Raw genomic sequence first — 70,576 nt, 5'->3', positions numbered from 1 at the left:
CTTCCTCAGCTGCCAAGAGAACCCTCCTCCCCCAGCGCCTCTGCAGATGGGTGCTATGATGAAGGTGGCAGCACCTCTACGTTTTCTTACATCTCAGTCAAAGCAGCGGAGCACGCTCAGGCCGCTGTCGAGCTGTGATCGAAGGCAAGCCTCTGCCTCTGTACTAGTGCTGCAAAAATTCAGCCAAAACAAGCCATCCCCCAGTAGTCCCTTCTACCAGGTATCTAAAGCTCAGTCTCAAAAAGCAGGTGTACAAATTTAGGCCTGTCGTAGCCAAGAAGCCCTTTGGGATAGCTGCCACTGGCTCCAACACCGAGTGCCAAAGGCTGCCTCAGGGGAGCTGAGCTAATAAATCCCTCTGGCATCAGGCAGGCGGGAGCCTCACACCCAAGTAGCTTTGCTGTCAGCATCAGTACCCCTGGTTCCCAGCAACCCCTGTGGAAATGCCAAGAAATAACGATATACTCACTGATAAACTGCTCCGGGCTTGCAACTCCAGTTTCAGTCAGCTGACCCAGAACCTTAAAAAAGCCTGTTATAAAAGAAGCAGGGGGGGTGGGGAACAAACAACCCTCAGTGAGGGACAGAGACACACAATTAGCTCCAAATAGCACAGAACAACCCGACCTGGCTGTTTGGAGAGTTAACATCCCCGTGGCACCATCCAGTGCAGTGGTATATAAAAGCCTGCACTCTGCATGTCGTAGAACCAGACTGTAATCTTAAAATCAAACTCCCGCCTTGAGCAACGCTGAAGGATCAGCTAATGGATCAGCAGCAAACTGCAGCTTGAGTGCAGAAGATGCATACGTTTAAGAAAGAAAAGTTTAAGCCTGGAATTATTAAGCTCTATGTTCAGAACAACCTTTTTTATCCAAGTTCCAGATCTGATGAAGTCTCCGTGCACTGATATGCTGGTTCACGTTACTTTTATATTTAAGGAAACATTATGCACAACTGTACTCCCTCTCAAAAGCAGTGGAAGCATTATTTGGAAGATTTGAGTTGAATTTTAAGACTGTTTTTGAGGTTATTAAAACAGTAAAACCGATTTTGAGGGTCACCCACCACAGCGCCAATCCATGGTGCCAAGTGCTCAAATTCCTTACTGATAAAAATAACACAAATCAGGTGAAATGAGCAATCCTCATCTTTTGAGAGATGATGCAGAAATACATTTTATCTAGTTCAGCACCCAGTTTTTGTTTGTGGCGCTCGTTAAACAGGATTCTACCTCGATTTAAATCTGCTGTGCAAAGTGGTCTCAAAACTAGGCCATCTCCAGGATCTAAAGGAGAAATAGCAGGAGAAAACGTCGTCATGTTCTCGCTCCAGTCAAGTTCATGCAGAATATTTGGGTCAAACATCGGTGTGTCGTCCGGCATCACGGTTGCAACAGGCATCATGGCTGCAACAGGTGTTCTGGAACAGAAGGTACAGGGGTAAGGAACATTCTGGTTTGCTCTTGTTTTAATCTCTAAATATGCTATTTCCCCTGGTTCTATCACGCCACGTGATGTTGCTCAGGGACGTAAAGAAAGGTGAATGAAACCAGAACTGCTGTTCACTTTATCTGCAACTGAAGCGCCTCAACCTTCGCCGGGTTAGACGAGAGAGAGCGCACGCGCCGACACCGCGCACGGTATCTAAAGTCAACATGCGTGGCATTTTTGTGTTCATCTGGGAAGTTTTTTTTCTTCTCTTGGAAAAAAATAACAGATAAGATATTGACTAGGGTATTTAACCTCTACAGCTTTCTGAAAAGGAAAGCATCTCGCACTCTCAAGAAACCTCCCTAACATACTCTTTACCAGTAGAGAGGAGATCATTTGCATTAATGACAGTAGGAATAATACACTTTTTTCAACCAGTCCCATCACATAAATATTTAGTATCTCAGCCAAGAGACACTACATCGCACATATGAAAACACAGATGATACAACAGCCTGCACGCACACTTGCAGCCCGTACTGCGTTTGTCATGCAGTCCTGTTTGCTCTGGGTGTTTACAACATCTAATGCCATCTCAGCTGGAAAGCGCAGCGCCTCGTTGTCCATTAACAGATAAAACACAGAACTGCCAACATGACAGCGAGACACCTGTTAATGACTAAAGAGAGATTTGGGAATCCTGTATTATTCAGAATTAGGGATAAGAAGAAGCAAAGGGACATATTTTCCTCATTGCTAGAGGAACAGAATTCTTTGTTGCCTGTGGAATACCTGGCCAGGTTTCTGCTACGAACAGAGCGTACCATGGGACCTTCTCCTGAGACTAAGTTCTTTATGCGTCTTCAAATTAACTTAGCTGCACCATAAAAGAGAAGGTAGTCGCATGCTGTTGGACAGGCCAAATAAACATCAGAAAGAAAAATGTATTTGGGATGATACTTTTCAAAAATAAGACATCTTACAGCCCTGTTAGGCTGCCCAGAGGAAGAACAGAGGATGTTAGATATGAAGCATCTCAGCCTAACTGCAGCAAGAGAGCCTCAAAACAAGGTAGCTCGGGAAGCCCAACTGAAAAAGACTTTTTTTTAAAGAAAAAAACAACCACGAAATTTTTCTTATGCCACCTGCTGGTATACACTGGTCTTTAAACCCCCATTCTCATCCCAATCTTGCATGTAAAAGTAAAAAAAAATGCTGTTACAGCAATTAAACAGCAATATAAATTCTCATCCCACATGAATTTTCAAAATGAAACAGCGGGAAAAATGAACAGATCACACTGGTACGTGCAAAGGACTGCAAGCCCATCGCCGGCGTATTAATTACATCACTGCTAAACAAAACGGAGGTGTCCCTGGTTCCAGCAATACATCTGGCATCTCTGTTCCTAGATCTCAATTATTCTAATGTTGCCGCTACCCTTTTCCATTACAAAGCCTTTCTAGAATTCATGAGGGTTCATAACAACATTCAAAGTGTCCTGTACACAATAAAATAAATCTAATTAATTTCAGCTCAGGGTTACAGAATACAAGCACACACAGCAGTGGAAAAGCACATGAAGGAAATAAAATTTTTCATGTTCTTCAAGCAGTTAAGTGGCAAACTAAGAGTTATATTTCAAGTTATGTCTAGCACAGCTGAAGCAGGAAGAAGTTTGAAGCTTCACGCATTTTTGGGAGTCAGGAATATGACTTACTCAATAGAAATGCATTGGCCAATTAAAAAAAAAAAAAAAAGTATGGTGAGGAAGAAGAGCTCCAGCCTGTTTCGATGGGTTGCCCGTTGCACCTCCAGACCTGCTGAGCTTACTCCAAGGCCTGGTGCTGCCCCTGGTGCACCCTCAAAGTCTCCCTCAGAGCATCCCGGGCTCCCCATCTGCAGTGGTAGCAGGACAGGGCCATGCCAGCACCCACGGGACACGTTTGGCCCCTCTCACTCGTTCCACCACCCTCCGCTCCGAGAAGCCAGTGGGGAGGGAGCCAGGGGTCCCCCCGAGATGAGCTGCCTGCCCGAGGGGGAACCCCCCTGAGATGGTCTGGTGGTGCTCGGCCAGACCCCTGACAGCTTCCCGGGGATGGGGCAAGCGAGCCCAGGCCCGCCCCGAGGGGCAAGAGACAGTCCCACACGGCCCCTGAGGGGGTCCCCACATATCCCCTCAGCTGAAGCAGCCCCTCAGTGGTGGGACCCCACACCCAGCCCCTCAGCGGGGTCCCCTCACCCTCTCACCCCACACCCTCTCGCCCCACACCCAGCCCCTCGGCGTGCTCCCCGCAGGCCCACCCCTCACACAGCCCCTCAGAGAGGCACCACACGCTCCCCCCCAGCCCCTCGGCGGGCTCCCCGCAGTCCCGCCCCTCATACAACCCCTCAGAGGGGCCGCTGAGGAGCCGGGACGCCTTTCCCCCCCCCCCCCCCCCCCCGCCACACTCACCCGCGCACGAGGCCGCGGCGCCAACTGCCGCCCGCACCGGCTCCGCCGCAGGCGCCGCACGGACGTGGCAGGGGGGAGGGGCCCGGCGCGCACGCACGCCAGCGCGCAGCCAATCACTGCCCGCCGGCCCCGCCCCGGCTCCGCGCGCCGGGAGCTCCAGGCCCCGCCTCCGCGCCGGCCTTGTGACCTTCGGGGACAGCCCCGCCCCCTCCCACGGATTGGGCGGTGGCGGTGTGACCACGCCCCCTCGTGGAGGCCACGTCCCCCGGCACGTAGCGCCCTGGACGTCGGAGCCGCGACAAGATGGCGGGCGCTGCTCGGTGCTCCTTGTCGCTGCTCGGCCCGACCGCCGCTGCCCGGCCTCGGCGCTCCCGCAGAGCCCCTCCCGCCGCCGCTCCCCCTGCCCTTCCCCGGCCTGAAGGGCCGATTCACTCTGGCAGCGGCCCCGATGGGCTCGGTGAGGGCAGCCAGGCTGAGCGGGCCTCAGGCCCTGCCACCTCGCATCGCCTCGGAGGCGCGAAGGCTGAGGCGTTTGCCCTGACAGGGTTTTGACGCCTGAAGGAAAAGCCCTCCGCATTGCTAAACTAGCATCCCCCCAGGAGCGAGGAGGGGGGCAGGGGAGTGGGCAGTGTCCCTCAGCGCAGGGAGTAATTTCTCCTTCAGTGGGGGGTGGGCAGGCCTGTTCCTCACAGCATGGGGTGGGGGGTCTGCTGTATCACACCGTCCTCTCATCCGTGCCAGCTGCCTTTCCCATAAAGATTTTGGTATTTGTTTGGACTGACTGCAGGACTTTTTTCTAGGGGAAAGGTAAAACTGAGGCCTGGACCACGTGAGGTCAGTGAAGATCTGTATGATGCTTTTCAGAAGCCACAGATCACTAGGCAGCTTGCAGAGTGTAATTGCTGGCTACTCTGCATTCAATTCCTTGCGTTTTCAGTGGGGTTTGCCCTCTAGAGTTCCTCCAGGAAGCTGCTTGGTGGCTTTGGAGGGCTGCTGTCTTTAATCCAGAGCTGGCTGCACCTCAGGAGGGGCTCACAGGTCCCTGTGGAGGGATGACTCTGATGAAAGGACTGTACAAAGGTTCCTCTTTCATCTGGGAAACCGCAGGTAGCAGCTGCTTTCGTCATGAAAGCATCCCTCGCTTTGATAATTTTAATCTCTGGGGGATTGTTTTTGGAGGCTCCATCACTCCCCTTGGACAAGACCTCCTGTCCTGTGGTGGGATGGGCCTCGTTCAGCCTTCAGGGCTGGCAGGGAGCACGAGTGAGGGTTTTTCTTCCTTTTCAATAAAAAAAAAACAACTTCAAAATCATCTTGAGAGACTTTTATAAATAGCTGAGGTCGAGGCACGCATGTAGCGTGGAGCAGGAGGCCTGCTGAACAAGATAATACAACGTGCTTCTGAGACATGATTTTCATTTTCCATGTTGCTTCCCCCTGTTACTTTACCCTCCGAATGAATCACTCTGTTACCACGGAAACGATCAACATTACTTAGTTTTTTACTTCTTTGGGTCCAGAGTGACCAGATGACACACGCCAACCTCCCTGGGCTCGGGCACACCCAAAGTCTGGGGGCGATGCTTGCCCCAAGCTTGTCCAGCGAGCCAGGGCTGGGGGCTGTGTGGGTGAATCACCATGACTATTAACCTTTTATTGCGAGGGAAAGGCACGAACTGGGTGTGAGCTTTCCCCTCTCGTCCCTTCTCTATTTCCTTTGTTTTGAGGGATGAAGAGGATGGGGAAGGTCCCCTCCATGCTAAAAAATGGACACCGTACCTTGTTTCTGTGCCTGAAATGGGGAAGCACTTCTTTGGCTGGTTAAACGGGAAAACTGGGAGTGCAGACGCATTTCCAATGGGTGAAAAATGACAGACGGGGGGGGTTAACTTATCTCCCTCCATGGTGCCTTTTCCTTGATGGAAAGATTTTATGGATGTGAGATAGATTTTGCATTTTACCTAAGTAACTCAGGACTTTTTAAGAATAATATCATGCCATAACAAGGCCGTGACCACATGGGGTCAGCCCAGCTCTCCCCAGCGAGGCTCGGAGCAGAGGTCCTGGCCCTGCACGGGGGATACAGCAGGTTTTGGACAAGCCTTATCCACATACATCCTCCCTGTTTCTGGCAACTGGCCGTGTAGGGGCATCTTGACCCACAAGATACATCTACTCCGTGGTGTTTAACAGCTGAACGGTGCTATCGTCTGTGCACGTACCTCAGCTTCTGACCTCCAGAGCTCCTCCTGCGCCGCAGCGTCATATTGCAGAATGAGGAAAAAATCCTTTGGTTTGGTTAAGCCTCTTGCCCTGCCCCAGCAGGGCCATTTTTGTTAGTCCTGGAGACCAGTCCTGTCCTGTTTAACACCACAGGTACTGGCTTCAGCTTGGCTTGAAGACAGAAACCTTTCTGCACGTGGATTTTGTAGCAGCGTGAGTCTAAACCAGAGTAGGGAAATGATCCGGATGGAAAAACCTTCCCAAGGAGAGGTGAATTTGCCGGGCTGCGGGCAGAGGTAGGAGCAGACCCTCTTCAACTGGGTTTGCAAGCAGAGAGCAAAGAAACCTACCCCGACAGAGGGACCTAAACTGAACAATTCCTCTGTCAGCGCCTCCAAAACCCTCTTCCATTTCAGGAACCCAAAGATATTTTGAAGAAGGGCCGCTGTCATGAGGGGATTAATCTCTCACAAAGATTTGCTCCTTACACCCCCCCAGGGCCCATCCAAAACCGTCTGGCAAAACCTGGGCCAAGCGTGCAGGCAGGGCAGAACGGGGCCAACTGGTTTTCAGCCACCCCCTTCCCTGTGGGGTAAGTTTTAAGCTTTTTCTCTAATTTTAACCACATTAGAAGGAGGCGGCGGTGCTCCTACAGGCTTTTAAAGAAGAGGTGGCCAGCAGAGAACGACTGGATTAGTGTATACAGCAAGGGGAAACTGGAGCAGGGCTCAGCCACTTTGCGAAGGCTCCTGAGAGTCCACACATGAAACAGTCTTTGCTTCATACTGAAAGCTTGGTGAAAGGCACGTGGCTGCTGCTGAGCTCTCACATCTCCTCGAGACATCTCTGCGTCCCACCCGGTGGCTTTTTAAAGGTCAAGTGATTAGAGCCAGTGAGGATTCACAACAGTCAACTGAGAAAATCTCCCCGGTACCTCCGAGGGCGAGATTTGGTTACTGGAGAGCAAGGGGAAAGTTGAAATGACACATTTCCACTTGTGTCATGGATGTGTTAATCTCCCTTCCACTGGTTCCACTGCGACATATTTTGTTGCAGAGGGGAAAAAAAAAAACAACAAAACAACCAGCAAAGTGATATTCTCTGGCTGCCTCATAATTGCCAGCACTGGAACAAGGTGATCATATGGCAGGGAAATTGCAAATTCGTGACCGTGGGACAGTCAGAAAGATGGGAAAGGAGCCATGCACTTGCTTGATGTAAATGTCTGCGTCTGAAACACACCCTGCTTTATGAGGAGAGAAAAAGCTCTCTCCTGTCCTTTGGCCGTATGACACAAGGCAGTAAGAACGAATAAATCCCTGCCACAATCAAATTGTTTACATTCTGTTTTGGAAACAGATGCTTAGGGCTTGGTATACCTAGGGACCAACCTCTTTGGTTTTTTTTAACCTCTCATAGATCAGGCTGTATCCAGCCACCAATAAATCCTGAGCAGTGGAAACGTCTCCGGAAGAGCTGCATAAACCAGCTCCAGGCACCTGGATTTTGCAGAGGACCCTGCGCTCGCTTAACCCTCATCTGTCTGCCAGAGGAAAGAAGGATGCTGCCATGTGTCTCCAAATGTTGCCCACGAATGGATAACGAGAAACTAAATACCTGCTCAAACTTAATAAAGTCCTAGGGGAAACCGGGCAGTCTTCAGCAAAGCTCTGCTGCCATCCAGATGAACTCCTGGAACCTGGGAAATGGTGTTTCTTTGGGATTTATGATAACTCTAGTGTAGTTATGAAAGGAGAAGTGCATCTGGACCGTGTCTACCTCGCTGGAAATAATTATCCCCTCTTTAGCCAAGAAGCCAAATATAATTAAACTGCAGGGGAAGGGGGAGTGTCAGGAACCACAGGTGTGTGGCAGCCCCCTGCCCCAGGCGTTGCTTTCAGGGGGCCTTGCAGAGGCAGCCCCAGCTCACTGTCCACGGAGGCTGGAAGAAGTGTGTGTGTGTGTGTTCAGTGTCTTCAGGTTTTCTCCTCTCTTCTGCCCATGGCCCAGAAACACTTATTTTTAATGGAGAAAATCCCCACCTGAGTCTAACAGCATCGCACCTCATTAATAGTCAAATATCCCTGCTCAGAGTCCAAGTCGGGGCTTAAAAAATATGCGAGAGCAGCTCCAGCAAGAAGCTTATTTATTGCTGTTGCTCTCCTTTGGATGTGGCTATTTTATGAGAAGTAAAATAGCATCAGCTCACCTCAAAATATTGGAGCTGGGATCAGATCAAGCACAGATCTGGCCTCAAGCTGAGAAATGGGGAACATAGCCCAAATGGTACTTCTGATCTCAAAGTGTCCTGAGCCTGCGTGCGGCTAGTATGAGGGTGTGGCCATTGCTGGTAACTCCACAGATTTATGGTCCCTGCAGGTAAAAGGACATTTTTCTCATCAGCCACAGGCAGAGCACTCCAGATGACAGATCTGCCCAGCCTTCCCATACCAAATAAGCGCACTGTGGATTTGATAAGCCATTTTCTCTGGATGGATTAGTGAGTAAATAACAGCTTTTACTTTTTTCTCTTCCACCAAATACAAGCTGGTGGCACCAAGATGGCATTTGTCTAGCAACTGCTTCTGCAAACACGCTGTTTCACCTGCTGTCCCATCAGTGGGCCAGAGAAGGACCTTCTTGTAATTCCCAAAGGTTGTATTTCTATGAGCTCGATTAAATTCAGGATCGAAGCTTCCTCAAAGGAAATACAGCCCTGATCTCTTGTCCTCCCCTTCCATGGATGCTGGGGAATACATTCCAGGGCCAAAACTGGCCTCTGTGCAGCCGTGGGCCAGCTGGGGTTTGGACACGGGTGAGTGTCCATCCTGCACCATCAGCTCATCTGAAACCTGAAGACAAAATTGCCGCCCTGGCAGGATGAGCGGTGGGAAGGGCTTTGGAGAGGAACTGTAGTCAGGAGGGAGCTCTCGCACCCTGGTTGTACGTGAGTTCCAGCACGGCAGCCTCTGTGGCCACCCTGGCCGAGGGCTCGGTGCAGAAAGGCCTTGGCACGTCCCTCAGCAGCCGGCTGCTGGGACAAAGCGTGCAGCAGTTTGGAAGTAAGTGGTTAACAACCGGCTGAGCTGGGAGCAAGGGGAGGCTCTGCCCAGCCAGCTGGACCCTGCACCCGCTGGGGAACTGAACATGGGGCTTGGGAAGAAGCACACCCCAAATCCGGGCAGCTGAGCAGGCAGAGGACAATATTACCATGCAAGCCGCTTGGCAGGCTTGATCTCTGTTTATCCATCGCAGTGAAAATGCTTTATCTTCTGCCTGGGCTGCACTGTGTGGGCAGCGATAAGGGGCGGTTGTTAAACAGAAGCTGAAGCTTATGTTCCCTTGGTCTCCCAATTTCCAAGGTTACAGAGAAAAAAAAAAAAAAGGTGGCTGATTCCCATGCCCAGAGCTGGCACGGGCAGGCAAGAGTCCTGTGGGAAGGGCAGAAGGGCTGAACCGAGACTGAGCAGCTGGTCAGTGAAGGTGGGGGACTGGGAAGGGCAGGAGGAGAAAACATGGGGGTTTCTTAGAATTGCAAGGTACTGTAGCTTGTGCCAGTGGCTTCATCCTGATCATCCATCCATACGCCTTCCTTCCTTCCTTCCCTCCTTCCTTCCTTCCTTCCTTCCTTCCTTCCTTCCTTCCTTCCTTCCTTCCTTCCTTCCTTCCTTCCTTCCTTCCTTCCTTCCTTCCTTCCTTCCTTCCTTCCTTCCTTCCTTCCTTCCTTCCTCCCTTCCTCCCTTCCTCCCTTCCTCCCTTCCTCCCTTCCTCCCTTCCTCCCTTCCTTCCTCCCATCCACACCTGGGTGTATTCTCATCCTCCATCCCTGGTCCCTTAATGCTGAGGTTCAGCCAGGAGCAGGGCGAGCAGTCCCAAATTTCCCTCCAAAGGAATCCCCCTCCCATTGCACATGGTAGGGAGACTGTGGCCAACCTCCCCCCAGCTCTCGGTCCTGACTGGAGATGAGCAGAGGGTCTGGAGGAGATAGGAGGCACTTCCCAGCTCTTATTAGCTCTGACCAAACAGCAGGTGGATCTGCTATTGAAAAAAAGAGAAATGAAAGAAAGCCAGAGCACAGAACAAACTCAGATTTGGGGGGTATTTTAGCACTGAGTGTCCCGAAGCACTGGGAGAGAGGGGGGAGTGTGACAAGATACATATTTGCTCTGATTTCCCCACCAGTTTTGAACTGTGTGGCCTATCCACAGAGATGTCTGTGCCTGAGGAAGTGCCAGGAAGGAGTGAAACTCTGGGTGTCAGCAAGGAAATAACAACAGAGGGAAATGCCCTCAGTGAAAGACTTGGAAGGTTGCCCGTGGGATGGCCATGAACCTGAGGTGTGAGCCCAGTGAGTGGCAACTGGTCCTGGGGGTGGAAAGGGGCAGCTGGGTTTTTGGATCCGAGCCGGCTGTGGGCTCACTGAGAACTGCTGGTGGCTGATACACCCATGGGACCCAGCATCGTGCCACCGCCACGGCGAGCGATACCCGCTCGGGGTCACCGGCAGCAGGGCCATCTCCGTGTCCAGGCAGTGAGCCCTCCTTTGTCCCAGCTGGCAGGCAACGGGGATGGTGCTCAGCCGTGCCACGGTTGCCTGTGGCCCATCGTGCCTGACCGTCCCTTTTCCCTCTAGGTGGAGTTATTACACATCAGATTTCAGCTTGCTCCATGTCGGGACCCGCTCCTGCAGCAGGGCAGGTGATGAGGCCTCCGCCGCGCTGCCTGCATCCCCATTGCCTGGGTGCTTCCCGGGAATTTAATGACCTGAATTTAATGGAGCCCAACATATCTCAGAGGGCTTACACCTGTGTGTTGCGTACGTGGGACAGGAAGGATGTGCTTTGGGTGTGCGTGGGTAGGGGAAGGACGGGGGTGACTCCAAATGAAATGAGAGTGATAATGCAGGGATGTACCATGGGCTCCGTTGAGCATTATCCTTTAATTCTGCTTTATGAGCTTCTCCTCCTTCCTCTTACCTTGTGGTGCTGTTGGAGGGGAGAGAGGGGAGGCAGGAAATCCTGCAGGGCTATTTTTGAACTCTGGATTAATTAACAGCATCGTTAAGGGGCCGGGATTGCCATGGCCACAGAGGGCTTGAAGGACAATTTGGGAGGTGTCGGATCCAGCTGTGCTCATTCCCAAGCCCTGTGGACATCTGAGGCAGCTTGGGGTTTGGCTGTGGGTGCCGGGGAGCAGTTGGGGCTGGACTCTGTGCTGTGCCCCACGGTGTGCCCAGGGCCACGTCCACCTTTGGGGCAGAGTGGCTCTTCATCTCTGCCACATACTCCTGCTTCAGGGCTGGCAAGGTCTGTCCGCTCATCTTTTAGGTCATTAAAGTGATTTTCTTTTGCTTTTTTTGTGCAGTTCTGCTTAAAAGAAAAATAGAAGTGCTCGCCCACTGCTCTCCCTGGTGCTCAGCTTGCTCCCCCACCAGCGATGTTCCCTGCTCTCAGGGTCTCTTCCAGGATCTGGCACTTCGGTGCTTTTGAAGATTTAACACCCCTTTCCCTCCACCCCCCTCCATCATTTCCCAGTCGGTCTCAGACAAGTTCCCATCCGCTCTTGTTTATGGGAAGGGGAAAAATCATTCAGGAGATAAAACATCCGCCCCCGGCCGTCACCCGGACCCTGCGGCGGGGCGGCTTGCCATCGAGTTCAAGGGGAGCCCCTCGGCTATAAGGCTGTGTCCTTTGAAGCGTCTGACACATGATTTTCAGCTGTGAGACGATGTGAATCAGATGTGGTCCCTCCAGATGGCCGCCCAGGACAGGGCACAGCACAGAGGGACACGGAGGTGGCCTTGCGGCAGCTCTGTCCCTCCAGATGGGCGGGAAAGAATGAGGACACCTTGGGGTCTGGGTTGGCCGAGGGTGTTTTTACCATGTGTTTGCTCTGGGGGGGCATCTCAGGGTGTTTCTTGTTGTGGGGGGAGCCAGGTGGAGGGGATGGGCTGGTCTGATTGCTGGGCCAGGACCCAAGCTCTAGGTAGGGATCACCTGTTTGGGTTGTGTTTGGTCTCAGACCTGTTGCAGTGCACTCTCTCCTCCTGCTTTGCTTGAGCCTGGGCATGTCCCAAGCTCACAGTGTTACACCTTGCCAAGACTTTCTGAGCTGCTTCTTTCCAGGTTTACCATTCCTGAGAGCCCTCCTTGCCCTTGCTGCCTCATCAGGGCAAAAGCAAAACACCCAAAACTGTTTCCTCAAGGTCACCGGTAGCAAACAGCAGCTCTTTGGTTGCATTCCTGCCTAATTCTGCTGAGAGACATTAAGGAAACCAGGAACCTGATTTTTCCCAAGTGTCCCCGGTGAGGGTCGGCTGTCCCTGCCACCTGGGAGAGACAATACATGCAATTACTGTGGGAAGATGCAAGGGAAGCCTTCACCATCTCTAAACACAGCCAGAAAGTCCCTTGAATGCTTTGCCTGACACAGGTAGGACAGCTGGGGTGATCACAGAATTACAGAATCACAGAATCATCAAGGTTGGAAGAGACCTTGAAGATCCTCCAGTCCAACCATGAACCTCACACTGACCGTTCCCAACTCCACCAGATCCCTCAGCGCTGGGTCAACCCGACTCTTCAACCCCTCCAGGGATGGGGACTCCCCCCCTGCCCTGGGCAGCCCATTCCAACGCCCAACAACCCCTTCTGCAAAGAAATACTTCCTAAGAGCCAGTCTGACCCTGCCCTGGCGCAGCTTGAGGCCATTCCCTCTTGTCCTGGTGCTTGTTCCTTGGCTCAAGAGACTCATCCCCCCTCTCTGCACCCTCCTTTCATGGAGTTGTAGAGGGCGATGAGGTCTCCCCTCAGCCTCCTCTTCTCCAGACTAAACCCCCCCAGTTCCCTCAGCCGCTCCCCATCAGACCTGTGCTCCAGACCCTGCACCAGCTCCGTTGCCCTTCTCTGGACACACTCGAGTCATTCAATGGCCTTTTTGGAGTGAGGGGCCCAAAACTGAACCCAGGAATCGAGGTGCGGCCTCACCAGTGCCGAGTCCAGGGGTAAGATCCCTTCCCTGTCCCTGCTGGCCTCGCTATTGCTGATACAAGCCAGGATGCCATTGGCCTTGTTGGCCACCTGGGCACACTGCTGGCTCTTGTTCAGCTGGCTGGCAATCACCACCCCCAGGTCCCTCTCTGACTGGCAAATGACCCCCCAGTCCTGCTCCTGGGCTGGATGTGGGGAGCACAGCCGGGGCGTGCCAGTAGCTCCGGTGGGATAAAGCACTGCGGGTTGTGTGTGAGGAGACTCGACACCACTGCAATTCCCCCCTGGCCCCTCCAGCTTGCTCCTGAGCTGAGCCAGTGCCTCCCTCTGGGATGTGTCCCCAGGCAAGGGACAAAGGGGAGCAATTCCCAGCCAGGATCGCTGGCGTGAGTCAAATTTCTAACCCAGATCCTCTTCCATTTCTTTTACGCCTCCTTTCCCAGGCAGGAAATCAAAGCCCAGCTTGCTCATTAGGGGCTGACCAGCTGCTGACCAAAAGCCCCCCCCCCCCAAAAAAAAAACCCCAGAGCAAATGCTTTATTTGCTCAAACTGCTGCTTTCTCAGAGGAGGGGGAGTGGGAGTCCTCCAGCCAGAGGCTTCCCACCAGCCGGGGATCTGCGGCTTTGCTGGGAGCCAACAGTGCAGGGGAGTTCCATTTCCAGATCTTTGTCTTAACTATGGATGAAAGAGAAAACTTTCCCAATGATTTCAGTATCTGTCAGGTTCTTGCATACTTGAGTCGCTGTGAAATATGGGGTTGGCCTTTCCGAGTCACTTGGGTTCTAGCAAAATATTTTGATGCTCCTGTGTCGAGCTGAAAAAAGAAACATACACCCCCCCCACCCCCCAAAGTGCAAACGCTGCAGCCTTTTATGCCGATCAGATAAAACGCTGATCAAACCGATGTAAGCTCCCTGCCAGCTTTTTCAGGGTGAATTGGGCATGTTGGGTTTTTTAATTCTTCTTAAACTGGTGTTTCCCACCCTCTCCTTCCCCAGCCCATCAGCGTGGCTGCACCCGGGTGAGTTTTCAGCTCCCACGGGGAAGGTCCGGGTTTGCATCTCCGGGCCATTGCAGAGCCGTGGCCTCGATAACACCCTGGGAAATGTCCCCGTTTGTGTCCTGCAGTTATGAAAACCAGACGGGGGAGCTTAAGAGAAACTAAAGGAGCAGTTTCAGGGAAGGGGGCGGGGGGAGACTCAAGCCTGAAATATGTCGAACAGCTGGAGGGATGCAGGGATTTCAAAGGGAAGGCTGGGATGCCAATCAAAACGGGAGCAGGCGTGAGGCCGGGCTGCCCAGACCACATTGCACTGGTGCTTACGGGAAAAGATGCAAGTCAAAAGGCACTTTTTTTTTTTTTTTTTTTTTAAATCTATAACATCCAGCAGATATTTATAGATCTTTTATCTCTTTAGTGCCTTGGTGCCACAAATAAAAGCATACAGTGCTTTTATGATACTTAAAGCAAACAAATAAAAACCCCACCAGTTTCCAGAAAGGTTTTGAGCCGTGCGAGCGTGGTCACCTATCAGTCTGAATTTAATTACACTGATGAAGTTGGTGCCGCTGCTGAGGGCTTTGGCTCTTCACCATCCTTTCCTGCATCAGAGATGAGGGTTAATACACCCGGGAAGCGGGGGTTTCTCGGCAGCAGGCAACTCACATCTGCATGTGGTCTCCTCTCTGGGCTAGATCCTGGCTGGCGGTGGCGACGCCTGGTCTGGGTTTCCTGCATCCCTGGTCAACACCAGGTAAATCTCTGGAGCCCCTGAGTCACCCTGGGGGTGCCCAGGGCCCCTCTCTGCCGACTCATGCAGCACACGGGGCAGGTCAGGATAAAACAAGTAGGACTGGATGATCTTCAAGGTCTTTTCCAACCTAGATGATTCTGTGATTCTGTGAAAAGATGCTCACTGGGCTCCCAGCCCTCGATGCTTGATAAAACAAGAGGCTTGGAGGGGCCAAACAAGGCAGAGGAAGGCTCTCACATTCCCCCAGTGGTGTAAGCACTGGGAATTTGGGAGATGCCTTTGCACCCAGCTGACCCCAGGGAGCTGGCATCGGCCACCCGGGAGCCCTTTCCTGCCCCGAAGGCTGGAAAGTCCCCAACGTGCTTCCCGCAGCGCTGAGGCGCTGAAATGACTCATCCAGTTTGGTTTTACTATGGATTAATTTGAGGAGCTTTCTTCAGCCCCTGACCGCTGCAGGAAAGCCCCACTGCCTGGGGTGGCCATCCCATGGCAGGAGGAACAGAGGAGATTTTTGGAAACCAGCCCCGTGCTCCCACGTGTCCTGGTTGTAAGCAATAACCTAGCTCCTTTTATAGTGGTTAGGGGTCATTTTGTGTTATTACCCCCCCAAAAAACAACAGCTTCCCCAAATATCCTCTTTCCTCGATTCACAGTGGCGGAATGTGCCCCCATACCCAGGCCATGCAGCTCTCACCCCCCCTTGCTGCAGGCAACAGCCCAGTTTGGAGATATTTCTTTTTTTGCTTTGTTTTTAAAATCTCCACGGGTCTGCGAATCTCTCCCCTGTACAAACTTCTGCTGTTCCGGCTTTAAAACCTCTATGTGACTTGTCCATCTGCACGGTATTAAATTACTTGGGGCTTAAAAAGCTGTATGAATCCTAGCCGACACCCCAGCCGATGCCTTGCTCAGACAGGCATGCAAATCCCCTGCGTGCATTAAGTGAAGTGGTTTTTCACCCTGGCAGCCGGTTTGCATCAGTACCTTTCGGTGAAGTGATTTATTTTTTCCTTTCCGCCCCCCTTAAGGTCCTAGAGCAGGGTCAGCAAGGGAGGAGCATCCATCCCCCTGGCCTTGCCCGCTGTAGGGCTGGAGTAATCCCGTCTTCAGGCACCTCTGCTGCTTGTTTTGGTTAAACGGGGGTTTAACCAGCCTTGTTGGCTCTGAGCCTCCCTCCCCATCATGTGCTTATCAAAATAGTTCGAGATAATTTTTTTTTTCCCCAGGGTAGCCACCAGTTTATGGATGCCAGACAGTTACTGCTCTTCTTCCCCAAGGCTGAGTCACCCCAGGGCGCTGCAAACACCCACGGGCTGGTTTTGCTTTGGTTTTGGTTTTAATTTGGTTTACTTTGTTGTTTACCCTATAGGGTCAACCACAGCCAGATTTCACTGCATCAGCAGAATAAACCTCTGCGTCTCCCTTCAGCGCTGGGAACCAGGATTTGCATTGCCTCGGCTTGCCAAGACCCTCCTCATCCTCCGCTGTTGGCTTTAATGCCCAAACACCCCCAAAGTCACCCAGCCTCTGACACTTCTCCCCAGCACATCCCTGGAAACCTTCTGCACCCACCACATCCTGGTTTCCCTTTGACTCAGCACTACCCCACCGGCGATGTCTGATGACTACGGTCCTCGTTGCCCTCGTGCCGGCTTGCTGTCGCTGCCGCATGTCCCTGGGGTGGGTCATCCATCCCCTCCCGCGGCTCCAGCTCTCACCACCTCCTTCCCCAAACCATCTTGTGACGTGCTCCTCGTGCTCCCTCCTCACCCCATGTCCATTCTCAGCCTTTCCCACCCGTGCTCTATTTTATCCGGTGTTTCTCCAGACTTTAGGTAAACCACAGATTTTCTTTTTTTTTTATCCCCCTGCCTTCTCCACTCCAACAGCTCATTTTCATTTCCATCATTTCATCCGAGGAGAAAGGAAAGACATCTTAGAAAACCCAGCAGCCTCCTTCAGATCACCTTGAAGCCCCCTGCAACCCCCTTGCTGCTTCCCAGAGTCCTGCAAGCACCCGCACCACTCCCTGCTTCCCACCCAGCTTCTCCTGGCTCCCATCCTCGGGGGGCCGCGCTGGGAAGGTCTGCGGTCGAAAGCAGCCTTCCCATGCCCCTTCCCCGACCTCCTCTGCTTTTCTGCTCAGCATTTCCTGTCTTATTGCCTCCCCCAGCTGCAAAATCAGGCCCTGATTTGGCGTAGCAGAGCCCTGTGGAGGTGGCTGGGGATGGACAGATCCGGGGGGGGCGCATCGTCTCCCCCCACACCTCTCCACATTACACCTCCCCATCCTGCATAACCTCAGGCTATGAAATAGCAGGTAAATATTTTTCAGTGAGCCATCCCCACCACACGCCCAGCTTTGGTGCTATTTCAGGCCAGGCATGTTTTTTTTTATTGCCACGCCTCACCTGCTCCTGCATCCAGCCAAAATCCCGGCGCCGTTTGCCAGAAGCGTGCACGCCGCTCCTCTGTTCGTGTGCCTGGAATTGCCGGGCAGCAGGGAGCTGCCAGCACCCAAAAGAACAAACTCGTGGGCATGGGACAGGGTTGGGAGCATCCCTGGCATGTCCCCAGCACACCTCTGCCCCAGCCACAGTCCCTTTTGTGCTGGGACACAGTGGGAGGAATTACCCAGCACCATCGGGCCACCCCTTCTCCGTGCTTTTATGGAGCAAGAGTGCAACCCATCCAAGAGCACATGGTGCAAAAAATAGAGGATTGCTGCAGAAATGCAGCAGTGATGGGGAAATGCATCAGTTCCTCAGAGCATCTGCTTGTGAGGGAGCAAATTCAGCTTGTGCCCCGGGATGATGCTGCAGGCGCTGCTGTCGCCTGCCCCTCTCTTGTCCCCCCAGACCTGGAGGTGACGGCGAGCAGCCATCCTCACCCACGGCTGGACCCCCTTCCCATCCCTCCTCACCTCCCTCCGGCCCTGCTGTGGCTCTGTCCTGTAGTGTGGGGATAACCCAAAGCTGGGAGCTGGACCAGCAGCATCCCTGGCCCCAACCTCGGGGTGTTTTTGGGCACGGACAAACCCAATTTCATTTCACTGCCAATTGAAAGGCTGAAATACAGCATTTTAAGCCTGATTTGCAAACAGATCGATTTTCCTTTTTACCAATCGAGCCCAGCGTGCTGAGGCTGTTTAACCCCCCATCAGCAGACTTCAAATTAGGTGCTGGCATGTGTCCCAGGCAGCATCCTTCCCCGCATCCCCAGGCTGCTTCCCCACTGTCCACCCAGCCAGGGGATGGGGTCAATGCTGCTGCCTTAGATTCTCCTGGCTCATCCTTGTATTTTGTTTTGGTTTTTGGTGGCATTTTGTTTTGGCAAGCTGGGGCTGAGGCAGCGGGCAGGAGCGTGGGGTGGCTGTATCATATGGGAGGTATGGCTCTGCTGTAGCACAGTTGAACCTCAGAAACTAGGAGTGGCAGCTGAATATTAAATAAAAGATTTGACTTTTATTTAAAATAAAATGCATTTATACATAATCTTGAAACCACAAGACTATAGGAACGCAACACTGGTTATTCCTCAGCATTAGGTGGGGCAGGAGATCCCTCCCCGTTAGCGTTAATGCGATGCCGGCTTAACGAACGGGGAGGTCCTGGCCCCCTATATCAGTTATTGAGGGTGTTGTGGTGCAGCTCTGCACTCCCATTTAACTTAGATAAAAATTTACTGGACTGAAATTGGGGTTTTTTTGGTTTTTTGTTGTTTCTTGGTTACTCCCCGTACCCCTTACAGGCATACTATAGTTAATGCTGATACACCAAATCTATGCAATATTCTAGCTGGCTTGTGAGACTAGTTAAAAAAACTGTACAATTTTATAAAATTTGTGTTTTTTACATTAGTTACACAAAACCTATACTTCATAGACCTTTACTTCATATTGTAATGAAAAAGTTTGCATATCATAGGCAGAACAGTGACTATGCTGGTGAATACTAAAAGTGTCATAATACAATATGGTGTAAAAATAAAATAAAATTAAAAAAAGACAATATAAATGATTATCAAAAGGCAAGTTAACAAATAAAACCAAGCTATAACAGACTAACAGAAGATCATCTTCGAGGCCACACGCAACTTATCTTCAAAGTCATGTCAGGCACCTGTAGCAGTCCTGGCGCATGTAGTGTGAAAGGAGAGATGGCAATTCTACTTATGGGTAGGACGACTTCAAAACAGGTCAAATGTACAGAATAAAAAACACAAAAAAAAGAAAGAAAACACTCATGCATTAAACATGATAAATAGACTTCATATAGGTTAAGCCCTGGATGGCTTTACAAGAAGATGGCTTAGAGTTCTCTTAGAAAATCGGGTATTTTAAGTCAGTCAAATCTTATCCTGATCTGCCCAGATTCTGTATCTAAAGGCCAGTGGCACAATCACCTGGCCCAGACACAGTCTTGTTATAGCAAATTAACAGAAGTGCTCATTAGTGCACACAGATTAACTGGTCTGGTAATGCAAAAATTTTCATGATAAAAAAAAAAAAAAAGATACATTTCAAGCTTACTTTATTAAGCAGCATATTTCAAAGAACAGCTTTTTAAAGTTAAATATTAATATGGCCATAGGGTTTCCTCTCGGTGTACAGTACGTGGGACTCACACCCAACCACTGGTCAGTTTGTAGAACATCTCTTCATCTAAACTCTCGTTCTGATCTTTCGCTCGCGTCGACAAGAAGATGTAGCCGCCGATGAACTCGTGAACCACTTTGCAATCCACCTCCGTGCAAATGAAGGACACCCGAACGTCATCTGCAAACTCCACCGTCACCTAGAGGGCAAAACCACAGGGGTTAGCCTCACCGCTCTTCCTTTCTTACCTTTTTTTTTTTTTTCTGTTAACCCAGATGTGTTTTCCGTTGCCTAAGCAAAATCCAGCAATGTAAATGATGATATGGATTCGTTGATCCTTATGGCTCCCTTCCAACTTGAGATATTCTAGGATTCCATGACGCAATTTTTGTTCAAATGTTTAGATACAGAAATACCTTTTATTGCCTTTTTTATTAACATATTTTTATTTAATTTTCTATTTTATTTATTTATTTATTTAATTCTCCCATGACTCAGAGATAAATACCAAGCGTGTTTGCACTTCTCATCAGTGAGCACATGGTGACATCTTTGCTTCAAGAGAGAAAAATCGGCCACAGACCTGCTGAGGAGGGCTGGGATTTCTTTCCAGTTTTCCCTGCAAGTGTATTCTGATTTTGTAAATTGAAGTTTGGCCATAGAAATGCTTTATGAGAGCTCGTTTTGGAGTGACTGAATAGACTGTCCATTTATTGACACCCATTATTTTTTTTGTCCCCCCATCACTGACAGCTCTGCGGGAGGGACGGGGATTCCCAGCAGAGTATCTGCGCTGAATAATTGGAATATCGGGGCTTGCAACTGGGTTGAAACAAAGACTCTGAGGCAAAGAAGGGACTGAATAATTTCTCCATCAATTCTTAATGAGCCGCAAACAGCAGGAGAACAGCCCTCACATATCCCTGGCAATTTTAATTAGGTGTTCCGCCAAAAAGGAGCACAAAAAGTTTGTGCATCTGAATGTAACGGTTTGGTAAAAGCCCATCTCAGAACCTAGGGAAGTGTCTACTCTTGCTTTTCATTACTTACACGAAAGCCTAAGCTGTACTGCAAATAAAAGGAGTTTTAGTATGGATAAGGCCCAGTACATTTATGTTATTGGTTAGGATCAAGCCCGAGCACCAGTTCTGAAGTTCGATTTTATTTACCTGCCTTTGAGTGGGTGTTCAGAGACTGGAGAAAATCGTTACGCATTAAGTGTGTAACTGCCTGTGTTAAAGAAAGATTCAGGGTTCTTTTCTTCTTTTTAAGGCTCATACTCAACTCCACCAGCAGTTAGGACAAGCTCTGCTAGATCTCCGTGGAGGGTGGAAGAGCAGGGAGGAGAAACGATATTACCTTAACACAGCTGGATGGGCCACGCTTTAGAAAACAGCGACGGGAAAAAAACCTGACTTTTTAAACGCTGACTCACAAAAGCCGACTTAAAATAAACCCGAGAGCAGTGCCGCCGTGCAAGCTGGGGGGAAGCGGCCGAGGTGTAAAACACCGGCTCACCATTTTAATCTCCCAGTTCACGTTCCACTGCTTCATGTTGCTGAACCGCCAGGTTTTGACGGCGTCACCCGTGCTCGCGTCCATCCGTATCAGCCGGTTGTAGGCGATGCCGATCAGCTCCTCCTTCTTGCCCCCCTGGAACCTGCGACACGGCGAGGGATGAATAAATGCGCGCCTGCCGTCCACGGCCACGCGTGTTAAATGCGGCGGCTGAGCTAACTTATAACATCACTTCTATAAGTTGAGGCAGTTAATGCTTTTAATTTCAGTTCCAGTGCAACTTCCACCTAAGGATGTGCCGCCTATTTCATGTATAGCGCATATTTATTCATGAAATTCCTCCCGTTCTGCCCAGCAGACCCACCAACCTTGCAATGAAATGAGTGATGCCGAACTCCGGCAGCGACTGCCAGGCTTGAATAAACCGCATCTTTGCCTCGATGAGACTCATCTGGGCGACGTTCTGGTGGGCTTCCAGGATGCGTGCTGTGATCTGCGGGCGGCGAGACACACCGGCTTTAGGCGAGGGGGCTCGTTAGTGGCATCACGACCGCCACGCCAACGGGTAACGACTCGGGAGGCGTTTGGGAGCCAGCGCGGTTATGAGCGACGCAGGTGATCGATAATTTCTACCCTGAGGTCTTATTTCAGCTATGACTGCTCAAACCCTGCGACCGCGGCTGATAAACGTGGAGCTGCTTTTGCTTCGTATCTCCAGACATATAAAAGCAAATATAGATCTGAGCTGTCTGGAGGTAAAGAGTGCTCAGGCTCAGTTAGTTTAATACGCAGGATGTGAGCAAACGGCGGGGCAAATTTCGGGTGTAGGGTTTCTACATAAATCACTGGGGACCGTTATAAAAATCAAACAGGGCCCAAGTTTCTCCAGGGGGGTGTGGGTTTTGTTAGTTTTTTCATTGCTGCTCTCCAAACCAAAGGGGTTCTAGACTATTTTAAGTTTTATCTTAAATTTATCTTAATTTTATTGTTGCTGTCACTTACCAAGTCTCTTACATAGCCTGGCTGTAGATGGCAAGGCGAAAAAAAAAAAAAAAAAAAAAAAGAAAAGGAGGCAGAAAGAAAAAAAAGCAATCAGAAATATGGCAACAAAGCAAAGAAAAAGTGTAAATTAACTGCAAACCAAAGTTCAAGCAAAAAAAACCACATGCACAATTTCTTAGGCAGAAAAGCAGCCAAAGTGAACGTAAGGACGGAGAAGGGACAAGCGAGCAGAGATTTGCTGCTCGTGCCAGCCCCGCCTGAGCACCGGTGCGATCCTGGCTGGCAGGCACCGTGTAGAGATGGTTTTGGTCCTGAGCTGGTTTTGGTCCTGTTGGTGGATGAAGGGGAGGGTGAAGCTGCCAGCTCAGAGGAGAATCCTTCTCCTCACGCTCCTTCCCACACCTCTGCACAAACTCAAGCCCACTTACTCGCAGAGAAGCTCAACAGGAAGCTCACCATGGGCCGTGAGCTCAAGAGCTCCTTTTATTTGAGATATGCAGCGAAATCATGGGGATGCTGCTTGGGGTAACAACTGGCTGGAGGGCAACATCAGCCAGGTTTCCTGGGGATGCATCTGCTCTTGCAAGCTGGCTGGACGTTGCTCTGACACCGAACCCCAGCAAGGCACCTGAGAGCTGTGAATACGCTTATTTTGGGTTGGTTTTGGGGTTTTTTTGCATTTAGGGTTTGATGCTCCCCAAACCCAACCTGCCAAACCTATGCTGCTGCAACTGTATGTGGAGACAAACACCCCCCGAGCAGCTCTGGGGCTGCTGTGGGACCAAGCGCCTCTATAAATCTTCCAGCAAGGCCCACTATCAGTTCCCATTTCAGCACCGTTTGTGGGCTGCACGACCTCTTCCTCCTCCTCCTCCTCCTCCTTCTTCACCCATGCCGGGGTGCGGAGGGACCCTTGCAGCTGAATTCCTTGCATTCCCACAGCCTCCATCGCTCCGTGTCCCTCCCAGCCGTGCCAGCACGCGTGCCGCCGCCGGCAAACACCCTCCACTGCTGCAAGCTCTGCCTCCGGCCATACAAAAAAAGCCTAAATCTGCTGTTTAGCCGATGTCTATGGGGGACCCAGCGTTTGCATCGCGGCCGTGGGCCTGGCTTGGAGCAGGGCGAGGGCTTGTGCCTGCCCCCACAGTTTGACAGAGGTTATTTTTATAATGAGGATACCTGCACGGTAAGCAAGTTCTGCGAGCTAGTATTTTTCCAGGTGCCTCCACTTTACTGAGTTCAAGCCTAGAAGGTATTATATATGTAAAAATCGTCTATTTATGCAGCCTCTCCTCCATCCAAGTGGATATAAAGGCTTATTCAGAGGAATAATAAGGGCTATATAAAATATAACTCCACTGCCAGGAAATCATCGTGCAGTGCCAATAAAAAGTTATATTTTTCCTGCTTCTCTGACTTGCAGCCTTCTTCTGGGTTTGGAGAAATCGTATCTAGCCACAGCCAGGCCGAAGCACACAGGCTGCGAAGCTACAGCTGAATCATTAAGTCACTGAAAGGCCACGGAGCAATGCCTTACTTATTTTTGCCGCTGTCCTGGCATATAATGTCTTTCAGAAAGTCACGCATTTATTTCCAGCGCAGAACAGTTCAGCCCTGTCATGCACGGATCGAATGTAGCATTGGGAGTTCAAGCACAAGTCACAGCAACTCAAAATGAAGCAATGTTTCAAGGACTGGCATTTGGAAGTAGTGGAAAAGCAAAGAGAGAAATATGCAAACCACGTTACAGCCAAGTCTGGATAAAGCACTGCAAGCAACTGCAACTCCACTGATCCTGAGGATTTCTGCCCGGATTCTGTGCAAGGGAAGGGGTTTTAATCCCAGCACCGGGGACTGATTTCATCTCATCGCTGCTACATCTGCGCGGGGAGAGACAGGGGCAGCCGACCCATGCTTTGCTGCACCGTCCCTTGGTACCAGCAGGAGCAAAAAAACCATTCCTCCCATTTTAAACCATTCCCCGTGTTTTTAAAATAAATGAAAATAAATTAAGAATGTATTTAAAACAAACGGTTCCCTGCCGCTGAGGCTGTGTACATGCATAACAATACAGCAGAGTTAAGGTCGTGGGTGCCATCCCCAGGTGCTGGATCGAAACCACCCATTTCAGTCGGCATCTCGTTTTAGTAACCGCGTGCATCCGATTAGGTGCCAACATCCGAAACACGCAGTGTTAAACGCCGGCTCGGGTGCACGCTCAGCCCGCTCCACACCACCACCGCCGCCGCGCCGGGAGAGTGGGCGAGCACCTACCTGCTTGTTCTTGTACTTTTTCAGGTAGCGAGGAGAAACCAGACACTCGGGATTAATGTCGGTGGTGATTTGTTCCGGGATCAGCTGCGGGTCTGGGTTCAAATGCTGCATTTTCAGGAAGGAGAGGATGTTCTGTACTTCCATGCCGTAGGAGCTGTCAGCCATCGTCTTGCCCTTGGAGGCCAGGCGGCAGGCGGCCATCCAGCTGGCGTACTGCGTCTCCTGCCCCCCCCAAACAGAGACCCATGCCTGTCAGAGCCGTGGGGGTGCCACCTGCCCCCCCTTTTCCCCCAGTAAAACTCCAGGGAACCTTTATTTCCCTTCCAGCCCCAGGAGACTCAAGCGTGCACAAAGACAGGCTCGTCTTTGTGCCAGCCAATGTGTAGACAGAGGGACAAAGCCAAGGAAGAGCAGGGGCTGATTTTCTACCCCAAATTCATTTGCGTGCTCTGAACATCGAGATCAGATGCATTTGAGCGCATTTTGTACTTTTTTTTAATTAACACCAGCTACATGGCACATCCGAGCACGAGCTGATGCCAGGCAAAGGGCGAAGAGACGGCTGGTCCAAGCGATAAAACTTACGTTATCGCAACGAAGCCAGATTTCATTCATTCCCTCCGCCACCGGAATCAGAAGTTTGATGTTAAACTTCTGACCAGAGATGTTCACATCAGGGGTAACTTCACATCCTGCAACGAGAGAGCCAGTGTTTAACAGAGGTGTGAAGAAGTACGCTTTTAAAAAGGGGAGGGGGAAAAAAAAAAGAAAAAGGAAAAGAAAAAGCAAAGCAATGCAACTAAAGGGTGTCCGACAGCATCTCAGTGCTGCAAAGGTCTTGCATCACATCTCCGATGGGACAAACACTCTACATAGCAGGGACAAAAACTGTCAGATGTCTCTTTTTTCAAAGCGACAGGGAAAAAGGGGTAAAAAAGCAAAACCTATTCTGAAAGCAATGAAGTCAAAGCTATGCGCACCCACAGAATTCATCTCATAGATCCTGCCCGGCCTCACGAATGGACCCAATGGCTGGCAAACACCCTCTGTCCCCAAAATTTTCATGAAAGGGTAGGAAAAGGTGGCTGGATGGGTGCTGACTCTCACCCTGAAACCCCTATACATTATTTCAGCTGGGCATATCGCTGGTACAGGCAGTGGCGAGGTGTGAGCATCCCGCTTTCGGTGTCTGGAGAGAACTACAAGCGGTTGTATAAACACCAGGGGGTGATGAACTGAAGCAGCCACGTTAGCCCGGGCGCTGCTTCAACGCCGCCTCCGAGATTTTTTAAAAGTGCCGTCACAGCAGATATGTCAAAAGCTCCCAAAAAGGTCCTGCGGGCTGGGCTTTGCTCTGACTGCAGCCCGAGGTCACTTGGCACCACATCTGCTCCTGCCTCCACGGGAAAAAAAAATGAGCTCTCTGCAGTTTGGTGGCTGCTGGAACAGGAATGTTTAACTTGACATAAGAAAAGACAGCAGCTGTAGGGATTTAAAAATTCATGTGCAAGGCTCACAGGGAGCGCTTGAGGCTGCTCACAAGCGGCACCGGCGAGAGGAGGAAAAAAATGTAAAGGCAGCAGAGGAAGAGAATGGTCTGTTCTCTCCAGCTCAAACTTATTCTCTGCCGTGGGAGTTATTCTTTTGGATAGCCACGACAAAATGAGCAGCAAGTTGTTCCCCCATGCTACTGGGGGGCTGGCAGTGCTTCCCCTTGGGGTCACACGTACCACGTACTCACTTCCTAGAAGTCTAATTATATGCCATGCTATCAAACCCAGTCACCCTCATTCCTTTCAACATATTCACCCACCCCGAGGATAGCAAGCCAAGAAGATAAATCAGTGGGAAAACAAGGCGCAAGAGGAGCAGCCTATTACTGGAATAAAATGCAACGGTGCTTATGCTTCTCTTACCTCTCAGGTTCATCTGGTGTGCAGGAGTCCCGTTGGCTTCCTCTTTGCTTTTATAGCAGGAGATAGAGGTATCTTTGAAGGTGCACCAATACGGCTTGTAGCCTTTCAACGTCAGCTTCTTGGGCCTGCCAGACAGGTAGAGGGACGTTACATTTGGTTTAAGCTCCTAAACCAAACTGCCGCACCAGGAAACTCATTTCATCCTTGGAAAACCTGGGGTCAGCAGCCTGGGGTATGCGCGCCCCTGGGAAAGTCGCTGCCTGGGAGCTCAGCTATCACTCACCATCCTTTCACTGCAATGTTGGGTCAAGAAATTGAGCTGCAATTGCAAATTTGGTCTCTTTGATCCCACGGAGGTCCCACTAACTTGGGGCAAGGCGGGGGGAGCTAGAGAACTGTATTACAAAAATAGACATGCCCACGAATCGCTGCAGAATACGCCTCTTCGCCTGCCACATTAAATTGGAACCATTTTGCTCAAGCTCTGAAAGGAAGCTGTACTTCTAAAAGACTTCTCAGTCAAGCACATGCACGACTACACTTGTTTTCTTTTTAAATACTCCACTTCGCGTCAGAAAAGGTTCAGTTCTTTTTGGTGGAAAACACGGATTTTGCTCGACTCTGCAGAAGAACTGATACCCTGGCAAGCCTGCAGCAAAGCAAAGTGGCCACCTGACATGGTGGTACCCTGAGTCTGCTCATCCCACCACGAGCCCAGGACCTTTGTAGAGCTGCAAGCTTCTGATTTTTCTTAACTCCTCCTAATTTCTGAACTTTAATCTGCAGTTTCTCACTGCATCGCATTTCTCTTATCTCCAGTCCCAGAAAGAGCTGCTGAACCCTCATCTGGAGGGATCAAATATGCGACGGCCCCAGTTGCTTGTCCTCAGGGCTCTGCACTTTCATTTCCAAGCAAAAAGCGTTTTGGGGGCTGCTTGGGGTGTGTGGGTCAGGAGGAACTTGGGGTGGTGGGAGAGAAACACGGCGTCTGCCTGAACCTCGCTGCTCCCACACCTCTGATGGGACGTCTGAGCTCGGGGCTCTGCTGCCTCCTCCTGCCTTTGCTGGTTCTCCTCCTCCTAAAGCCCTGGCACACACAGCTCTGCCCTGTGCAAACTTTATAACCGCAGTTTCCTTTGGAAGCTGCCTCCCACTACAGAAGGAGTCCCCAACCTCCAGCCAAGCCATCCTACATGTGCATGTTTTTCCATCCTTCGCTTTGCATCCTTCGCTAAAGATGCTTTAATGCATCTTTACTGTCTTGAGCTTTTTTGGGGGCTTCTTTAAATTGCAGGCAGGGCATTTTGGTTGGCACGGGCAGTAACGTGGCTGGCAGGGGAGACAGAAACATCCCGAGTCTCTGCAGCAACGCCAGGCATGTATAGGGACATATATACAGGACTTACATATAAGGCAGACTAGGGAATATTGCAGCTCCTCCCCAACTGAAGTCTGACAAGAGGCACGTCCGAAGCTGGGCCAGCTCCTAACACTGCATCATTTATTTGGGTTTCTGGCAGTAAAATTCTGCCCAGCCCTCATTTTTAGAAGAAAATGGCAATTCTGTGCTTCCCCGCCGCGGCAGGATAGCCTCAAATCTCAACCCTGGGGTTCGGGCTTGCACCGGGTGAAGAACCGGCAGCTTCTTGCTGCTCCATCTCTTGCCCCACCAACTGGTGCATCCAATTTACAAGCAATTAGCTCCTCGAGTCATGCCTAATTTTACTGGCAAATGAGCACATCAAAACAAAGAGAAAGTTGTTTGTTTGTTTGTTTGTTCAAGGGGGGAAAAAGCACCCACTCGCATGCAGGGCACAGGCTGCAGCCCTGAAACTTTGCCCCGGTTACGACAGACCACAAGCCCAGATGGACAAGGAGACCTTATTAATTCATCTTTGGAGGGGGGGAGAGGGAGAAAGAGTTTTTCAGAACAGAAGTGCTAGGTTCTGGCTCCAGAACCAAACAATTAATAAAATAAAGGCTTGTTCCAAAGCTATTTTGCTGCCTACAGCTTTTCTTCTATATCCTATAGCTATGCTGTGAAATCTCATCATTATTTCCAGTTTCCAGAACTTTCACCGTAACCCTCGCCGCAGCAGGCAATAAATTGCAAAAGATGGTCGTGGCTGCCAAAATGTTACTCAAAGTCCAGACGCTGCCGTTCCCGGCTTCCACGTACCACCATCCAAGTCAAAGCAAAATTAAAATAACTCCTAAATCCTGAGTGAGCTGACAGAGGAGCACAGTCAGCTTAACCTGCTCCTCTTGGCAAGGAGAGGGCAGATAGACCAGGATCCTGGCTGTTTATAATTCATCAAGCCTCTTGCAAACCAGGAGAAGTATTTGAGCAAGGTTTCTAGGTTTCACTCCTAATTTTAGGATGGCTTGATTATCTTCTGGACGTTAATTATGTTAGAGAAATATCCCAGCACATGCTGCTCTCCCAGAGGGATGCGTAACTGCTGGGGTGGCAAAGTGGGAAAACACCCTGGGTTTTATATTTAAGAACTGATCAACTTCAGTATTGAAGATGTCGAATAGTGTGAAATGCTTAGTGACTGTGCTACAGGATAAAGAATATTTTTTTTTTAATAGTAAGAGACCATAGATGCTGAGCTGTGCTATTACACAGTGATTGCTGGGTGGCTTTTCGCACAAGATAACATAGTGGTGTGCAGCAAGATCTTAAGCCAGAAGATTAAAAAAAAAGTGGATATTAGACGGTAGGACAGTTAATTATTCATAGACATTACCAGTTTCACAAGCACCTCTTCCCATCAGCACTTACTTGAAGACTTTAATGTAGTCGGCGAGCTCTGGGATGGAAGTGATGTCACCCTGAAAATAAAAGATTATCCCATTTAGCTGCCTGTGCGAGAGGAGCTGGGGCGGCGGGTCCGGGAGGGAAGGGATGCTGCGCAGGGGAGGAAGCTGGCGGCAGCTTCAGCGGCCAACAGCGGGGCTCAGGGGTCATGAAAACGCTCCTGAGAAAGCCCCATCCACTTCACGGGAGAAGCAAGCAGAGAAAAATCTATTGCACAGAAGTGCTGTTTGGAAACCAGAGGACAAGGTTTTATTTTTCTTTGAGGAATTCCTGCTGCCGCTGGAGCCAATTCCCACCCGCGAGGTCACCAGCGGTCACACCGGCTTGTGCTTGCACAGGGATTTTTCTCCTCCCTTAGTTATTTCCTTATGCTCCAAACAAAAGGAAAAGATGCTGCTCTGGACCTCCACGGAGGACTGGGGAAGGGCTTTCTGACAGTCGAGAAAGGTTTCTTCCCCCAGCTTTTTCAATATTGAGTTTATCTTCACATTTTGCATGAGCAAAATATACAGGGTGGCACTTGCAATTCCTACGAGCTCAAACTAAAGGGTTTTCAAAGGGCAGAAAAAGCAAAGACTGCTCCAACAGCTTCCAGTAGCAAAACAGTTTACTTTCTGTCTGCAATGAGAAATGCTGTTTATAGATACCAAGGGGAAAAAAATGCAGAATCTAAACAAACAATCCAGTAATTGCCCATTATCCATATTCAATTACTCGAATGCATCTGGAAATTGCTACTGCTAGCAACCCCTACGGAAAGGGATGGAGTTTTTTTGATGAATCACTGTCGTCTTTACTCCTATCTGGCAGGGACTGTTCCTTAGCACTCTGCTTCAGATCTAGTTTTGCAAAGAAATTATCAAAGATCTCTTGGCGATAAAAACTTGTCGTTATTTCTGTCGCACCGAAGCAGCGCTGCTGTCCCTGAGGCAACCGGTTAATATTACACATCTCTGCTGTTATTAGGGCTAGTAAAGCAGGCTAAGTATGGATGTTAACTTCAAAAAGACCCTTCGTAAACACTTAAAAAAAATATATGAAGTGTAAGACTGGAAAATTTCAGGGATTTTAGGGTTTGAAAGAACTTAAAATGAAACTCAGAGATGGTATAAATGTGCAAAGTGCCTGGAAAAGCTGTGCTGTGCCAAGTCTGACAGGACCTACTCCTTTTTTAGCAGTTTAGTTTTGGGGCTTTACATTTTTAAAGGTGGAAAACCAGTGTTAAAACAGCCTATCAGAACAAAAAAACCATGAAACCCTCTGAAATCCAGTCATAGCCCACTCCAGGCTGAAATCCAGTCTAACAAAAATAAAGTTTCATAAGCAGAAGGTATTTCTGAAAATCATGGCAGCTCTTTTAGGTGCTGTAAAACTTTGCCATGAATTAGAAACAGTGAAAGAGAAACCTCAGTGTGAAGAATTCAGTATTTTGGAAAGTCGGTAGCGCGAACAGAAACCAAATTATTTTTAATTTAGTTTTCCATTATTTCACCAGGAAGGTGGCTTGGTGCAGGGGGGTTTTAGTAAGATCCTGGCTCCTCTGAGACTTCTCCAACATCATTTGGTCTTATGGTCCCAGCAGGAAAAAAGCAATATTGCACTTGACTCCTGCAGCAATGCAGAGCGGGGCACGCGGGATGGGCTGAGCTCTCCCTGCTAAATTAACTGCAAACACCCGAAAAATAGAGGGGTGGTCTTACAGCTCAAATGAAGCGTTTGGATCAATGCGTGCACGTGCTCAAAGAGAACTTTATGTCGCTTTGGGCTCAGAGCAGAGCTCCTGCTCAGTGCTGGCTCCACGTCGGACAGTGCCTGGGGTCCCCTCCCACCACCCCTTAGTATTTAAAAAAAATACTGTTTTTAAGAAAATATTATCGGGGTCTATGTTTTGCGTTGCTTCACTGGGCTGTAGGCAACTTTCTCACGCTGTAAGAGCAGAAATAGAAAAAAAGGGGAGAGGAAGGAAATAAAAAAGGTTGCTGGATGCCTGGAAGATTTCCCAGCTCGGGATGACTATTCCTCCCTCATGCATGGTGAGGAGGGGACGCGCAAGCCACCCTGCCACCGCGTGGCCGCAACCCTTACCAGGATCGTCGACGTTTTGCCACCTTCCAAAGTAATTTCCAGGTCCGAGAGCGCAGCATCCACCTCATCCACCTCCTTGTCGCTGTTGTTCAGGTGGTTTTCCGAGGACATGATGGACAGCTTATTGATGTGGTACTGAAAGGCAAGGCACAACGTTTCACCGGGATGCTCCTGCGATCTGCCGGATGCCGTGGGCTTGTCACAACACAGCCGCCACGCTTGGGAAGCAGAGTGGAAAACTGGAGCCGTACCCTCTGCGGGAGCAGAGGCTGGCAAACGCTGAGACCCGAGCACAGCTGAGTCAGGAATGACCATCTTGGCTATCTTCAGTCCAAGGAGTCAGTGGTACAAACCTTGAGGACCGCTCTGGACCCTGTAGGTCAGAGCTACTCTTTTCACAGCATCACAGACTGGTTGAGGTTGGAAAAGGTTGGAAAAGACTCTGGAGATCATCTGGTCCTAACCCCTGTTCAAGCAGGGCCACCTAACAGCCCATGTCCAGTTGGCTTTTGAGTATCTCCAAGGATGGAGACTCCACAACCTCTCTGGGCAACCTGTGCCAGTGCTCGGTCACCCTCACAGTAAAAACGTGTTTCCTGATGTTCAGAGGGAACCTCCTGTGTTTCACTTTGTGCCCATTGCCTCTGGTCCTGTCACTGGGCACCACTGCGAAGAGCCTGGCTCCATCTCCTTTACAGCCTCCCACCAGGTATTTATATACATTAATAAACCCCCCTGAGCCCTCTCTCCTCCAGGCTGAACAGTCCCAGTTCCCTCAGCCTTTCCTCATAGGAGAGAAGCTCCAGGACCTTCATCATCCTTGTGGCCCTTCACTGGACTCTCTTCAGTATGTCCATGTCCCTCTTGCACTGAGGAGCCCAGAACTGGACCCAGTACTCCAGGAGTGGCCTCACCAGTGCTGAGCAGAAAGGAAAGATCACCTCCCTCGACCTGCTGGCAATGCTCTGCCCAACACAGCCCAGCGTACCACTCGCCACATCTGACTGATGTTCCACTTGGTGTCCGCCAAGGTCCTGTTCTGCCCCCAGAATATACTGGCCTTTGCACTTCCCCTTGTTGAACTTCATGAGGTCCGTGTTGGCCCATTTCTCCAGCCTGCTGAGGTCCCTCTGGATGGCAGCACGACCCTCTGGCATATCAGCCGTACCTCCCAGTTTGGGAGGATGGATTGCATCTGGTTTTATCCCAGAAAACCAAAACATCCACGAAATGTCACACAAAGACCCATGGCCAGCCCACTCTGCACAGCTTGGAGAGGTAAGCTGAGTCTTTATATTTCTGTTTTCACTCTTTTTTTACTAGGAGGGGCCCTAGGAGCACACAGCCTGGCTCTTGATGGGGATATTTCTGCATCCTACAGTGACGAGGCACGCCAGACCGCACGTACTAAATGGCCTGCCATCCATCTTACAGAAGTCAATAGCAGGTATAGTATTTATGCCAAATCACACCGAGTATTTCACAAAACAGATAAATAAATAATTCTGGGAAACCCACAGATTATCACCAGCTGTTTGGGGGGCAGCGTGCCAGAAACGCACAGTTCAGTAACCTAGTGTACTTACTGGGGGTTTTTTAAGAAGGGCAAAACTAAAAGATAAGATAGACATAAACAAATTTGGTAAAAGAAGGCCAAATTCCTTTTCATGAGAAGTAATCAGCAGCAAATATTTAAATTACCTAATAAACTCAAGTGAGGATTAGGAGACAGGAAATGATCTGGCTTCTAGCAGCATGAGGAGTCCAAGCTCCCACCGAAGACAAGGTGAGGCTTAAAACACCAGTTACAGCAGATTTCACTCATCGTGTTCATCAATATTCATCAACAGAGAAGTCTGCAAAGCTACAAAATCAAGTTTAACCAAAACTGTAACCGTCTCGGGCTGTCTCCTACCTGTAGTGCCGCAAACATCATCATTTCTTCCTCCGTGCACTCGATCTCCTCCAGCAGAATAGCCCATTTGGACTGCTCGTACAGCTGGTTGATCCTGATCGCGTCGTACTACGGCAAAAACACGGACCGGGTATAAAACGACCGAGCCCAGTTCAAGACAAACCACGGCATCTTTCGTTTCAACCCAACGCTTCAACCGAGACTGAAAAGCCTCTGCTACCAAAGCAACCCTTGGAGCATCCCTAGCAATACCCAGGATGATGCCTGCATGGCCAATCTTCAAAGTGGTGGAGGATTTACCAACACAAAAGCACATTAGAGATACAGACATCCTCTGCTCAAAGCCTTTGCCTGCCAGATGCAAGTAAAATAAATAGCTCCGTACCTTTGGATTCAGGTCAAAAAAGCTGTAGTACTTGAACCGGAGCAGCAAAGCTTCATTTTCTTTCACCTCCTGCTCCATGAGAGATCGAGACGAATCCAGCCATCTGTAAATTGTCAACACGGGATAACACACACAAAAAAACCTCCGGCGAAGTCGCGATGACGCTTTCAAGAATGCAATTTAAAGCCATCTATTGGACAAAAAAAAAAAAAAAAAGGAAGAAGAAAAAAGCAGAAAATCGAATCCTTAACTCACCCTTGGTTGATTTTGGCTTTATCGAGCAGCGCCTGTGGCTTGTACATTTTGGCTAGGGACTCCGGGGAGGTGACGGGCTGGCTCACGGCCAGGATGCCCGGGTTCCCCTCCGACAAGGCGCTGTCACCGAACCACGCTGAAGTGGGTGACAGGGGACTGCCGTCGTGAGCGTCGTAGGTCGGTGTCATCGTTTTGCTATACAGTCCTGGGCTCGAATATATGTTTCCTACCAGTAAGAGGGATAAAAGCCAGGAGTTAGCTTACGGCCAAGCCCTGCCTGCTCCCAACCAAGCTAACTCAGACACAAACCCGAAGCCAGCGGATGAAAAACCTTCCCTTTTTTTATCATTTTTTTTCCGCAATGGGAAAACGCTGCCCCTCTCTCTCAGCTCTTCTCCAAGAGCAAACCTGATGGAAAACTCATTCCAGCCCAAATCCATGGGAAAAGGCGCAGGTCTCCCACGCCGGGAAACTCCTGCCCCCTGTGTTTTTGTGGCGCCTGGGACACGAACGGCCCCCAACTTACCGGTATTACCTGTTGCTTAAAGATTTTGGAAGTCAAAAGTTTTAGAGGAGCAGGAAAATAAACTAAGGGCGCAGCCAAAGAGACCAGAGGCAGAGCGCAAAAGTCCTACTGAGGTGGAGCTCACCTTTGACGGGGCCGATGTAAAGAATATCGGTGCCTATAGAGAGGGAAAGAAAGGAGGGAAGTGAGAAGGCGAGAGAAAGTCACTGGGAGAGTAGGAAAGGAGAGAAACCGAAAATGGGCATTTTCGGAAGAGGGTGGAAAAGCACAGGTGAGGTTCAACCACTCAAACGGAGTGTTTGCAGTAGCGCCGGTGGACTCTGCAGGCAAAGCAACCTAAGTGACTCCATGGTTATTTTATTCACGTTACAATAAACAGCCGGGCACGGAAACACGGCATTTCACGGACGGAAAAGCTTGCTGAGACGGCCAAACAAATTTCATATTAATATGCTGAGCAAGTGGTGTGATTTGGTGCAAAACTGATCCTGAAGCACACATCACTCCCAGGCCTTTTAAAGCTTTACAGCTCATACAGACTCAAAGCAGACAAAAAAAAAAAAACCTTTTAAAATTACAAATTTGAAGAGAAGCAAGCAGACCCAGCTTGGTATTTCATACCCCAAAATAGCTGAGAGCTAAATCGTCCCTATTCATCTCACAGGAACATTGATTTTTACGTTAAGAATATAAAATCCAGAGTTTCAAAACAAGGGAGGTTCAACAACCGTATCCTAATGTCAGTAATTCCACTGCGGATGTACATTGGGCAATGAGCTCAGCATCATCTGCACACCAGTACCTAGAAGGACCGCTAACAAACTGGCTTTTTGGGAAAAAGCTGTGTCCTTTTTAAACCACGAGCCTGTTCAGACGTGCAATTCGATGCACCCAAACTCCACCTCCAAGAGCACTGTTAAGGGTGTTGAAGGCGGCACGTGGCAGGGTTGAGTTGCCACAAGCAAGGTCTTTTGTGCCACCTCCCACTGCTACCCTGAACCACCACCTCGGGCCACCCTCACTCCAAATGATCCCTCCTCCCTGCATGGCCAAGAAATGACAGAAAGCTGAGCTAAACATCTGGAAAAGTCTAAGACCGAAACAATAGAAAAACCTTTCCAAACTCATTTTTTTGCAATGGGTATCTCAAGGAGCAGTAAGAACGGTTTGCATCAGCACCATCATACGAATGACAGCCAACATCTTGGTTAGGAAACTTAAAATAATATGGAAACGTGATTCTAAACTGCCTGACGGGATGGAAAATATAAATGAAAACCATCTGTCACCATTGAACAAGAAAACTACCAGGATACTTTTAATGCTCCTGCTAGTTTTGCTGGCATCCCAGTCTGCAGCAATGATGGGGTGGACCAGTAAGTACCGTGGGTACCTGCTGTCAAGACAGACCCAACAAACCAGGCACGAGCAAAAAACCAGCAGAAATGGTCAAGGGATGGAGATATCCACCTTCAAGCTTCACACTTGCAAGGCGAAGGCTGGGAGTGACTTGCCAGGAACTTACACTTTGAGAGTTGCATTTGATAATCCTTACGGTCCCTTCCAACTTGAGATAGTCTATGATTCTATGATTATAAAAGCAGCAGAAACGTGCTCTCCCCATGGACTGTTGTTATGTGGCAGCAGTGCAGTTCAACAAGAACCATCAATAAACCACCATCACCATCCATAAACCACATCCCAAAAGATGCTCTTGCCTCCTCCCCATTCACTCTCGCAGCATGCCAGCCTCAACCTTCATGTGGCTCAGGGAGCCAGGGCTGAGCATTAACCGGACCAACAAAAGGAAATCCCGCTTCTTGCCCCAAATCAGGCGGGTTTTCCCACGGGCATCCCCCCCACATTCCTCCATTCAAGTGTTTGCTCCAGAGAAGCAAAGCTTCCCCTCGGATGTTCTCCTCATCGCTTTCTCCAAACGTCTGAAATATCTCAGAAGAAGATTCCCTTAAAAAATTTGCCTAAGGCAGGCAATGCCATGGAAAGTTCCAGTTGGAACAGTTGTAAGTTTGGCTAACTTATAAACAAGTGAATACAGGTCTTCTAATGGAAAGTGTTGGGCAACATTTACTGTGGGTGTATTGACAGCTCTGATTTAAATGGTTTCACTGCCAGGTACAGGGTGCTCAGTGACAAAACATGCCCGTTACATCCATGTGCCCTGAAATAAGCAGATCCCAAAATATTTACTCGTTTTACAAAAGCATTCAGCACACAAACTGATGTTGGAACAACGCTAGAAACAGTTTATTCAGACTAAAAACATAACTTTTAACTAATGGCACCTAAACATGGCAGGTAGCTGCAGTAATTAAACCTGCAGCAAAAGTAATTTCATTCACAAGGAAAGCAAAATCAGCAAGACAGTTCAAAGTGACTTGCTGAAAGACCAATAAATAATTAAAATAAAAACCTATCTTCTGCGTACATTTCCCTCAAAGCAGGCCAAGTATTGCATATTAATCTAACAGAGATGCTCTCCGTGAACACAGACTTTTGGAAAGGCTAATTATGGACTTTCAAGATGAAAATGCCAAATGAAAATGAAAATGGACTGGAGCCTTGCCCGATGCAGGGAAAGCTCCCTGAGCCAGGAGTGGGAGAGGACTAGCCTAGAAGTATTTTTAAGTAACTGAGAGAAGAAAGAATGAGACCAGAACAAAAGAAGGATTATTTTTCCCTTGCTACAGACAGGTGCGGATGGTTTGCTGTGGAGCCTGTGGTGCACATCACTTCGGCACGGCAGCTCCAGGGCATCATTGTTGCCCTCACCCGTGCCCTGCACGGCCAAAACCTTCCTGCTTGCAAGCCCAGAGCCACAAGTGCCGTTACCCACACTCCACGACCTTCACTTGTACTTCAGCTAATTTAAGACCAATTAATACAAGTTTACTGAATTCCAAAATATTTTTTTTAATTAAAACTGCCCTGCTTCCCTCTCACTGCTGGATTTAAAACCAAGAGCTTTGGCAGCCAGACACGTCTCGCCCGCCCGGCAGCACGCATCGCTGCAGCTTTCTCCGCGAGTCCCATTTGGGCTAAAGTGCTCCCACTTCACCAACTTTATGGTTTAAGCTCCTGGCATTTGCCTTCAGACCTCCAGCAGCTGCAGAGCAGAGCTGAAAACCCCCTCTGCTTGCAAACACCTCCCTGCATCAACTTGCTGCCTGTGGCAAGAGATGTTACTCCATCAGTGACGTTACTCCATCAGAGATGTTACTCCATTAGCAATTCTTGTACCAATGTTGCTCTGGTTCTGTAAGCTAGACTGGCAAACTACCCCCCAGCAATAAAAGGTGGGTTTTTTAGCATTATGATCTATACACCCTTAACATAAGGCAATTCTAATGCAATTAATAAAATACTGATTTTGCTGGGCTATAAATAAGGAGTAGAACGGTGGTACTGCCTAAAACACACCTGGAATTTGACATTAGGAACGATTTTCCGTTTAACTATTTTCTTAATAGGGTAAGAAAACAGTAACACAATCTGAGTGTTAAAGTGGTCACACTTGGCTTCTGGTTTATTTTATAAAACCTGGCGTTGCTCTGCTCCCCTACACGCGTGACAGCTTCAGGCATGCATCTGTGCGACCGCGACCAAGTGCTGCAGCCCTGAATGATTTGTGGAATTTATTTGGGGTTCGTTTCTTGCACAGACCTTAAGGAATTAGGTCAAACCGATATTGCTATGTCATTTCCTCCCCACCTGCCCATTTAATTATCTGTTTGCCTCCTGCCGACCCCTTCCCTGCAAGCCCATCCTCACAAAGGAAGCCCCGGCTCACCAGACCCTGGTGTGATCAGCGGACCCTCCAGCTCGAAGGCATCGTCTTCACATTGATCGTCCAACTTCTTCTTTTTTTTCTTTGATGGATCTCTGGGTTTCCTCAAAAGGGAAAGCTCTTCTGGATGCCTGATGTCTGGGGAGAAAATGGAACACTTTTACAAAGGCAGGATGGAAAAAAAGGGGAAAAAAAGAATATCCTTCCTTTAGGAACAACATCCAGCAACGTGCAGTATCTCCCTTGGCTGATTTTCCCGTTTTGCGATGGTTAAAAATCAAGTCGAGAACATTTTCCCTGCAAGACTGTTGGAAACAAGCACTGTCCCTGGCTGGAGAGGTAACATGGCATTTGCATAAAATGCAGAATTTTCCAGGCACAGCCACTCCAATGCAAATACAAGCACTGCTAGACCTCAAGACAGAGCCTAGTACCATTCCCACTCATTATCTTAAATCTAAATCTAAATCTAAATCTAAATAAATATAAATATAAATATAAATATAAATATAAATATAAATATAAATATAAATATAAATATAAATATAAATATAAATATAAATATAAATATAAATATAAATATAAATATAAATCATCAGGTAAACCCCTATTTAGGCACCAAGGTAAACAGGCCAGGTACTCTCACTTCCATAGGAGCAATCCAAGAGTCGAGCCATTTATTTACTTATCAGACCAGAAATTTTAGAGCCTATATTTCAGGCACTCACTTTTTAAAGAGATCTTGGCCAAAGTGTCTCCTTTTCACAGCAAAACTCTAGCCTCTCCCATTTCCCTGCCCAGAACCAGCCTCAATAATTTAAACCCATGTTATTTAAAGTGAAGAGCATCCCAGCCTGTTTGCGTTTTAAGCCATGGGAGTATGGGGGGGCTAATAAAAAAGATAATTTTAAGGCCATTTCCCACTAAGGTGGCACTTTGGGTTTGCTTCTGCCTGCTGCAGCTGCTTCCAAGCAAGAAGGAGCTTTCTGGGAAAGAGGAGCCCATGGTCAGTTGTACCACTGAAACCACCGAGGGACCAGAGGGGAGCCAGGAGTCCCCTCGCCGGTGCTGCAAAAACCAAGAGGGGAGAAAAAAAAACTCCATCTATTCTAAACTGTCCTCAGTTGATATGTGGGAACTGACCTGGAAAAACATTCACCTGGGCATGAAGCCATCCTGTTGCAATGATGAAAGGCTGCAAAAAGATCGGAGAGCTCTAAAATACAGCTTGGATTAGAAAAAAGGAGATTATGGGTCATGCTTGAGCCTGCAAGGAAGAGTTTCGGAGCTCTCCTCTGCAGCTGGTTGTCCACGTTCAAGCCTCTGTGCTGTTTCCAGCTCTGGTTTTTTTGTATAGATCACCCAAAAATGCTCAGCTGCACGGAGATGTGCAAAGCTTTGCCTTCGGGATGCCCTAAGGAAAGCAGCCCCCAGTCTTGTCCACATCGGAGCCTGCAGCTGTAGCTGCAAGAGAGACCGGGAGACAGAAGAGAGGGAGCTGGCTGCCTTGCAGCCAGGCTGTATTTTCCCACCAAGTGGAATGCTGAACAAGACAATAAGTCATTATTCTAACGAGGACAGGTTACAGGGTTCATATCTCACTGCCGGGCTGGCAGCAGTGGGAGTTTGCTCTATACTCCCAGGCGCGGGATTATAATTAAACCTGGAATTTGGTCCCCAGCACGTGACCCGAGCAGGACACATTCCCACGGCAGATGAGTCTGCCCCGACTCACGCCTGCCCGTGCCAGCATCTCTCCTTACTGCAAATAAGTGGGGAAACATCAGGCTGGAGGCGAGCTCTGCTCCCCCCTCGCCCCATCACCATGAGACGATTAACCAGAAGTGCTTTTCCACATTTGTCAGGGGATGGCTGCTGTTACAAACAGAACATTCCAAAAATTACTTTTTTTTTTTTTTTTTTTTTTTTAATTTATTAAAGCACGGCTTCCCTGGTGTCAGGTCACATCCCAGAGTTTCACTTCTCTGTCTGCAGACACGGTGAGCATCACGGGGCTGGCACACAGGCTGTCCCCTCCCAGAAAGGACATCATGACAGACTCCCTGCCACGCTATTTTAAATAACAACCCATGCTTTCCACTTTTTTTTCTCCCTGCTATTTTAACTAACTGCCTGTGTACCACCACTAACCCCGCCGTGCCTGTCACATTGGGGGGATTTGATTTTAGGTGACCTCCAGCGATGGATCCTGTAGCCCTGGCGTTCCCAAATCCAGAGGTTGGGCACTTCTGGATTTAACTACCTTTAGTATCGCGGGTCTCCCATCCTAAACCATCATCTGGAACAGCTTTAAGTTAAGCTTTGTTTTTATTTATATATTTACATATTGGTTTTTTATTTATATATTTATATATTTTTATATATATTTATATAGACATGTATAGATTTATTTTTATATATTTAAGCTTTAATTTAACACTGATTTATTATTACTACATACATTATCATGCTCAACGCCAGCCCTGCACCCACTACCCAACAGTTAAGTTTCACCACACAACTTTTTGACCATTTCTAGCAATAAATACCCAGTGTATGAATCCAGACAGCTATTCGTATTCCCATTTATCACCGCCAGCTTACCTCATGAAGAAAAAATCTGCTGGGACAACCAGGGTCATGTGCAAGGGACAACACGCAGCACAGCCTAAAATGAGGAGTTCCCCTGGTATTTCGCTAGCAAGGTTTATACTCTGATGTTTATTTATGGTGCATTAGCAACTGATACAGCCTCTCAGCTGAAACCATTCAGAGAGGCCAAGAGAAGGGCTCTGGGCCAAGCTCAGCTCCTGAAAGCGATCTGTTGGAGTCGGCCCAAAGCTTGACCATCTGATTTCAAAGCAACTTTTTATAGTCCCTCAGTTGTTCACGATGCTATCATCGGATTACAAAGGATATGGGCAAGTTTTCGGCAGCTGCTTCAAAACGGCGCAGGGCTGCGGGGCACGGCAAAGGCAGCGGCATCCTCGCAATGCTGGAGCATCCCTGCTCCCCTGCGGCTGCACGCGTTTCCCACTGATAAGCCACAAATTTCTCCCAAACAGCGGTCCGCTGGACATACCATCGTCTCCAAGACCTTACAAACCCACTGAAGCCAACTGAGAGTTGCAGGGGAAATTAAAAATAAAGCCCACCGTGCTAAAATGCAGAGAGCAGAAAAGCAGCAAGAGAGCGATGTTGGTTTTATTTCCCACCCCAGAATTAGAGAAAAAGCAAGAGGCAACTTTGCATGTTGCAATCTTTCAGTAAACTGCTGGTGAAAAAAGTGTTTGCCGCTGCCTATGATTAAAAAGTGTACAAAGAGACTTCAAGAGTGTTTTGAACAGAGGCAGGCTTGGCAAACATGGTGTTTAGTTACTGTAGCTAAAGCAGAGCCTATCCCAGGGTGTAAGGGCTTGCAGATGGTAGGACTCCAGTTAACTGGAAACTGGGACAAGGAACAGCTCCAGAGCCCCAGCCCCTGTTTCCTGACCGTAAGAGCAAGAGTAAGATCCACAGAGTATCAAACTGGTGCAAAAAAACTGAAGTCCTTTGTATAGGTTTGGGATTTTTACTAAGTCCCACTGCACCTGGAGGAGCCCATCTGCTGGAGTTGTTCACCTGGAGTAAAACATCTCCCCAGGGTTTGACTTCAGCCCCACATTCCCACTCGAAACCCTCTTGTTAACTATTTCATCCACATCTTCCAGCTGAAGCCAGGCTGCTCCTGCCAAAGGTCACTTTGAAGGAAAAAGGGTCAGTGAAATGTGGGTGGACCAGGAGAAGTGACCTTCTGAACAAGGCTTAATGTGTTGACTCTTCAATTGATGCATTGGTCGGGGCTGTGTTTGCTTTAAAAAAGACTCCTTGTCTGTACACACAAGACAGATGGCACCAGCAACATCTACTAGAAATTACTGTAAATGATCCTTTTAGCATTTTATTTTTATTTATTGTGCAAGCATGTGAAAACCCAGCTACCCAACCTCTTATCAAGCTTCCCGGCGTCGCTGGTAGCAGCTGCTAGCAGAAACCATCTGCGACGATACGCGGCGCGCTTCGAACGGATGGGAGAGCACTGCCCCAAATCTGCTCCAAAACCATTTTTCAGCTGGATCTAAGCAGGAACTGTTTGTATTCTGACATCTCCTCCAGCCCACGCTGGACCAGCTGCAGCTGTGGCTGAGCCCTAACAATGCTGCAGCTCCATGTCCACGTCCCAGCAGAAGGGCTTCATCAAATTTAGGGGCTTTGTTTCCCAGAGAGGTGGTAGATGCCCCATCCCTGGGAACATTCACGGTCAGGTTGGATGGGGCTTTGAGCAACCTGATCGCATTGAAGATGTCCCTGCTCACTGCAGGGGGTTTGGATGAGGTGACCTTTGAAGGTCCCTTCCAACCCAAACTATTCTGTGATTCTGTGATTTTATCAAGTGAGTGAAATGCCCTTTGGTGAGAGGAGCACACATACAAGCATTTCATGGGAGGCATTTAAAAAACGCAACTGGGAAGGCAGCTTTCAACCTCCAAGAGAATTTTTTCTAACTGTCGGATGAAGCCATTTTACTCCCTACAGCATCTTTTTTTCCATCTGCCTGCAAGAGCCTACTTGTGCCTGTGCTGTCTCTCGCTGAAGACAAATCCATGGCTTTTTCCTCCCCATGTAATCCTTTATTTCTCGTCCAGCCCCTGCACAGCTCACCCAGCCCAGCTGTGCCCATTTATCTCACACCCTGAGACGAACAGCAGAGCTGGGATGAAATCCTCCTTTTTCATAGGACACCACACTGACCGCCCCTAGAAAACTGGCTTTAAAGAAAAATATCCGCCTTGCAGGGTGTAAAATTCACCATTCATGCTCTTTTGCACTGAATCCACCAAGTAAATCTTGCAGCTGCTGCATCTTTAACCACCAAGGTGTATTGTGATGGGAAAGCAGTCGCGGTCAGAGATGGGACCAAAATCCACGTGTCTTGGCGTGGAATAAGGGGTGATTTTGCTGCTTTGTCCCCATACAAAATGTAGGGTCCCCAGACCCCATCAAGCAGCACACCAAGGGGTCAGGAGACACACAGTGATGATTCCGGTGCTCTCACTCCCACGAGAAATCAGATTTGGGGTTTTCTTGCATCCCCTACACATGTAACACAGCATCACGGACTAGAATCGGTCTGAGGATGTACCCAGTTCCCCAAAATTTAAAATTATGGGAAATCAAAGTAGTTGCAATATTCAGTTTTGATATATAAGGAAAATGAATGCTCCAAAGCAGCTCTCTCAGCATCCACTTTTCCACCCGATTTCTGGCTCCCTTAGAAGGCCACAGGGCTGGTTTGCCTGGTTAGCTCTTGAACCATAAAAACTCCATAATTTTACTTGTAGCACAGACAGCGTTTAGGGGAAATCCTCTCTTTAATCCTGATCCAGTTATCCTCCATCAGGAAATGTGTTTTGAAGTGGGCTATCTCTGCACTGGATCACCACTGTCTCGAAGCAATGACTCATAAAAATTACAGCCTTTGCATATCGCCATGACGATTCTTAAGAAAAATGAGACCTCAAACCCCATTTCAGACTTTAAAAAAAAAAAAAAAAAAGTATTTTTCTTATTTTTCTTTGGAATGAGTGAATTCTATGGATCGTGCTTCCTGAATTTACAGAATTCCTGAGTTTACAGAATAAAGTAACCAACTTATCTTCAACATAAATTCACTCGAGATAAAAGTTTTGCAAAACAGACCAAAGGCAAAAAAAAAAAAAAGACTTATATAACTTTGAAGGGCTTGGAGATAAGACCGTGGTTGTACCGGACGCTGGGCAGTATCTGATGGTGGAGCAGGTCCTTACCCCCTTAGCACAGTTTACTAGGTTTCTACACCCGCCTACATTCAGAACATTTTATTATGGGTTCTTCAGCTGCCTGGGTGCTTAAATATTTACTTGGGCAAAAGCCAAATTCTCCACTTGCTGCCCCGGGCCATGCAGCTATGTCAGGACATCCTGCAAAGCCTCCTGAGATGCCCAACGAGTGTCACAGGTACAGACCAAACTGCGGCTGACCCTGGCAGGGGCTTTACCAGAGCCTTCCCAAATTCAGCATGGAAAACCCAAGTGCCTGTTGCCTTACTGACTTGCCACCACAGTAGCCATCTGCAAAACCACCTGAAAAATGTGGTCAGTGGGCTTTGCAGCGGCGCGACTGCTGCTCGCAAATGCTGTCTGTGTGAGTGGTACCCAGAGCTGAAATCAGGCACTGTTGGCCAGGAGGGACCCAGGAGGAGGAGGAGGAGGAGTAGGCAGCCAGCGGTGATGGAGCCAAGAGTTATTGCAAGGCTGATAAAAAGCACCGTTGGAGAGACAGAGTTAACAAAGACTGAGTGTCTGGATGTTTTTTTCCACAAGTGGGACGAAATCCCCAGACTCCAGCTATCCGGATGCCACTCAAGAGCACAGACAGCACTTTGAGCTTTGCCCCTGAAGTATCTGAACTGCAGCTAAAGTCAAATTAAACTCAATTAAATTAAGCGCCACAAACAAGAGAAAAAATCCACTTACACCCTCTGCATCGGACCATAAAGAGCAATCAGAATAATCTTAAGGAAGGCGGCAGCATCAGCTTTGCCAGCATCTCCTAATGTCTTCAGGATGAAAGTCTATTTAAAGGGTCTCTGTCAACAGCAGAGTAAGGATGAAAAAATTCACTGACTCACATGGTGACATACAACCTGATGCTACTCGACAGGCAGAACAGGGACCGGGGTGGGGAGGGGAAAGAAAGGGGAATATTTTTTTCCATTTCAGTCGCTTTGCAATTAAATCTTGTTATTTCCCTTACACCAGTTTCTGGTGTTCATCTGGATCTACGCAACAGCTGCAGCTGAATATAGGCAAGCAATAAAAGAGGAAAATAGCAAAATGAAGAAGTTGGCAGCGGTACACTTGGGCCTCACAATTTAAAAAGCTGAGTACATTGCAATTTGGCCGACTCTCTAAATGGTAAGATTTCCTTCCACACCCATCCCCTAGACATATTTAGAAATAGCTGCGCTACTGCCAAACCTCTTTGCTCGTGGCAGCAAAAGGCAGCAAACCCTTCCTCGGTATTTCACCGGGTCTGTCTCCGTGCCGGTACACGAACGCTGTCTCCAAGCATCTTCACGGTGCTACTGAGCATCTGGACACAGTATCACAAGATGCTGGTGTTGCCTCCCAAATCCCCACCCAAGATGCTCACATGCGTCTACCAGGACTTTGTTTCAGGCCCCCTATTTTGGGAAAAATGCTACTTTGTTTTCCAGAGGGGTGTGAAGGAAGAAAAAAAAAGTTTAAAGAGGTTTTCAGTGGGAGTTTGCAACGGTGAGGAGTAATTCCAGACAGCTTTGCCTCCTAGAAAGCCACCGCGCCGGGGCTGTGGCTCTGCGTGCTAACGGGCACGGGCAGAGCCCCGGGAACGCTGCGCATCTCGCAGTACCAAAGGGTTTCAGTTTTGGGAAAAAAAAAAAAAAAAAGCGGCTTTTTATAGAAGTTTTTTTGGCAACAGAGGGCGTGGAAATATTACAAATACTTCAGAAGTCAGAGGACATTCTGTACTGGAGTGGAGACCATTTATAAAGGGAAAAAAAAAAAAAAAGGTAGGGTCATATTCAGCGTCTAGACTGCTGGATGGTGTCGCCTTGCTGGGGCTGGGCTTGCATCACGCCGCTCCCAAATGCCACCGTCACCTCGTCTCAGGTTGCGTTGGGTGGCTGGAGGCTGAAGCAAGGAAGACTGGCTATCGCCTTCCCGTCACACAGCCGCGGGCACCTCCTTATTTCGGGGCAGGGAGAGGTGAGGGGAAGCAGCCCATCACCTTCACAGGATTTTCTGCAGCTCATCCCTCCTTCTCCGGCCCCACAAGCTCCCTGGGATGGGACCACCCTTACCCTATGCAAGAGGGGTCCCAACTTGCCGGCATCCCTCGCTCCCGGGGAGCTGGGGAGCGGAGCGACACGGGATGTGGGCACGGAAACTGTCACTGCTCAACACAGGATGCTCCGCAGACTTTGTTTTCCAAAACAGGTGATTAATTCACATGAAGCTCTTTTGAGGATTATGAGGCAGGAGCTGGGTGTGATGCCCTACCAGCCTCTGGGGAAAAAAAAAAAAAAAAGACCTGAAGGGAATTTCTTCATCTTGCACAGCCTTGGGGCGGGTAAGGGAGGGAGTAGTCATGAATTTTGGAGTGCTTCCTCCTAGAGCTGCCTCCTCCCAGCTCCGGCACCACGTCCTCCTCCCGGTGCTTCCAGCTCCCACCAGCATCAACTGGAATGATCCCTGCTCCTCTGCTCAGGCTGGAGGACAGAGTAGCTCCCAAATCTTCACATCCAGAGGAAGAGGAGAAGGATGCAAGCTTTTATGCCATCACAGCATCTCCCCTCGCCCTGCGGCTCTGCAACACTCGCTGTTTCCCCATGACAAGCAGCATCGCCGGGGCAGGAAACGCCAAGGCATGGGAAAAAACCTTCACACTTGCATCTCGCTGTTTGTTTTTCCTCTCCCACGTGCCCACACAGCAGCAGTGGATCCTGCCTGGAATCCCTTACTGGTCCCAGGACACATGGAAAAAAAATACAGGCAGCAGGAGGAGACGCGGGATGCTGCAAGAAAGCAGCTTAAGGGCATCCATCAGCAGATGCAAGGCGTCCGCTGTCCTGGAATCAAATGAAGTCATTGTGCAGGAAAAGAGGATTTTTCCACGCATCGGATGATGAGTTAGCGGGAGCTTTGCAATGCAACCATTGTGGAGGAAAAGAGGATTTTTCTGCTTGTTGTTATATAGGATGATGGGTTAGCAGGAGGTTGACAATGCAGCCACATCTCCCATCTCCTCAAATCCCATTTTCCAACGAGGATATTCCCACCCATGCCAATAAAGTGTTGATTGCAACCCCATCAAATCATCAAATTGCGTTTGTGTATTTGATGGGCTGTCCGTTGGGTGGAAATATCTCCCCAGTGGGACGATGGGAGGAGGGGGGCACGCAGGCAGCACCCCATCCCAACCTCCGTGCCCCGCTGCCGGTCAGGCAGGCAGCACAAACCCATGCTGCTCCAAGAAAAAAAAAAAAAAAAAGTGAAGTTTTACTTTCTCTTTCTCTGGTTTTTAATTGCAGATCAAAGCTGGCCCTTCAGGCCGGAGCTGCCTGCCAGCAGCTGCTCCCGGGCAGGCTTCCAGGCCACCCTTCGGGTGAGGGCTGCCCATCCCATCCACCGCCCCGCTCCTCTCCTCCTGCCTGCTCCTGCCTGCTCCTACTGCAGGCAGGGTCAATCTGTGCCGTTAACCCTCCTGACCGGTTGCTGTGGGAATTGAGGGGCTGCAATCCAGCGACTGGGAATGAGATTGTGTTTTTTTCCAGCTTCGCACGACCTCCAAGAAAGCGAGGGATGTGCCAGTGGCTCCAGCATCTTCCCACAGTCACCTCCGGGAGCTGCAGCCCGGCCGGCGGCGAGAGCTGCCCTTTGCAATAACCTCACTCTGCACAAGAACAGAGACTTTTCTTTAAAAAACAACCACACGCTGCAGCGGTGACACCTCTGGGTACAAGTTAAAGGGAATATAAGAAAAAGCGCAACCCTAAATAATTCACCCAAGTGTGTTCCTGCTTGCGTATAGAGGATTTTATAAATGCAACCAGCCAGAGTCCCGGCAACATGAGGAATTACTTAAATTACTCATTAATCATGCCATATGCTAAAATTACTGAAGTGTGTAATTAAATGCTCCGGGGGCAAAGACAGCAAAGAGTTATAGCTAAAATATGAGCAACCCACAAGCCCAGTTCTGCCAGCTGGACATCGGTCCAGGTCACACTGGACCCCAACTTTAGAAATAAAGGGATCTGCAGAGACAAGAGCTGTGCTGTTTGAGCAGGGGCTACTTCTTTCCCCTTCTACCTTGAAATATCTACTCAGTTTTCCTTGGGGAGACAATCAGCATGATTAACAGGGGTTACAAGTGCTCTCTGCAACCAACCTGCGCAGAGATGCTGCGGAGGGCAGGGAAAGGAGAAAAATGAGGCAGCATAAACACTAACCTGGGGAGGGGCGGGGAAGAGGGGAACAGGTGGGTTGGGAAAGTGTTATAGGATGCTCTGCAAGACCCCCAAGAGAGCGCTGTGTTGGAGAAAAAGGAAAATGTAAGCTCCTCAAGCCAGGATGACCCCACCACCCTACCGCCACTCTAATTCTTGGCAAGCTGCGACGGGCACCGAGGTGTGGGCAGATATCTCCCGCGCCTTCCAGGAATGAAACGTTCTGTGCAAATTCAGCAGGACACCCCCGGGATGATTTTGCACGGCAGAAAGCAGCAGCCCCTCTTGCCCAGCAAGCACATGACCTCCCAGATGAGATTAGCTCCTGACTCCATCGCCAGTGCTCGGCTCCAGGACCGGGTGCTTGAGGACGTGCCTGACCCACGGCACAGCACCAAGGTCACAGGCAGAGGAAGAACGGGCAGGCAGCGCGGGGTTTGTGTGGAGTGGTTTGGTGTTTGCCCCAGGCAGCTTTTGGATTGTATGTAGATATGAAGCAAGACCTCCTTGGGGCAAACACCAAACCTTATATTTATGTCTTGCCACTGGGAAGCTCTTCCCTGGACCACAGAGGTATTTGGACACCTATATTTTTACATATTTTTATATATTTTTATATATATATTTTTAAAAAGTGGTATTTGGACACCTATATTTTTACATATTTATATATATTTTTATATATACATATTTTTAAAAAGTGGTATTTGGACACATATTTTTAATATATATAACATATACCTGTATATTATATATAACATATATAAGTTAAGCTATATTAGATATTATGTTTTATATATATATAAGAATAGTAGTATTTTGACACCTATATAATATACACCTGTATATTACATATATTACTATACACCTTTGTATAACATAGGTGTCCCAAATACCTCTGTGGTCCAGGGAAGAGCTTCCCAGCACCTCTAGCTCCAGCACCGCCTCCCCCCTGCATCCCCATCCCCTCTTCCCTCGAGCCGATGTGGCCATCTTCCCCGTAGCTCTGCTGAACATCTGGCTCCCAGAAAACACAAAGACAAAGGCTAAATAAGGTTTAATCGCTGTATTCAGCCACGTAGTTTCCGTCCGTTCTCAAACAGCTCAGGCTGGTAAGAGTCACTAAAAGGAGAGTGAAGTTTCCAGAGAAAATCCTGCTTTGCCCCAAATCAGGAACATTTATTCCAGCATGTTGGATGCCACGGAAGGAAAGTCAGAAGAACCACCCTCGGCAGATGTGTCCCCCCTCGCCTGCTGCAGCAAGCTCCTACCACAGCTGGGCTGCAGCTATCTGAGCAGCTTTTCCCCCTTCCACATCTTTAAATATTAGCATTATTCTGCTGGTTTGTTCATAAATACACTGAGAGCCCTGGAGTTGGAACAAATAGCTGCTTCAGGCCCATGTAAGGTTCTGAGTGCTCGGCAGTGTCAGTGAAAGATCTCTTGTTACGTGATTAACTGTATCAGAATTTCCTGATGTGACTCACTGCTAGAAAGATTCATCAGCAACCAAGCGGATGCCTGTGACCTCTCTGTCTAGCATGACATTAAAAATGGCAATGGGAGACGGGGGGGGAAGCAAAATCGACTGGGAAATAATGCTGGCTAAGCCTTTTCTATTTTAAGGAGAAATTGCCCAATATTTATATTAAAAAAAAAAAAAAAACAACAGGCAAGAAATAGCAAAGATTCGTAATCAGCTATATATACCGACCTAACCACAGATGTGCCGGGGGCGACGCTGTAACGCCGCACGTACGGCTGAGCTCTTCCTGCCTCACAAAATAACTGGGTCAGCCAAGAGTAACCCTAGCTGCTTTTTGAGAGCAGAAATAGATTTACTACGGCCGAGGTCGGGTTGCAGGTTCCTTTCAGAGGGGAGCAAGTGGGAAGGACACCGGTACGGAGCCCACGCTGAGCACTTATTTGAGTTCCTCAGAGCGAAGTTACCATCTCCTGGGTTTTTTTTTCCGGGGAGGGGGAGAAAAAAGCACTAGCTTTTGGGATGAGAAATTAGTGAAGATGGGTAAAAAAGTGATGCACAAAAGCAGCAGCCTGGGACAAGCCCTGTGTACATGGTAGGAAATGATCCACCCTTTCTTCTGGGGCTTCTTCTCAACAAGGGAAAGGATTGTGAAAAGGAGTTGGGGAGGAGAGAGGGAGACTCAGTTCCTTCCCTCCACCAGACAGTTTTACAGTGAAGCATCATCACTTAATCTCTAATATGATTTTCCACTGGAAGAGAACCCACGGAGTTGGCAGGTTTCCTATTTCAGGGTTTGTTTTTCATCTAGCACATAAATTTGCAGAAAAAAAATTACAACCCAACACCAGCAGCTTTAACATAAAGCAGGGCTGCTACCGCCTCGCCTAAGACAAACCCGAGAACAGCCTTGCTATGAAACAGAATTCAGCACAGAAAACGTCAGCACAGAAAACGTATTTCTTCTTACATTTCTGGTACAACTGGTCCCATTATTTAAGTATTTGCACATAAAAGGCTAGATTTGCGAGGGATAAAGAGCAGACATCCAGGCTGTTTGATGCCCAAGTGACTGTTGGGTGTTCGAAGCCGGAAAATACCAGTGGTTTAGTAAATTTATGAGACGAGCACGTGCACCGAAGGAGAGGCAGGAGCCAAACCGAACGACAACCTCCCCACCGGCAGCTTTCAGCGCTCGCTACTTACTGAATGTTTTGCAGATGTCAGAAACCGCCTTGAAGACCCTGTCCGAGAAGTTGACTTTCACCTTGACGTACTTCATGTTGGGCAGCTGAAGGCGAAGCAGCTTATGCTGAGGTGTGAACTGGAGCTTGGCATCAGCCTGTATCCCGTATTTATCCAACGTCCAGTGCGTTTTAAGGAGCCAAGTTTTCTTCTTCTCCCACCACAGAGCGTGATCCGACCAGTCTTTCTTGACATCTTGAAGAGAGAAACCGTTTTACCAGTTAAAACTTGGACCAGAATTAGCCTTCAAAAGACAAAAGCAGAAGTTTAAATGCCTTTCACGGAGAAGTGACTATCGATCCAAAAACGCTGGCAGCCCTTTTCAGATACAAATAATTGCTTGTACTCAATAGCATCTAGAAGCCACCTTGGAGATAAAAGTAGGAAAGAACTCAAGAGGAATAAAGATGAGACACAACATGTCCGTGGATCACTCAGCTCAGCAGCAATGCCAAGCGTGAAGCCAAGGGGGTCATGAACGACCCAACACCTTCCCGGAGAAGGGATTTTTGCACAGCTCTTTAGGTTAACTATCAATTCTTGGGTTTCCCCATCCCCACCACATGCTCTATGCAAAGATGAGTCCAGCCACCCTGGCACACACAGAAAGCAGAACTAGAAGGAGGTTTGCAAGAAGGATTAAATAGAAACAACATGTCTTCTCCGGGTCTTTCAGTTTCTACAAACAAAACTGGAAAATTCCCAAATGAAACTAAAAGTTACTTCCCAAAGGAACAACAGTGCGAAACCCACCAGCAGGCACGTAACCATGGGGTTTTTGAAGGTCACATCCCAGCTGGGAAGCATTTGGGGAACCAGAGCACTGCGATAACTCCAAAAGACAGCCACTGTGCAACACTTCACCTAACACCTGGGATATTTTTCGTTAACACCTGCCTTGCTCTCCCTGCATCCCCCTGCCATTCCTGTGGAGCATCTTCCAGTTCAACAACCACCAACCAGCATTAACAGTGCAAAGTCCCACCAACACAGGAGAAAGGGAAGGTGAGTGAGAGGGAAGGATCCAGGCGCTGGCAGCTGCATTTTGCAAAGGTCTGCTTAGCCTAGACCCTCCATCTCCAAAAACACTGACCGGGGGGTGTGTCAGCATCAATGGCAACAGTCAGAGCTCTCACTTCAAAGGAAAAACCAAATGTTTCTGCAGGATGTCATTTGGGCAAGCACATGAGAACCTGAAGAGGCTGCAGGACAAGTTACAGGGACACTTCTGGGCTCGATATGGCAAATGACAGAGTGACCAGTAAGTTTTGAGTTTATGGACTTTGTATGAGGATTATTTTAATTTTCATAATAAAAAAGAAGCTTAAAAGCACTGCACTTTCCAGGTTAAGGCACCGGTAATAAAATAATTCAGTTTTCAGCTCCAGATACTCCTCAGATCCCAGATTCCCAATGTGAAACATCAGTTTAACCCAAATTAAAACTGCCAGCTGATGTTTATTGCAACAGCTCCTTCATCCTTCAGCAGCGATGCGCATGCATCGCTGGGCACCAGCCAGAAAGCACAAGGGTAAACCCAGCAGAGTCCGGGGGTGAAGCCCCAGCAGACACTCCACCAGACAGGCTGAAGGTACCAAGAACACACTCCAGGACAGACATCATGAAGACTATCCCCACAAGCCACGTTGGAACTTAATCAAGATGAAAACAGTGTAACAAACGAACTTTCTTCTGTCCCCATCTGAAAACAGGATCTCAATCTCAGGGTTACTGAGAAAAGCCAGCAGAAGCTTTTCTTCTTTGAACTCCTGGTATAATGGCATAATCATGCAGTCAGAAAGTGGAAATGTTCAGCCAGACTTTTCAACAGCTTTGTACAATCAAATTAAACAAAACCAAATATAGAAAAGCATGCAAGCTTGCACAAGTCTTGGCTACTCTCAAAAAAATCTGAGAAATCATTACAATGGACTTTGGTAATGAAGTCCAACTTCTGCCCTACTGAAAGCTGAACAAATTGGCACTGAAAGTCTGGGGGGAGGAAAAAAAAAAGGTATTTTGAATCACTAACAGAACGGGATTTGGGTTTGTGCTGCAGATTAACCTTTCAGGCCATGGCACGAATATGCACAGCATCCTCTTTTGGCCTGAGAGTAATTAACACTTTGAATTAACAGTGAGATGTTGTCTATGGCCAAAAAGGTAAAGGTTTGTGGCTGCCCCATGGGGTAGTTATATATAAAAGAGCTTGGCAAATGTTTAGCAGCTGACTTGCGGAGTTGAGTTTAACACTAACAAGACAAGAAACCTTCGGTGCTTTGCAAGGCAGCGGGTGCGACCCAGGGCTTGGAGTAATCCTCGCACGCCAGGGAATGCCAACTGCCTGGTTAAATCTGATCAAAGGTTTATAAATCTTCACCAGGGTCCCAATTCACGAGTTACTGATTTGCTGGGGTTACAGCTTTACGACAAGGCTTATTATTTCGGCTTAGTCTTTCCCCATTTCCTACTGTCAGTTGCAGGACTGGCTGTTTTGTATTTATCAGAGACTGGGTAACTCTCTGAGCGCTGCAAACTCATTTTAGAGATCCCAGACCTCGAATTCAAAAGGTTACTACAGGTCCAAAACCACGCTGCAAATCTCAGCGGAGGTGTTGGTAGATCCAGAAGCTCCTCTGAGTTGCTAAATGCTACTTGCACATCCCTGAGCTGCTATGGCCAGCCACGAAGTGTAGCAGCCTTACGGCAACACTGTCACGCAAAGAAGCAGAAATGGTGCGAGCCTGCAAGTGTTCATCAGCATCTCAATCAAAGCAAATAGAAGAAGAAACAGGCTTGTTCAGTGGGATGGGAAAATCTACCCATATTAGCCTAAATTAGGCTGATTCCTGCTTATGGCACGGCGGGGGGAGAGGAACGCCAGAGCCACCAGGATTTAGGTGTCCCCAGTGCAATGAAAAAGCATCCTCCCACCACGGTCATCTTGGGCAAAGGAGAGTGCAGAGGGATCCCTGGAAATGAGCTGCATGAATTTGCTAGGGTCAGAGCAAATCATTGCCACTGATGCTCCCCTTCAGGGCAAGGAACCTGCCAGGTGAAGGCTGCGGAGATGTGGAGGCTGGAGCCGTCAGCATCAGCTGGAGCATGGGTTGGGGACCAGGAGCTCCAGGAGCCCAACCCCAGCAGCAGCACCCACGGGAAAGGGAAGCACCACGCTTCCTTCCCGGCATCAAAAATAATCACCACTCCCCCTTCCTCCACCTCCCCAAGCAGCCTGAACTGAAACCTCTGCTACTGGGAGCTGGGGAGGGCTGGGGGACCTGGCTGTGATTTTTTTTTTTTTTGGAGGAAGAACTTAGTTTTGCATTTGCCTCCCAAAACCGTGCCAAGAGGCAGAGGCACGGCATGGGTGGTGCTGAGGACATTTTGTACAGCAAAACCCAAAAAGAAAGCTTGCTGTTCACCTTGAAAAGCTGTTCAGACAATCCTGCAAATGCAAGAGGCATCTTAAATCACCCAGACAGCTGCAGAGTCCTCTGCGAAGATGGAACATTATGAGAAGAGGTGAAGAGCTGCTCAATAAAGTGTTTTAAACCTTAAACATCCTCAGATTTCAATTCATGCCAGGGACTTGCTGCAGTCACATCAGACCAGCTTGTCCAGCATAATTACAATTGCAGATTTTTATTCCCACCGCAAAATTCACATCTAGAATTCAAGTAGCAGAAAATAAGTCTTAATTGAGACGCATACAAAGTGTATTTTAATTCTGGGCTTGCCATTGCACAGATACACACATACACAATTACCACTTAGGCAAAAGGCTGAATTTTGGGGAAGTGCAAAGAAGATTGAGGCAGCTTCATCCACTCTGCCTGATGGCCCATTTATCCCATTTATCCCAGGAACTGGCTGCTCCAAACGCTCTCCCTCTGCCGATCTGTGGATTTAAAAAGTCCCTTTTCTGCTCTGCTTTTGCAGCAGCTATTGAACCTCCCTTCTTCAGAAGCATGACCGTCACTTGGCAGGCTTTCTGTGCGAGCTTATGACTTACAAGCAATAGTATACAAGTCTCCAGCGTTACATAAACACTGTATTTGCCTTGTTATTTCGGGATATCCCCTATTGCAGATGGGTTCTCCTTCTGTGCACCGTTCAGGACAATAGAGCCCTGATATGATCAAATAAACCTCTTATTTCCCCCCCCTCCCCAGCACACGGTTAAATCCCACTAGACTGATATTTGGAGAGCAGGAAACTCCAGCAGTGGTGGTCTCCACCTCTGGGAAAGGCTCCCGCTGGGTAGCACCAGATCCCCTTTCACACACACATCCCTCATTAAATCCACAGGACAACAAAGAGCCTGTGAACACCTCCATCACCTTAACATGGGAGGTAGATTATGAAAAAGCTCCTGCATAAGCTTGGGTAGGTACGTAGGGAACTTCTGCAAACCTGGCTGGTTTGCATCATGGTTTTTTTGTTTGATTTTTGGAAACAAAGATTTGCAGCTGAAGCTGGTTTCCCTGCAATACTCTTCATGTTAGGAGGGGCGGCGGATGCAGCCAAAGAGAGGTTTCAGTTCATTTCTTAATTAAAAGTGATGGCTTTTAGAGCAACAGATTCAAGTCTTCAGCCCTCCTGGGGAAGCAATATGGAAGGACCATGGAAGGACCTCTTGGAGAGTGTTCAGAGGAGGCCACAAAGATGCTCAGGAGGGACTCTTGATCAGGGGGTGAGGGAATAGGACAAGGGGTCAGGGAATAGGACAAGGGGTCACGGTTTTAAACTGGAAGAGGGTAGATTTAGATGAGATCTAAGGAAGAAATTCTTCCCTGTGAGGGTGATGAGGCCCTGGCACAGGTTGCCCAGAGAAGCTGTGGCTGCCCCCTCCCTGGAAGGGTTCAAGGCCAGGTTGGACGGGGCTTTGGGCAACCTGGGCTAGTGGAAGGTGTCCCTGCCCGGGGAAGAGGGTTGGACTAGACGATCTTTAAGGTCCCTTCCAACCCAAACCATTCTGTGATTCTATGACCATCCTCCTCCAGTACAAAACACGGCAGAACCAAAGCCCATCCATCCCACTGGTGGTTTTTCCATAGGAGCAGAATTAGCACAGCAGCTCTCCCCAGTTCTGGCTCTTCCCCAGTGGTGGATGGGCACCAGGGTGCCTTTAACAATGATTATTCCTGCTCTGGTTTAGACACGGTTGGGAAGTTGAGGCAGCAAAATGCCTTTCCATTACCCACACAACACTTCAAACTGATCCACATATATATAAAAATATATCATACATATAAACATACATACACACTTACATCATATATATACACATACATAAAAATGTATGTATCTACAATATACACAGACAAAATATATGCATATATAAAATATATACGCACATATATATGTGTCATATATACACACACACATGTTTATACAGACACACACATATATAAAAATGCTATATATAAGATATGGTGCAAGGACTGAAACCAACTCACAAGCCAAGCATTTCCTCTTGCAAAAAGAGATTTTTGTACTTGGTAATCTATTGAGAAAGAAAACCCAACTTTTCAGCTTTTCAATGAGTTTGGTGCAGATGGGCTGAGATTGCTTAAGGGTTTTTATAGGGATGGAAGAAAACAACCAGTGGGTTGCATGTCTTTTTTTTTTAATTAATATGCAATACACATTTTATTGAAAAAATTACAGATGTGGAGAGCACATTTGAAACCCCAACTGCAGGCAGCAGACAGCTCGAGAGCCAGTTGGGAGATTGAAGTACCTTTAAACTCAAATACCTGTGATAATGCATTAATCCAGCACTCGCAAGCCCCAAGGAGTGGCCAGGGGCTCTCCAAGCCAGAGGTTGGGTGTTGGCTGGTTACACACCCTTCTTGGGAAGGCAGTGGGGAAGAAAAACTCCTTCAAAGGAAAAGAGACCTCCAGCAATAAATAGCTGGGAGTGTCTCCTGTGTCCTGGGTAAACTCACTGGGAGGGGATGTACCCCGGCCTCTGCCCTCCTGTCCCCTCAGGATGCACCACATGGCCACCGTGCATGGAAAGCAAGGCAGAAGTATTTAAAAACTTGAAAAGGAGAGCAATTTAAAACTACAAGTAAAAAAAAAGAGGGGAAAAAAATCCAAAACAAACCACCAAAAATCACTGGACATAACCTCATGTGGTTGCTTTGCTAAGTTTTTCTTTTCCACGTACTGTCAAGCAGTGTGTGTCGATGAGGTCTGAAGGTGTATCTTCACATCACTCAAAAAATCAGAGAATATTTCAGACGTTCCCAAAACATCCAGAAGTACCAAAAAATGGCTGATTCTGTGCATAAAGCAGGACAGAGGCAGTGGGGTAGGGCAAGAATAAAGAAGTGTTTTACAGTCAAGAGCACTGCTGAAGGTCCTGCTCCAGTGCCTGCTCTCGTGGTCATTAATATTATTTACTTTTCCGAAACTACTGATACGACTATTAAATACTGCTGCGTTTCCTTCCCCCACCTGCACACGCTGGTGCAGGGATCGGCTTCTGCATCCCAGTGGACCAGATCCAGTCCCACACGGTTTGCTGGGGAATGGCTGCAAGATCATCACTTGCTTTTGAAAGGTCCTCCCGGCCGGTGCAGGGAAGGGGATTTCATGAGATCAACATGCCCAGGCCGCTCTGCGACCCGACAATGCCAGCAAGCTGACTGGATTAACATCATCACTGTGAGAAATAAGGCAAAAAAAAAACCCAAGCCAGATTTAAAAAATATATGTATTTTTTCATACTTATTTATAATTTTTTATATTTATTTATATATAAAATAAAAATATATAAACCACAGCTATGTGTGTGTTTATGTATTTATATTTTATAAGTGTATATATGGGTATACACACACACACACACATATACCTATACAGCTGAACACATTGCTTCCTACAGGGAGGGATGGGACGTAGCTCCTCACTGCTCATACTGACCCCTTTAAACCCAGATTCCTTTAAACATGCCAAAGCCACTCCTTCTAGGACAATTATGGGAAAAAAAATTAAAACCAGAGCTGTTTTCATTTATCTTGAGTCCAACAGAAACGCTGACGTGCTTTGCTGGGTGAAACGGTCGCTGTCTTGGGGCAGAATCTATTTTTTAGTGCAGATTTGAGTCTTTTGGGGTATGGTGTGCACTGGAGTAGACTCCCCTCCACCCCCAACGGGGATTTAATTGTAGAGCAAAGTTCACAATGGAACAAAAATCCTTCCGGCCTCTGGTCACGACACTTGAAAAATTATACTTTGAAACACAGAGATAAATATCCTATGAAATTATTATCACACTGCTGTAATAAAGCTGTAACCATGACAATCTGATGTTCTTGGTACTAATGAGGCTTAATAGGGGGTTTTAATTGCATGCCTCATACGTATTTGACGTATGTACAGCAGCCACTCTGCAGCAACCACCTGCAGAAGGGCTTTTACCCATGGGTAAATACAAAGTGGTACTTTAAATTCTTCTGTATCTACTACTATGGGCAACTACCACCACTATTTTATCCTACTGTGTCTTCAGGAGAACAAATGTTTAGGACAACATCTAATCCCACCCACAGAGGTGCCTAAAACAGGGTGGACCTGTACTGGAATTTAAGAAGAACATTTCTTTCACAAAAAATAGTTTGACTTGTTAAAAAAAAAAAAAAAACAAAAAAACAACAGACAAAAGTAGCCTTGTTCCCAACACTGTGATTCCTGTGAGCGCAACTGAGCGCAGGAGACCTCCCTCTCGTCCCGGCGTGCCAGGGGACACGCACGGCTCACCGCTGTGAAATCCTGACTTCACAGCACGCCGTGTAGCTGCAGAGAGCTATGCAAGAGCAATGAAAAAAAGGAGGAGGGAAAAAAAAAAAAAAAAAATCACTCATGGAGGACACTGAGCACACAGGGACGCAACGCTGAATGCAGATGTTCAATGCATCCTTGCTCAGAAAAATTACAGAGCATCTTTTGCTAATGAGGGAACGTGCTGCTGCACTGCTGGAAAAAAAAAAAAGTGTCCTTTTATTTGGTTTATAAGTGAGGTTTTCAAGGCTAAGCCTACATCCTGACAGGGCTGGGATGGTAAGTGAAGTGCTGAAGAGGTGACAAAGCCCAGCAATGAGGCACCCCCGTGAAATTTTATGCTTGGTTTCTAAACCACTGGGTTTGTTTTATAATCCAGGTGCGGAGCAGGGACATTTTACAAGCCCACATCATCAATGAGCATCTTCACAAAAGCACTAGGCTGGCATATTGAACCCAAATGCCCCCTGAAACGCTGCTCCTGACAGCGCAGGGCTTTGCTCCTCCACGCTCGAGCCACTGGACAAAAACCTTTCAAGCCTCTCTGCCGGAGCCAGGTCTGCACGCAGGCTTCAGGGAGAAGAGCAAATCCCGACAAGCCTCAAAGTTACTTTTTTTCTAAAGTAAACTCTAGGAAGGAAGCTCTTTTCAGTGTTAATAGGATTACTCAACCAGCACTTGGAAATTTAATTCATTAAGATGCCACAGCAGTATCTACCACTTGCGCTGCTAATACTGAAACACAAGCACCTCCTCCTCCTCGGACTAAAATTATTTATCTTGTGCCGGCCACACTGGAAGCACCTTTGCCCTGAACTGATGCCACTCACCTGCGGAAAGAGCAGCAAAACCCCCTTTAAATTTGCTTTATACCTCTGATGCTACCCAACAAACGCAAAAGGCACAGGCAATCTGTACCACAAGCTGTGAACCAAGCATATGGTGTTTGCCCTAGAGGTACCTACATACTTTTATTATGGTTTTATGCATAAATTTATTATACATATATATACACACATATAATAAAATCTATTTTATTTCTCAGCATCTATTGCAGTGGGAGGTTTACGGGTTTCTCTGAGCTGCTCACCTGCGAAGCACAGCCATACCCAACCCTGCTTAAACCCCTGAGCAGGGCGAGAGCAGCTTTGCAGTGATGCTGAACCCAGCGGAAACGTCAGGAAACTCTCCGGAGGAGCCGAAAGCCGGGGCCACCTCAGCTCCCCAACACCCCCACGCCAACAAACACCGATGGGCTGGGGAAGGTCTTTGCAAGCACCATGCAGACTTGCTTTAAATCCTTGCACCAGCACCCCAGAGCAATTTGGCTTGCTCATTTTTCTACGGGAGGGAAAAAAGGAAAGCAAGGGTGGATTCTTATTTTTATTAATTTTTTTTTTTAAGATGATCTTTACAACCTGGTTTTGCCAGGTGTTTCCCCCCACTCATCAAGCACCCCTCCAGAGGAGGCTTTCACTGGCTGCTCCCTGCCTCCCATGGAATCACGAGAAATGGCAGAAAACTCAATTAAGGAGTTCGGTTTCCGTGATTCATCCAGCACAAAATAGGAAGCATCGGACAGAAACACAGCAGCAGAGGAAGGAAGGAAGGAAGGAAAAAACCACTTCTCCAGGGAGCACTCAACTGCCTTGACTACCAGCCCGGGCGCTCCCTCACCCTCCAGCCGGTATCACACTTCCCTTCCCTCACCCAAAAGGAAAAGTGTCCCAGGGTGACAGTGCCAGCAGTCTGCAATCCTGACTCATCCCAATGAACGTGCAAGGCATAAGGGAGCCGGTCCCTGCCAAAAAGACATCATACCCGATAGCGGAGCCAGAGGACGTCTGGCAGGACGGATGCACGACGCAGATAAAGGAGGACCCAGGGGGCCACCTGAATTCCCAACCTCTCATCTGAAGCTTCAGTCTCACCAGGCAATTCCCCAAGCGCGCCTTAACGACAGTTATTCTCTGATAAAAGCTTAGCCCTCTGGAAAGCGAGGTTTGCAACTGTCAGCATGCCTCGGGCAGCCTCAACCTGTGAGCCAGCATTGGTCTCCCTCCTGCAGACCAGATGGGATGCTGGATCCGCAGGAGAGGGACATCAAACCTTCCAGGTTTCACCCAAAGTGTATCCCTTGGGGTAGAGCATAAGGGAGAGGAGTCTCACCCCTCCCTGGCAGTGACAGCGGCCAAAAGCGCTTCACATGCCACCAGCCACGAGCTCCTGGGGCAAAGCAAGGTTTGGGGTGAAGCTGGTCTGTGCCCCAGGTCCTTTGCATGCCACGGGGAGGGGATGAAACCACACCGGTTTTCTTATTTCATAGAACCATAGAATACCAAGTTGGGAGGGACCTCAAGGATCATCTGGTCCTACTTTTCTGGCAAAAGCACAGTCTAGACAAGATGGCCCAACACCCCGTCCAGCCAAATCTTAAAAGTGTCCAATATTGGGGAATTTCTGCATCAGTTAGCCCAAGCTCATTGACGCACACAACACACTTTTAAAGGGCTTCAAGACCTCTAACCTTGAGCTTGGGTCCACCTCACCCATCACACAACCAAGCTCAGGCACAAAAGCCGTAGAACAGGACATGTGGGGTGGTGGAGAACACAATTTCTGCCCGAGATGGCCCTCAGGCTGGATGTCATGTTGAGCAAAGCTCTGTGTATTATCAGCAAGGAAGGGAAGTTCAGCAAGACAGTGATATAGCTCCTTCCAGGCAATTGCATAAAACGCAGACTTTCTAATTGAATTTGGAGTTTCAGCAATTAACCCTTCCAAAAGTACATATGCCTGCAGGGAGGAGGGGAAAAAAAAAAAAAAAAAAAGAAAACAACCACCAAACAAACATGCATAATCGGCTGGTAAGAGATTTAAAATGTAATAACTGGCAAGATGAATTTTTGGTTGCTGTCTAGTTTTGCAAGCTAAAAACCATCTGAGATTATAAAGGGGAAGGTTTATGCAACTGCTGGTGTGCCTGTTTGTCTACACGCATCCCCTCCCAACGCCGTTCTCAACCTGTTACCCAAATTCAGCCACTTTTTACTCAAAATTGGAGGTCTCCAAGATCCCATCTGGCCTGCAGGAGAGGGACCAACGCTGGCACGTGGACATGCCATGAGCACAGCTCCTGACCATTCATATTTGACCCAGCTGGCTACCAACTGCGAGCTGCACCCAGAGCTGCTGCAACCTCGCAGGACAACAGGCGAGCACAAGAAAAGCTGAGGACCACAGTTCTCCAAAAATAAAGAAGAAAGTCAAACAGCTTTCCTCTGATTTGCTGGCCACTTTTCTTCCCCTGCTCCATCAGTTCTACTTGGTGGAAGCTCCAGCCTGGACAACAAGAACAATGTGCAAAAAGCAAATCCGGACAAGAAAACTAAGTTACTGCAACTCTGCTCAAACTCATTATTTCTCCATCCAGCAGGCATTTGGGGCTCTCAGTACTTTTCCGAATTATAACACTTGAAAAACCCTGAAAACCACCGAGAACATTCAGAACTGAATCCCACCAGCTGAGAAGCTTTGCTCGGTTTTGTTTCTCTGCCCCTTTCTAGGCTATTGGTTAATTCACATTTCGGAATGAGAATGAATAAATGCATCTTCTTTAAGACGTTTTAACACTACAAGACTTTTTCCTCCAAGCACGCCCAGGGTTGGATGCCAGGCTGAAATCAGTGTGTTGAGAGCTCCATGAGTGCCGTGAATCTCCTTCCTTCCCCTTGTCTGTAAGAAAAACTACCACTAAAAAAAATCCCCCAAACACCCAAAATAGGAGCTTGCAGTGGCTGTGTCACCGGTGATGTTGAAATGACTGAAGTTTGCAGTGCAAATACTCCCTCTTCTCTTTCCCAACTCGATAAACACTCTCTGCGTCCACAATTTCATGCAGTTATCCACAATCCTTTTTTTTTTTTTTTTTCCTCTCCATAACCAGAGAGCCAGGGTTAAAATCCAGGTTCCTGGTTTGCTTTTTATAATGTCCCATAGTGGAGTTGCAAGAAGTTGCTCATAAACCCACAGTGGTCTGCACGCTGCAGATGGACAACTCCCAAACACCATTTCTTATCAAAAATCAGAGGTGGGGGCATGATTTTATGATGGTACACAGAGGAGGATGGTGCCTTCTATAAATTCAACCATCACACACATCACGGCACAGAAAGGGGGTTCAGAAATCCCTGCCAGGGGCACCCAGAGGTATTTGTCTTTTTATATAGACATTTTGAATACAATTTGTTTGGGTTTTTATACGGTTGAGAGAGATTCAGCCAGATGCCTGAGTGAAATGCAAGCCCTGATGGAGGAGAGTGAGGGAAAGGATTGCTATGGGGGAAAAAAGAAAGAAAAGAGAAAAAGGAAAGTGCGTGAACATGATGATTTCTAACATTTTAGCTCCCTCGGAGTGACGTAAGTGTGGCAAGTGCAGCTCCTCACACCGGCTTCCCCGCGCGTCTTACGTCAAATCGAAACCTGAAGGAGCTGGAAGAGGAAACTACTGATTTGGGCTGGGTGGGAGCAGCAAACCCAACAATTTCCTGTCTGTGGTACGACAAACCCAGGCTCTGGTATTCGCGGGCACGCCGCCGCCGCCTCCCGCCCCGCTCTCTTCCCCCTCCGACCGGGATCTGTGTCATCGGCCAGGCTCTTCTGAGCCAAAGCAGATGGATTTAGGGAAAGAATTAAAAAAAAAAAAAAAATAAATTTAAAAACTTTTTTTTTTGCTTCCGAAGAGTCATCACCACTCTGGATAGAAATATTAATTGCTGTGACCGCAGCTTGGAGCTGCCTGTGTACGGCTTTTACCTACCCCCGCCCCAAATTCCTCTGGTCATTGGCAGTTCAGCTGAATATTCCACTTAGGCTAACAAAGAGGACATTATTTGAGCCATGATCCTGTAATTCGGTGTGGGCCTACGTGGAAGCTTTCTGGAGTCAAGAGTTGGATGTAAAGTAAAGAGCCAGCCCTGCACAGATCAATGTGCGTGGCTGGGAAGTGTCTGTGTTAATAAGGCACTTGCAAATTCTCACTTAAATGTCATTAAAAATGCGTTATTCGGAGGACGAGGATTCAGCACAGGTCACTAGCAAAGATATTAATCAAGTGGCAATATGTCAGTGCAGGGTGGTTTGGCAGCTCTGGTGCTCTCCTTGAAGATGCTGCTGAAGCAGGAGCATCTGTGCCTGGAGCATCTCTGCTGGGCAGCGTCCGGCAGCCTCCAGGGTACCACTTTCACCTCAAAACGGCCCAAAACCCCGCTCATTCCTAGAGCAGGAGGACTTCTGTGCTCGGCAGCATGCCAGATCCCCCCAGCCTCTGTGCTCACCATCCCACCTCCCTCCGGCCGTGCAAATTTTGCTGTTAAAAAGCCTGAGATGAGGTTTCCTGGGGAAATCTGGAGCAGGGTCAGTGCGGAGTGTCGGAGGAGTTCCGCCTGCCCGAGCTGCCCTCAGTACCAAACACCACCACCATTTATCATGTTATTTGAGACAAGCACCCACCACCCCGCTTCTCGCAAGCCTCCCGGAGTACTAAATGGCACTCGTGGTCTCTCGTGAATGCCACGTACTTGAAAAGCAATACTGCAGAGTGATTTTGAAGCAAAACATCCTTCTCTTCTCGACCAACAACTGACGGCCAGATGAGTATCTGCAGATCTTGCAAATGAAGATGCTCAGCTGTCATCCTGGCAGCATGGACCGGAAAAATGCCCTGACCATACTCCAGGCACCAAGCACTGATGCTCAGATACGTATTTTTGGAAAGTGTGGCTACAGTAAAAACCCTTCCTTTATTTCTCTTTAGCCTCCAACCACTTTTCTTGCCTCCTCTAACAGCAAAAGTGCACGTGGTCACCTACAGAGCCCCTACCCGAGTCTCCTTGGAGAATTCCAAAGCAAAAGGAGCAAGTCACCTGCAAGACAGCACTGCAGACTCATCCTGCCTTGTGTTTGCAATAGAAATGGGCTGGGGCAAGGACTCTGCATTTCTCTTACACAGCCTTAAGCTGTTCTAAAGAGTTCATTCCAGTTTCAATGCAAAGAATTTCCCCAGCAAGTCTCACGACAGCTCAGAGCATTTATAAGCACTGCAAAACCTCAAACACAAACCTGGGGAAATCAATGATGCTGCACTTTCCTGGTGTTTTATTCATAACCCTTTAAGGGGTCCATTAAGAAAAAGGGACCTTACAGGGAAAACACTAATATTTTCAATCAATCTTGCAAAGAGTACAGCTGAAGTCACCAGCAAGATAACATGGGCAGAGTCCATTCCATGGTGAACAGAACCCCTCAGGTGAATCCCAGACACATTTGCAGGCTAAAACCAGCAAAAGAAAGAGTTTGATGTGCTACGATGTGCTATGTCACCTAAACCAAAACACTCTGCATGTGACAACTCCTGTGTCAGTCCTCAGGTGACATCCCACCTCTCCCAAGTGATGGAAAAGAGATAGCGGAGGATCTGCCAACGGGAACAATGGAGTTTAAACCAGCTGCCCAAACTCTTATCGAAGACGTGATTCACAAAAAAACCCCAAGGCCTCAGAAGATGTCATCACTGCCTGCTGTTATCAGCCGCTGTCTATTGAGGGCAGGGGGCTTGCTTTGACATTTATCCCAGAAAGGATCCAGAAGGACTATCGTAATTCCAAACCCAGCAGAGTGGTTTTTTCATTCACTTATCTATTTTCTCCAGGCACAAACCCCTAAAGGTGCTCAGTCCTCCCCCAGTGTTCCCAGTGAACCCCCGCAGCTGGAGCCGGCTGCCACACATTCTGTCCATAAAAGAAACCTAGAGAGAAATCTGCATTTCCATTGTAAAATTTCTATCCACGGGCTTTCTGAATCTGCTCAGTGCACATTTAGGTCATCTGTCTCAAGCCATTCCTCTGCCAGCCACCATTTGTCCCCCTTCCCTGTTTCTGTCAGCTATTCTTTTATTCCCACTACCAAACAGAGCATCCCCCAAACGCGATCCTGTGCTTAACCTATATCCCACAAAGCTCCTCCCAAGCGCATTTCAAAAAAGCAGGGTTTTTCTCTTGCATGTGTTTAAAACAGCCTGAAGTTGACAACAACAATAACCTGTGTTCACTTCCTTCCTTCCTCTGCTCCCAGCGATTTTAAGCCTCTTTTTTTGTTGTTCGTCAGTCAATAGTGGCAAAATTCCTAAAAACCCCTGAGCAAGCACCAGGAGTTTCCAGTACAGACCCCAAGCCGCACGGACCAACTAAATACCACTGCTCTTAAAACCTCAGCAGGTTTTTTGCCTATTTTTCCGAGATGACTCTGCCAAGCACACACGGCACGGCTCAATTAACGAAGTGGCTTAATCCAGCAGGGTGATAAATAACAGGGGAGCGAACAGGTCATTGCAATTCACTTGAGTAACCAGAATCCCTATCTGCTGCTTGGGTTTCTTCCAACCCCTGCCTGTATTAGTGACAGATTTTAATTGCCTATTCCCAAATAGTCTGACCGCAGCCGCTCTGCGCAGGCAAGGACTGAGTCGACAAGATTTACTGGTACCTGCAGCCGTGCAATTAGGGAGGAGAGACGTCCCTGCGTGCCTGCTCTGAGCAGGGCACCCCAACACACGTCCCCCGTCCACTCCAGCCCTCTCCAAGGCAAAGGGCTATTTACAGCCATCGTTTTCTCCTACAAGCACCAGGAAATACTAATGTAAATCTAAAATTTTCCCTTTTCCAAGCAATTCTTGCTGCTGGGAGGAGGGAAAGGCATTTTTTTCTCCCAGCTCACTAATGGTTGAAGAGCTTCTACCAGCATCCTACAAGTAGAGCAGAGCCAGTCTGATGCAAATTCACAGCGATGCCCTAAACTTCAGTGAAACTCCGGCCAGGCCACAGAAATCTGCTTTCCCTGCCCTCCAGCAGCACGAAGCCTACAGGAGGTTTGTCCCAAAGAATGGAGCCAGCAAACCCCTGCCCAAGGCACAGCCCCCCCTTCCTTCCCCCCACCACGATGCGCAAGCGGAACAGCCCATATGGGACCCCAGACCTGCAAGGAAACTTTATTTTTAAGAAATTTCCTTAAAACTCTCAGCAAAAATTTGCTTTGCAAAAGATGAATTATTTTTTTATTGCTGGGAGGTGTTAAAAAAGGGAAACTTAACACTGGCAGGGACAGAGGAACAACAAGGAGGGACGAGTTAAAAATGAAGGGGAAGGGTTTCAACGTGGAAAAATTGCAAAATTAATGTATCTGGGGACAAAGCAGCGGCAGAGGCTAGATGAAGGAGGGCATTGAGGAGGCACAAGAGGGTGAGGAGTGAGTCCTGTCCCACCCCGCTCTGCTAAACCCGACCCTGATCAACTGGCAGGAACTCAAAGAAGAGCCATAAAAATAATGAGAGGGCTGGAAGAGCTGACACGCAGGAAGATTAAAAGGAACCAAATACGTATAGCTTGGCTCGTCGACAAAAGCCAAGGGGAAAGGGAAGGCAACAGCCGGAGATATCCGCAGGTCTTGACCGTCCCAGGGAGGGGGGCATTGGGGCTGAGCCCCCCAGGGGAGCACCATCCCCGCTCCCCCCGCCGGGGCCGGCGCTGCGGCCGCTGCATTCCTTCCCTCTAATACAATCCCTAATTTAACAAGCGGAGAGGATCCAGGCAAACACATTTTGGGGGGGGGGATGCATTACGTCAGGCACTAATTTAGGTCCTCGCTGGACTCAGCCCCGTGCACGCGCCCGGCTTTCGGCACACGAGTTGGCCCACGGCTCTTTTTCAGCCCTGACTCCCAGCTCGAAACTGAGGGGAGCATCGCTTATTCATTCGTGATCAACGGGATGGTTTTTTATCGTCTCTAGAAAGCTGCTAGTTTTTTTTCCCTAGCCACTGAGTGCTCAACTTCAGCAAGTCTTTCTGCAGCTCCAGCATAAAAATAACAAAAAAAAAAATCAAGTTTTTGGAGAGTCAAGGCTATCTCCAGCACGAGACCCTTTGATGCGAGCGCTTGCTTCCTTTCGAAACAAGCATATTTATATCCGTCTCTTCCTTCCTTTAACTTCAGATAATTAATAAATCAAAACCTAAGCATGGTGGAAGATGGTATTTTTAAAGCCGCACGAAGGCTTTGCGCTGAGCCGGGACCTGCAGCTGACAGCTCCGCTACTCCCACAGCCGCAGGCACGCGCGGGGACCTCGCAATTAATATTTTATTTGAGCAATTACAGCCATCAGCCTGGACTATACCGTTGAGTAAATACACCCGAGCCATAAAAAGCTGATAAAAAGACAAGGGGGAGGTTTGGCAGGGCAGAGCTCCCCCCGGCCGGCGGGTTGGGGTGCTTGTTTTCGGCGGGGAGCGCGCCCAAGCTGGCTCCTCCACCACGAAGCCGTCCCGGCGGCTTCGGCCGCGCGTTCCCACGCGTCCCAGACAAATGGGCTCTTTGTCCAGGTGCCCACCCAAAGCCACCGGACACCGCGGTGTCCCCAGTCCCAAGCCCAAGCCCCACCTTGCCCACGCCACCCCGTTAATCACCCCATCCTCGCAAAGACCCCTCAGAGGCGCTTTCCTCACCCAAAGCAGCTCAGAGCCAGCTACAACTTCACGATTTTTGCCGTAAACTGGAGAGCACCCATAAAAATCCCCCCGCCACCCCATAAATGAAGATGTTTCCCAGCTCCCTGGAAAAATCCTGCGCGCAAAGCAGCCGGCGGATGGGGGTTGAGGCCCCGCCACCGGCCCTGGGGTGTAAAAGTTTGGCTGGTTTTGGTCACAGGGTGCTGGGTGGGAGCGGGGGCTTCGGGGTGAAGCCTGGAAGGGGGAGAGGGGCAGCTCGGGGCAGGATGGGGTGCTAGGATGGGGTGCTGGGACCCAGGGTGGCAGGGTGCTGGGATGGGGGTGCTGAGGCAGGGTGCTGGGTGCCAGGGCAGGGTGCTAGGACAGGCAGGGTGTGAAGCAGAGAGCTAGGGCAGGGTGCTGGGTGCTGAAGCGCAGTCCTGGGGTAGGATGCTGGGGCAGGGTGCTGGGAGCTGGAGCACTGCACTGGGGCAGGGTGCTGGGTGCAGGGTGCTCAAACACTGTACTGGAGCAGGATGCTGGGTCCTGGAGCACAGTGCTGGGGCTGGGTGCAGGGGCAGGGTGCTGGGTGCTCAAGCACAGCACTGGGGCAGGGTGCTGGGTGCTCAAGCACAGTCCTGGAGCAGGGTGCTGGGAGCTCAAGCACAGCACTGGGACAGGGTGCTGGGAGCTCAAGCACAGCACTGGGACAGGGTGCTGGGAGCTCAAGCACAGCACTGGGACAGGGTGCTGGGAGCTCAAGCACAGCACTGGGACAGGGTGCTGGGAGCTCAAGCACAGCACTGGGACAGGGTGCTGGGAGCTCAAGCACAGCACTGGGACAGGGTGCTGGGAGCTCAAGCACAGCACTGGGACAGGGTGCTGGGAGCTCAAGCACAGCACTGGGACAGGGTGCTGGGAGCTCAAGCACAGCACTGGGACAGGGTGCTGGGAGCTCAAGCACAGCACTGGGACAGGGTGCTGGGAGCTCAAGCACAGCACTGGGACAGGGTGCTGGGAGCTCAAGCACAGCACTGGGACAGGGTGCTGGGAGCTCAAGCACAGTATCAGGGCAGGGTGCTGGGGCAGGGTGCTGAAGCCCAGTACCGTGGCAGGGCGCTGGGCTGTCCGGGGGGTGCCGGGGGCGGGGGGGACGGCACTCACCGAGCTTCTCGACGAGGCGCAGCATGACGCCGCCGATGTGGATCTCGCCGGTGACCCTCAGGGTGACGTCGCGGCCCAGGTCGGTGACATGGACGCTCAGCTCCCACGTCCCATCGGCGTAGCAGCCGTCCGGCATGCGGATCCCGTCCAGCGCCATGGCCCCGGCCTCCTGCGCCGCCAGCCGCGCCTCACCGCCCGCCCAAGGCTCGGCTCGGCTGGGCTCGGCCCGGCACGGCCCGCCTCCGCGCCCGGGGGGGGCAGTGGGTGGGAGGGATGGGGGGGCGCGGTGGGGCGGGATCGGGGGGTGCAGCGCTGCCCCGCCGCCCCCCAGCCGCTGCCTGCGGGGCCGCCGCGGGAGGAGAAGGGGCGGGCGGGGAGGAGGAGGAGGAGGGAGGAGAGGGAGGAGGGAGAGGGGGGAGGAGGAGGAGGAGGAGGAGGAGGGGGATAATAATTAAAGGAAAAACGCGCCCCGCGCCGCCGGGCCCCTTGGCCTTTTATGGAAGCGAAGGACGGAGCAAACGGGGCCGCTCCAACATCCGGGACTCGCCGGGGGGCGGCCCGGCCCGGCCCGGCCCGGCTAAGCTCGGCTCGGCTAAACTCGGCTCGGCCCGGCCGCCGGCGGAGGCAGCGCGGAGACAGGCGGTGGAACCGCGCCCCCCCCCCCCCTCCCCTCCCAGCCCTGCGCGGTGGTCCCGGGGCGAGCTCATGAGAAGGCCGGTGGGCGCTGCGTGTCCCGAACACGCGTGGATGCCTCGGGCGCCTTTTCGCAGCAACCTCGCCCCCTCTGCTGCCTTTAGGGTGTTTTTTTTAAAAGCCCCCTCATTCATAAGCAAAATATTTCTCGTCGGGCAAACTGCTTACCTTAGCATCGCAGTCCGTGGCCCGCGCCGTGCCCGCGCTGAGGCCGGGCGATGTGCTGGTTCCCTCCATCCTCACCATCTGTGAATCTAGGAAATAGGAACTGTCTTTAAATATTAGAGTCTGAACCGGCACAAATGGAGAAAAAAAAATTATTATCCGCTTCCTGTAGCTCTCCACCCAATGATACATACATCCCGCCAAGGCAACCGGGCTTCCTGAGAAACCGTCACGCGGAAGGAGCTGCGTTTTGAGGTCCAGCGTGGTGGTCGGTGGCAGTGGGCAGGATGTGTCCCGCACGGTGCTGGGTGATGGGGAGCCACGTCCTGACAAAGCCGTGCCCTCCCCAGCAGCCTCAGGGATGGCTCTGCCAGCCCGAGTTTTGCCCGCGAGCGCTGTTCCCACGAGCTTTGCCGTCGTGAAGGTGACGAGAACCTCTTAATGGTGATGATAAAGTCTTGACACCTTT

At 49.1% G+C, this 70,576-nt stretch overlaps 2 protein-coding genes across 6 annotated transcripts in view; both read right to left on the bottom strand.

Moving 5' to 3' along the window:
- The window catches only part of GNPNAT1 (glucosamine-phosphate N-acetyltransferase 1), a 6,774-nt gene extending 2,813 nt beyond the window's left edge, over nucleotides 1-3,961 (bottom strand). The window contains exons 1-3 of the mRNA XM_074821121.1: nucleotides 3,889-3,961; nucleotides 1,235-1,422; nucleotides 470-532 (exon numbers count right to left, since the gene is read on the bottom strand). Of these exons, the coding sequence (XP_074677222.1) occupies nucleotides 470-532; nucleotides 1,235-1,406 (235 nt within the window). The 5' untranslated portion in view covers nucleotides 1,407-1,422; nucleotides 3,889-3,961. The remainder of the gene's footprint in view (nucleotides 1-469; nucleotides 533-1,234; nucleotides 1,423-3,888) is intronic.
- A 14,338-nt stretch (nucleotides 3,962-18,299) lies between these two features.
- On the bottom strand, nucleotides 18,300-70,127 carry FERMT2 (FERM domain containing kindlin 2). 5 transcript variants are annotated; one of them, XM_074821116.1, is made up of 17 exons: nucleotides 70,111-70,127; nucleotides 69,250-69,418; nucleotides 50,716-50,949; nucleotides 37,961-38,095; nucleotides 34,277-34,309; nucleotides 33,627-33,852; nucleotides 33,372-33,474; nucleotides 32,987-33,094; nucleotides 31,072-31,206; nucleotides 28,951-29,000; nucleotides 26,163-26,287; nucleotides 24,832-24,938; nucleotides 24,247-24,468; nucleotides 21,973-21,993; nucleotides 21,339-21,463; nucleotides 20,971-21,112; nucleotides 18,300-19,651 (listed from the first exon to the last, which is right to left on the bottom strand). In XM_074821116.1, exons 2-17 carry the CDS (start codon nucleotides 69,404-69,406, stop codon nucleotides 19,478-19,480), a joined length of 2,097 nt encoding a protein of 698 aa, XP_074677217.1. In that variant the 5' UTR covers nucleotides 69,407-69,418; nucleotides 70,111-70,127; the 3' UTR covers nucleotides 18,300-19,477. The 5 variants fall into 5 exon arrangements, with proteins under 5 accessions (XP_074677217.1, XP_074677218.1, XP_074677219.1 ...); XM_074821117.1 differs by lacking the exon at nucleotides 21,973-21,993; XM_074821118.1 differs by lacking the exon at nucleotides 34,277-34,309.
- Nucleotides 70,128-70,576: the final 449 nt, after the last annotated feature.

The sequence above is a fragment of the Strix aluco genome, chromosome 4 (assembly GCF_031877795.1).
Source record: "Strix aluco isolate bStrAlu1 chromosome 4, bStrAlu1.hap1, whole genome shotgun sequence".
NCBI lineage: Eukaryota > Metazoa > Chordata > Aves > Strigiformes > Strigidae > Strix > Strix aluco.
Note: the sequence above shows the minus strand (reverse complement) of the source record. Positions and strands in the feature narration are given on the sequence as shown.

What these genes read in the sequence shown, in the direction of transcription:
- FERMT2 (XM_074821116.1), bottom strand. Translation starts at nt 69,406, where the DNA reads ATGGCGCTGGACGGGATCCGCATGCCGGACGGCTGCTACGCCGATGGG. An exon ending in TGATGTTTGCGGCACTACAG is followed by an intron (nt 31,207 to 32,986) that starts GTAGGAGACAGC and finishes CTTGCCTTTCAG; the next exon opens with TACCACATCAATAAGCTGTC. An exon ending in TGAACTGGGAGATTAAAATG is followed by an intron (nt 19,652 to 20,970) that starts GTGAGCCGGTGT and finishes TTTGCCCTCTAG; the next exon opens with GTGACGGTGGAGTTTGCAGA.